General features: G+C 41.1%; 8 protein-coding genes across 9 annotated transcripts; 4 read left to right on the forward strand and 4 right to left on the reverse strand.

Moving 5' to 3' along the window:
• Positions 1–617: 617 nt before the first annotated feature.
• LOC139643852 (uncharacterized) lies at positions 618–1477 on the reverse strand. Its single transcript, XM_071519133.1, has 2 exons — positions 965–1477; positions 618–761 (listed from the first exon to the last, which is right to left on the reverse strand). The coding sequence occupies exons 1-2, from the start codon at positions 1475–1477 to the stop codon at positions 618–620; spliced, it is 657 nt and encodes a 218-aa protein (XP_071375234.1).
• A 356-nt stretch (positions 1478–1833) lies between these two features.
• Positions 1834–2815, reverse strand: LOC139643853 (D(2) dopamine receptor-like). Its single transcript, XM_071519134.1, has 2 exons — positions 2000–2815; positions 1834–1860 (listed from the first exon to the last, which is right to left on the reverse strand). Exons 1-2 carry the CDS (start codon positions 2813–2815, stop codon positions 1834–1836), a joined length of 843 nt encoding a protein of 280 aa, XP_071375235.1.
• A 1500-nt stretch (positions 2816–4315) lies between these two features.
• Positions 4316–6379, reverse strand: parietopsin. The gene is made up of 4 exons (XM_071519128.1): positions 6034–6379; positions 5379–5707; positions 5004–5249; positions 4316–4471 (listed from the first exon to the last, which is right to left on the reverse strand). The coding sequence occupies exons 1-4, from the start codon at positions 6377–6379 to the stop codon at positions 4316–4318; spliced, it is 1077 nt and encodes a 358-aa protein (XP_071375229.1).
• Positions 6380–6912: 533 nt separating this feature from the next.
• nt5dc3 (5'-nucleotidase domain containing 3) lies at positions 6913–17465 on the reverse strand. Its single transcript, XM_071519141.1, has 14 exons — positions 17070–17465; positions 16370–16554; positions 15660–15734; positions 15477–15532; positions 15070–15160; positions 14821–14958; positions 13643–13703; positions 13264–13366; positions 12546–12647; positions 9866–9947; positions 9659–9745; positions 8877–9017; positions 8683–8747; positions 6913–8538 (listed from the first exon to the last, which is right to left on the reverse strand). The coding sequence occupies exons 1-14, from the start codon at positions 17362–17364 to the stop codon at positions 8271–8273; spliced, it is 1749 nt and encodes a 582-aa protein (XP_071375242.1). The 5' UTR covers positions 17365–17465; the 3' UTR covers positions 6913–8270.
• A 1506-nt stretch (positions 17466–18971) lies between these two features.
• Positions 18972–25452, forward strand: LOC139643855 (endoplasmin-like). The gene is made up of 18 exons (XM_071519136.1): positions 18972–19123; positions 19664–19766; positions 20143–20282; positions 20415–20533; positions 20644–20975; positions 21314–21425; positions 21537–21671; positions 21790–21906; positions 22036–22173; positions 22292–22369; positions 22483–22548; positions 22872–23141; positions 23309–23554; positions 23716–23852; positions 24011–24089; positions 24502–24657; positions 24963–25064; positions 25188–25452. The coding sequence occupies exons 1-18, from the start codon at positions 19075–19077 to the stop codon at positions 25212–25214; spliced, it is 2406 nt and encodes an 801-aa protein (XP_071375237.1). The 5' UTR covers positions 18972–19074; the 3' UTR covers positions 25215–25452.
• Positions 25453–26042: 590 nt separating this feature from the next.
• LOC139643854 (cadherin-related family member 3-like) lies at positions 26043–32874 on the forward strand. Its single transcript, XM_071519135.1, has 17 exons — positions 26043–26106; positions 26287–26489; positions 26807–26947; positions 28373–28521; positions 28628–28773; positions 29388–29580; positions 29821–29980; positions 30328–30430; positions 30525–30623; positions 30740–30951; positions 31092–31260; positions 31450–31721; positions 31844–32037; positions 32183–32196; positions 32289–32314; positions 32423–32471; positions 32552–32874. Exons 1-17 carry the CDS (start codon positions 26043–26045, stop codon positions 32872–32874), a joined length of 2517 nt encoding a protein of 838 aa, XP_071375236.1.
• A 7114-nt stretch (positions 32875–39988) lies between these two features.
• LOC139643857 (cAMP-dependent protein kinase type II-beta regulatory subunit) lies at positions 39989–46552 on the forward strand. Its single transcript, XM_071519137.1, has 11 exons — positions 39989–40344; positions 41539–41574; positions 42533–42585; positions 43055–43138; positions 43395–43501; positions 43738–43891; positions 45117–45218; positions 45309–45383; positions 45512–45580; positions 45682–45817; positions 46419–46552. The coding sequence occupies exons 1-11, from the start codon at positions 40080–40082 to the stop codon at positions 46550–46552; spliced, it is 1215 nt and encodes a 404-aa protein (XP_071375238.1). The 5' UTR covers positions 39989–40079.
• A 1882-nt stretch (positions 46553–48434) lies between these two features.
• hbp1 (HMG-box transcription factor 1) lies at positions 48435–56529 on the forward strand. 2 transcript variants are annotated; one of them, XM_071519148.1, is made up of 11 exons: positions 48435–48465; positions 49811–49978; positions 50068–50275; positions 50896–51016; positions 51171–51285; positions 51618–51733; positions 52075–52231; positions 52510–52654; positions 53462–53749; positions 55275–55416; positions 55570–56529. In XM_071519148.1, the coding sequence occupies exons 2-11, from the start codon at positions 49906–49908 to the stop codon at positions 55585–55587; spliced, it is 1383 nt and encodes a 460-aa protein (XP_071375249.1). In that variant the 5' UTR covers positions 48435–48465; positions 49811–49905; the 3' UTR covers positions 55588–56529. The 2 variants fall into 2 exon arrangements, with proteins under 2 accessions (XP_071375249.1, XP_071375250.1); XM_071519149.1 differs by having other exon boundaries at positions 50095–50275.
• The last annotated feature ends 13126 nt before the right edge of the window (positions 56530–69655 follow it).

Consider the following 69655-nt stretch of genomic DNA (forward strand, 5'->3'; position numbering starts at 1 on the left):
ACTGAAACACCCAGTAAATGACCCATGTCTTATTTTTACACTGAAAAGGAAGTGGTAATTAGATGCATTTCGTAATGTTTTGCTTGATTAAGGAAAGAGCCTCTCTGATGATAACAGAGAGGGAAGGTGATTAGATGCTGTGCCTCCCCAGGTGCTGCCGCAGGACGTGTGAAGACCTGGCTGGCCCAGCGGTAGGTCCTGGGTTCAGGCTCTCCGGAGACAGCGGGGCAGGCCTTGTGACTGACTAGGCCTGAGAGCTCAGCGGTGGTCCTCTGCTGAGCTCATTGTTTTGGTCCAGGCTGGGGCTCGCAGCATGCAGCGTCTCTGGAGTGTTTCGTTACTGCTGAGTATGTGTGACAATATGCAACCAGCTTGAGATCTTGGCTAATGCAGAGGCATATTAAATTATTGATTCTCTATATATGAAATTATACGGAAATGAGCATGAAGACATTGAAGACAACCTTTGGACTTTAATTCAGTTGACATTTTGAAACTGAATTAACAATTGGCTATTTTAATAGTCAGTTGAAAATGACATATTGAATATTGTCAGTTGGTCCTAGTTTCCACTGCAACTCGAGGTAGAGAGGAACAGAGTCACAATCACCTCTTTTTCATGAGGATCTAAGCCTATTCTTGAGCCTATAAAACTCTGTCCGAAACTGAGGGTTTACTGCTGCATATATTATTGGGTCACTAAGCGATGTCATGCAGGCGACCGAGACTGACAGGATTTCCACATCCCAAATGGCCCCCATCTGAAAATCAGACAAATAACAGCACATCAAAAAATTTTACAGTACATTAAATAGATCAGCTAATCAGTTTTATGTTGCATTTGTTCATTTAGCATCCTTCTTATATTTAGAGCACAGATATGGGCCTACAAACAAAATAATTAACTATCTTTTACTGTATTATAGAGATAATGACTAGCATCCAACACTCTGAAAACACTTACCCCTGCACTCTTGTTTTTGCGGACCAAGAAATTCACCAGGATAGTTGTAATCAGTGGCAGCCAGAATAAGAGAAAGGTGAGAACTATGTAGCCTGAACGCTTAGCCATTTTACTTTCCTTTTTTTTGCTGGCTCTGTCTTTATTGGCAAGAGATGGCATCATGCACACAGCACCATCCACCTCCTGGTTTTGTTCTGTTTCAGGGGCATGGGGTATGCGACATGCAACCTGAGGTACAGGTAGAGCAGAAACTTGATCTGCTTTAGTAACAGGCAGTGCTTCTCCTCCACTGTTGTTCTTGACTTGTTCCGAGTCAATCAGCAAAGCAGAGCAGGCTTCAGGATTGTCTAACTGTGGAGCAGAAGAAACATGTTGACCGGTTTGTTCCATTTCAGACGGTGCCCCATCAATTTGCAGTTTGGTTTTGGACTGCCTTTTCTTGTCTAAATTGCTTGAGACCCTTTGTGACTCTGTAGTTGAGCTCCTAATACTAGTAATAGCATCTCTATTCATTGACTTTGCTTTAACTTGCGTTGCATGGGGTTTGGGTTGATCTGTTTTAGAGGGTGCCTCATCAGTCTGCACTGTGGCTTTGGACTGGCTTTGATTGTCTAAATTGTTTAAGACCCTTTGTGGCTCTGTTGTTGAGCTCCTAAGACTAGCCATAGTATCTCCCTTGGATGACTTTGGCTTCACTTGCATGACACGGGACCGAGGTTGTTCCATTCCAGACGGTGCATCATCAATCTGCACTTGAGCTTCTGGCTCATTTTTGTTGTCTAAATTCTTTGAGATCCTTTGTTGCTCTGTTAATAAGCTCCTTGAACCAGCCCTAGCATCTTTATCGGAAGGATTTGGTTCAACTTGCATCACAAGAGGATGAGGCTGTTCCATTCCTGATTCAGATATATTGACTAAAGCTTTGAATTGGTTTTTATTCTCTGAGTCACTTAAAACAATCTGGTGCTCTTTTGTGAAATTCAGTAGTCCAGCTGTAGAATCTCTCTTGGATGAATTTGGATCAGCTTCTGTCACCTGTTCAACCGGAGCAACAATTTCCTTCTGGGTTTGGTTTTGGTCTGATTTACTGTTTCCGTTTTCTCCACCTATGCCATCTTCTTTCTTCTCCTCATCTGCATTGTGTGTTTTGTCTTTTTTTGGAAGAGGAAAAGTACCTTTGTCAAATATTTTGCGACTGTGCGCTCTTACTATTGTAAATATGCGGGCATAAAATCCAATAATGACTACAAAGCAGATTGTCCATAGTGGAACCAATATGTAAAGTCCAAAAGTGTCATAGGAGGTTATTGCTTCCCCCTGTGATCCATGGCATTTCACATAGACAGGTGAGTCCTTCACAAATGTCAGACAAAAACCAGCTACTAGAATAGCCAACGTCCATGTGAGAGGAATCAATACTATAATCCGTCTTCGCCGCTGACTAGTTTTGAAGGGTTGTGCAATGGCTTGGTATCTCTCTGCACTTATACATGCCAGCGTTAGCAGCTGGATGCAGCAGCTGAAGGAGAAAGAGGCCACTTGTGCATCACAGATAAATTTATCCACATGTCCTCTTTGATGCACAAGCATAACAATGGTTAAGAGAATGGGGCAGTCAACTGCACATCGAAGAATGTCTATAACTGCAAGATTCACCAGTAGTGCATTATTCCATGTTTGCAGTGATTTTTGGTGGTGCACTGCCCATGTGACAAAAAGATTTGCTGCAATGCCCACAAAAGAAGTGATCAACAGAATAAAACAGTTTGTCACAAGGAATGCGATGTCAATGTATTCCTCCCAAACGGTGTTGTTCCCGGAGCCCCATGCAGGTGCAGGCTCACTGCTCATCTCCAGCTTCAAAGAGTCACCGACAACATTTTGAGCTCCATATCTCCATCCTTTTTAAGTCGAGTGAGTGTGCATTAAGCCTCTTTCTCTTGCAGGCAATATATTCTTGGGTGATCTGATCCCTTAGTTATTGCAGCTTGGACAAGTGACGGCAAAGTATCCGCCCTTTTCATTATCACCCCACATCACCAACAGGTCACCTGGGAGCAGTCACTCTTCATCACATTCATTAGCACTTAGCTGTGCATTCACAGCAGAGACGAGCACAAAAAGGCTGATGGTTAATTGAAAAGATGGTGTTATTGTCAATCCTGATATCCAATTTAAAACTGACCCGTTTGTCTTTTTGTGAGCCAGCTGGGAATGAGGTATTTTATGAACCTGAAAACTTTGCATGAAATTACTAGCACATGATGATATGGCACTGCAATGCATAGGATTTGCATTTGCACGCGTGTGTGATGTGTATCTTGATGCAACAGCTGTCCATTTCATTTGGTACAATTTCTCACAAAGGTTAAAAGCTTTGCATTAGCCATTCCAGATGGATGACTTGGGAGTTCTTGAAACGGCCCAGGAAATGAAAGGAGCCGTGCTGCTGGATTACAGCATGACATTGTATAATCCTATTTGTTGGAGATAAAGTGTGAAATGCTCTTTGCTTCAAAATTGTAAGCTTATGGGCTATGCCAAATCTAGGATTAGATCAACACAGTGAATTATCCTCCTGACCATGCTATATTTTAGATTGATCAAATGTCTCTTGAAATCAGATACTGTAGCTGCATATAGCAGTGCTAGAAAAGGAAGTGTGATGGAACACAAGAAGTGGTCATCAAATTTCCTAGTGCTAACACCTCTTATTGTTTTAGTAAACCATTCTGGTGCATTGAGACACTCACAACAACAAGCTCCAGTCTGTAAGGGGTGTGAACCAAACTTCATGGTGTTTCATTGAAGTTTATGTTTTTTAAAATCACATTTAGTGCATCAGTCAAAGACATCAAAGACAAACTCAGTGATTCATAACTGATCCATTATCTTCATCTTTATTCAATAATTCATATTACTAATGTACAAATGAAAACAACATTTTACACAAAAAATGCATTTCACTCATTCTTTTTCTTTCTTTTCCTCATTCTTTATCTCTTTTTGGTTAGTCTCCCACATGCACACACGCCCGCATGCGTGTACATACCCAGAACCCCCCCACACACACACACACACACTTCAATATGAAAATGATAACAATTATTGATCTCAACATATCACATGAATAAAATTTTGTTTTCAAAGACAAACTGGTATTGAATTCTTTCATTGTTCTAGAAATATGTCAGCTGTTCGTCTTTGAGCCAGGCTCAGTTCTTGCTGGGCTGCTGTGAAGAAGACCTCTCTTCATGACACGGGCCTCTAGTGGAGCAGGTCTGTGTCCCGCTGCTGAGACGTCTCTGTGTTGAGACCACTATGGCAGCTTCTTGCGCATGCTGGAGAAAGTCACAGAGGCAACACCTTGCTGTGCATGTTGACATTCCTGCTTGAGTTAGCCAGTCTGCTCCTCCTGGTTAAGACGTGCATGTTCACGCTGACGCTGACAGCCCCATGGGGAATGTAGCGGCCACACGACAGCACCTCCAGAGTGGCATCACGGAACTGTTGGACATACAAAAATACAAATACGCTGTCAGCAAATACATGAGCATCAACATTCACAAGCCATTCAGGTCTGAGGTCAGTGATTCTCAACCTTTTTTATATCAAGGACCCCTAATTTAGATCACATTAGGGCTACGGACCCCCATTTGATGAGATTTTGTCTCTCTGACCCAAATCTGAGAATATATTTATTGTTAGATATGATTGTGTCCAGAATCCCATGACAATCTGTTTTATAGGTAAATAGATAACAGTGAAACTATGATCAAAGTAATCATTCTTCTACATTATCTGTGTTAACTTATTGTAAATGAAATAACGGTGATGTTTAACAATTCATCAATTTGCTGGGGACCCCCCCCACCCCCCGAACCCCCTCAAGGACCCCTGGTGGTCCCCGGACCCCACATTGGGAACCACTGTCCTAGGTGACCTATGTTTCCTTCTGTTTCCTACCTATGTTCACACCTAAACGATGTATCTCAGTACTAGATCTTTACAGCAGAGATACACTTTAGCACCAGCGTACCTGCTTGTTGGTAAGGAAGTAGATGATGGGGTTATAGACAGGGCTTGTCTTGGCAAAGTACATGGGCATGGTGGCTAGTAGTGGGGGGATGTAGAGTTCTGGATCCACCACCACCACCACAGACAGGACAGTGTAGGGCAGCCAGCAAACGAAAAAAGCTATGATCATGGCCAGCACCATCCTGATGGCATGCTCATTCTCCTGGAGGCTTGGACGCCCGCCCTGCAGCTCCACACTCCTGTTCAGCTGGAATAAGACAGCATTTCATTAAAAATTTGCACATGGCAAAGTGTGGGTAAACAGACTAGGAAGAAGTGGGAATGTTCAAATCCTACCATGCCGTAATGGTGATTGAGGTAGCGGGTGTTAACCTACCTTGTTCATGGAAGTCAGGACCTTAGAGTAGCAGTAGATCATGACTGCAACAGGGATAACGAAGCAGAGGACTGTGTAGCAGATGAGGTAGCTGTAGTTACTCCAGGATCTCTCCTCCCAGCCCAGGGAGCAGGAGGTCTGGACCCCCTCAGGTCCATAGGAACTCCAGCCGAGTAACGGTGCCACCGCCCAGAACAAGCAGAAGACCCAGACAAAGAGTAGCCCAACAATGCTTCTCCACATGCTTAACTTAAAACCAGCTTTGGGCTTGCACACCACATTGTACCGCTCATAGGCAAGCAGAGTCAGGGTGCAGAGAGAGACCAGACCTAGCAAAGAGAAACCAAGTTTCAGGAAAGAAACAAAAGACATTTGCAAAATCTGATCCCAGTAAAAGATTGTTTTTCCCAAAAAACATCTAACAAAGGCCTAGCATATAAACATGTGTATAAAGTTATAATTTAGCCTATACATGAACTGAAAAAAAAAAAAAAAAAAAAACCAATACTGCAAATGGTGGACATTTTACCCTCAATATCTTTTGTTTATTAGAGTTCACAAGTCCAGGCACAGACAAACCAACTTTGGTCACAATAAATTCACCTTATAAAAGAAACTGTCAAAGACAACGAATTGGTAACACACCTCGACTTACCAAAATAATTGACCGCAAATCCTTGAAAAACGCAGAATCCGTTGCCAAGAAAGAAAGAGCCTTGATAGTTGGTGATGGTGACTATTAGAGAGCCGCACAGGGCGATCATGAGGTCGGACACCGCGAGGCTGAAGATGATGGCGTTCATGGGGTGGAGGAGAGACGGATTCTTCAGCAGGACGGTAATCACAAGACTGTTGTTAAAAACTGATAAAAGTGTGTTGAGGAACATGAGGAAAGAAATTATACTGTAGCCCACCCGCGGAAAGATCGTAGGCGCTACAGTAACGGCCTCAGTCAGCAGAGGATGCGAGTCTGCGCTCCAAGGCGTGCTGTTGCTGTCCATGGTGCCTAAATGAACCACACGCGACCCTTGGCGAAACAACTGTGACCCCGCGACTCACCCAGACACCCTGCTCACCCGAGGGCCCCGCGTCATCGATCTTATCATTTCTGATCCTTGTTTAACCACTCGGCTCCTCGGGATTTAATATCTCAAGATCTCACATTGTGCACCTGTCTGTTTGAGAAAGCTGCCCCCAAAAGCAATATGGGAAATTGCTCTGTAACATGATTCGGAGGGATTAATCCCAATAAATCCACTGCTATAATGGCAATTGCAAAGGAGAGGGATGTAAAGAAGTGATTTAGAAAAAAGCTCATCAATTAGTGTCTATCAATTAGTGTTATGAAACATTTTCCTTTGCTATTTACATGACTAAATAGCAAAGGAACTTAAGTACAGTACATACTACATAAGTATAGCCTACATATTTAATTTGAGTACATACATACTCATTAAATTTCAATATCAACTAATCTACAAAAGCAGGAATACCTGCTTTTAATTAATGACACAAGCGATAGGTTATGCTAATTATACCATTTCCATTTTAATAAATAGTGAAATAAAAACACACTTCAACAAAAGTAGTTAAAGTTAACACAAATTGAAAACTCAAAGTAAACACAAGTAAACCATGAGGTTCTGGTAGCGGCCAATGATATTCAACAATTTCCCTTTTTCAAATAATTAAAAACTCTAAAGGTCCAGGCCATATCAAATACATTATTCATAACCACTCATTCCAGTATGTGTGACCACTTTTCACACATTTGGTGCAGAAATATCAAACCCATGAGCACAAATATCATGCTGCCTCTACAGATAAAATAGTAACAGTATTGGTAAATACAGCAATGTCTGTGTAGCTTCTGTATGTATTTTTTTCCTTACAAATATTAACATTTCTCATATGCACAACTGAGACACACGCTGTCTAAAGATAGTTAAAACAATTACTCAAAACAAAAAAGCTGTCAGAACAACAGGTCATGATCATGATGTGCAGTTCATAATGAAATGGACTACAGTGCTATCTTACAAGCATTATGAATAGCTTGGTTACCACAAAGAATATTACTTTCTTACAGCATTACAAAAATATATACATTGCAGTGATGTATTTTGAACATGACCTTAAGGCAGTTGAGTTTGTAGTGGAAATATCTCATTAAACTAAACAGCGCTGAGTGGTAATGAAGGCCTGAGCTGCTTCTTCCCACATTTTAGCAATTTCCATTTCAGCAGCAGTCTCTCAGTTTTACAGATGCAAGAAAAAAAAGGCAAAGACAATGTCAAAATGGTATATCATAAGTAGACATCTGCATAAGAAACTCAAATTCACACTTGATAGTTAAACACTTTAGACGTTAATGTGTGCATACCGCTATTGTTTACAATAATCTTTGTATAAATTTTGTATGAAGTCTTTCGCTCTCTCTCTGTCCCTCACAAACACACACGTACACACACTTAAAACAATCAGTGCCTTCAAAGGTCCTAATTCTATCTGTGTGGATAAAATCCTCAAATACATTTTGTCATTTGGCTTAAGAAGCACTAGTGCCATTGTTCCTCTAACAAACTGAAAACATTCCAGATTTTTTTTGAGAGGATATGCATAATTAACCTATTTAAAGCTCCATAGACAAGGATTAAATATCAACAGCGAGATGCAGCATGGGTGCATTTACATATTCAAGTCTTTACATGAATGTTGCCATTTCTGCATTAGTTAAAATGCAGCACGCATCTTCCGAAAAGTCAGCATTCATGTCTCAAACCTTCTACAGTATGTCAAGTGAAAGTCAGAGATCAAGCTTCTTCAATTCTTCCCTTCATCTTTCTACTTGTCACTCTCCCTCTCCCTCCCTCTCTCTCTCTCTCTCTCTCTCTAATCGGAGTCTGCTTTGGTCCTGTGGGGCTGGGAGGAGACGCTCATGGTGCCAGGAGGACTCTGCTCAGGCCAGAAGGAGGACTCGTGCTGCAGAGGAGTACGGCGGGGGAAGAAGGTGTGCTGGAAGTCATAGTTGAGCAGGCAGCTGATGGAGGCCATGTAGATGTCAGCAAAGCGTGAGAGTCGGCGTGAGAAGTAAGTCGGGTTGTGGTACGTCCGGAAGAGGCTCCCGAACTGAGCGTTGAAGATGTCCTTGGTCTGCGATCTGCCATGACGACACATTCATACCGTTAAGATAAGGCCAGGATCAGCAAATTGAAGCTCAGTAAGGCTATAAGAACTCTGTGAGTAATTAGTATTGCAGTTGATCTAAAATATACTGCCTTGCCAAATTCATGAACTCCTTTACCTCATGGCTTCTCTTTCTTTGATCCACTCCTGGACGACAGCTTGAGATGCTGGATCCCTGTGTACCTGTTTAAAAGCAGCACAGATAAGCAGAACAAAATACTTGAGAGAGAGGCAGAGAGAGAGAAAGAGAAATACTGAGATTTACTAAGATTTTGCATGCAGACTGACACACGTTTGCTGTAGTCTCCTGACCTGCATGTGTTCGATGAGTCCAGTCAGTGCCTGCAGCCAGGTCATCAGGTGGATGTACTGCTCTGTGTTCATGATCTTGATCTCCTTCCTCAGCTCAGGGATGATGGCCCCTGTCCTCCAGCCATGCTTCAGCGTCAGATCCTGCAGGACGAAGCACCAGAAGACACATATTGAATCCCAAATTCAGTACTCATATTGACATACGTTGTCAAGTTTGAGGACTTGAAAAAAGAGTAACTAGGTTAATCATAACTGGGTTATGAGTAACCTGGTTAAGATGTCTGGCTTACTCCAGTATTAAAGGTTATTGCTGCATGTAACATCTTACTCCTTTCACTTACTCATTTTCACAAAAATCAGCGTTATGAGTATATTTTGATGTCAACAGAAAATATGGCAGCAAGCAGTATTTACTATACTATTACTATAGGGATCATCATTTCTTTCCCCTGTATTAGAAATAAACTACTGCTCAGTCGATGAAAAAGCTGGCAGCTGCATTTTTTTATTCATTTTTGCTGGCAGGCCATTTTATCTGTGGGCGGGGACACCACAGTGATGGACAGGAATATTCTGTTAATTTGTTTATTTGTGGCAGAAACAAAAAGACTCAATTGCAGCGTATCAAAGGCTCATATAAACAGCTTAACCCGAATAAGACCTTAAGCGGAGTGCGGCCAATAGCCGGGTTACTCTGTGCATGTCCCTGTCTGTTACAGTACAATGTGTTGTGTATTCTTATAATGAGTCATTTGTTGTGTAGATGCCTGGGAGCTACTTACAGCCAGGTCGCTGTAGATGTGATCTCCAAAGTAGAGCACCTTGGACCCTCTCCACCCGGTGAGTCTCAGGAACTCGTACAGGTTTCCCTGCAGTGACCAAACAGACACACCCAAATTACAAAATGTATGTATTTCTTAAGATGTGAGCAACAGTAATCTGTTTGGAATTTGAAACAGGAATGAGATGGTAAAGCCCTGGCACAACACCTGTTTGTAGATCTGCCCCTTTTCCAACCTGTGAATCCTGTCCCACAGCAGCACTCCTTTATCTGTCACTCGCCTGAAAGGTCTGGGACAAAAAAAAAAATGGAAAAAATGGAAAAAGATATATATAAAATTAAGAATAATAACTATAGAGTTGTTGCCTCATCATCTGCTAATAATAAAGCTAAAGGAGTTATCATACTCATGCACAATAGCTTAAAGTTCCACATTGTTGGGAAGGGAATGACCAAGATGGGAGAATCGCCTATCTGAAAGGAAATTTCGTTGGTGAGAAGTTTGCACTTATTACTTGGTATGCACCTAACTCCTACGAACCTGTTTTTTCTTTTACTTCTTATCAAGAATTATTACCAAAATGACTGGTTATCAAATAATTATGGGGGGCGATATGAATGCTGTACTTGATCCATTGTTAGACAGATGCACATGCACCCAATTTACTTCTTCTACCAATTCCGCTTTAAAGAGACTGATATCTAATTTCTCATTTGTTGACATCTGGAGACTTCAGCACCATGCAAGGAGAGAATATACTTTCTTTTCTGCAAGACACCAAAAATTCTCAAGGATAGATTATATTTTTGTCTCCTCTGGAATGGTTCCTTTTGTACAGAAAGCTGAAATTCAGTATATATCAGACCATCATGCAAATTTGTGCAGGTTTGTCTTTCCCAATGTCCCAACAAGGGCCAGTAGATGGCGATTTAATCTGACATTGCTGCAGAACAAACTAGTATAGTGACCAATTTAAAGCTGGCTTTCACAAATGTATTTTACTTTATAAGAATTCAGTCAAGGACATTCACCTCTTGTGGAGTACAGCTAAGGGATATATTCGTAATAAATCAATAGCATTTTCATCTGGTCTAAATAAGGCACAACTCAAAACTATTTCTGACTTGGAGACCATTCAATCAGCTTTAATTAAGCAACAGCAAAATCAATTTGATTCAGATGGGCAAAACACATTATCTAACAGTGAAACAGAGTTGTTACATCTAAAACGAGGTGAATTTCTAGTGCATAGAGCGAGACAATCCTGTTACTTAGATGGCAGTAGTCAAAGTTTTTTATTAGCAAGTAAAATTCAGATGAACGAACGATTAGCCGATATTCCAATTATTAGAACAATGAGGGAGTCCTACTTAATGATCCACACTTAATTAATCTTAAATTTCAGCACTTTTATATGATCTTGTACACGTCTGAATTAGACACATCAACAAAAGAATTGGAAAGCTTTTTTGTAGGTTTGAAGTTACCTAAACTTACAGCCAATGACATTAACTTTTTGGACTCTCCCATAACATTACAAGAACTATATGACTCTATATGACTTTGAAACTCATGACTCACTCACTCGGTCCAATACTATTAGAAATGATACACACAGCTATTGATCAAGGGGGTTTCCATAGGGACGTAAATACTGCCATTATTTCATTGTTACATAAGAAAGGGAAAGAACCTATTTTATGTTCTAGTCACAGACCCTTATCACTTATAAATACAGATATCAAATTATATGCTACGGTGCTAGCCCGTCGACTTGAGACAGTTCTGCCAATATTAGTACATCCTGACCAAACTGGCTTTGTGAAACATAGGCTATCATCTGACAATATCCGCCGCCTCCTTCATATTATTCATGGAGCATCCAATTTGCAGTCACCATGTGCTGTGATGTCAGTCGATGCTGACAAAGCGTTCGACAGGCTTGAATGGTCTTATCTTTGGTATACAATGCATAATATGGGATTCAGTGATAAATTCATGAATATGTTAAAAATATTATATCACAACCCACCAGCAATGGTTCTAACAGGAAATCAGTGCTCTCCACAGTTTCCTATTGCATGCGGCACAAGGCAGGGTTGTCCATTACTATTTGCGATTTCCCATGAGCCGTTAGCTCAAAAAATTTGTATATCTGAGGTGGCTAAACCAATAACAATTAACAATACACATCACAAAATATCTTTATACACCGATGATTTATTATGTTTTATGGACCAAGTACCTACAACACTCCCAGTCGTTCTTGACACATTTACGAAATTTAGTGCAATATCTGGTTATAAGATCAACTTAACTAAGTCATTATTACTACCTCTGAATGCAGCAATGACAGATCTGGACAGAAACACAGACATTCCTGTTGTACAAAATTTTAAATACCTGGGAATAGATATATATCCATCTCTAGATAGACTTATAATCCAAATTGAATTGTATTATTATGCCTTCATGCTTCGCCCTTTAAAGAATTGGTTTAATGATTGGTTTAATGACTCAAAGGTGCTGTGGGTAGAGGTTGAAAAGCAAATAGTGTCACCCTTTTCACTTAAAGACATATTGTTCTCTGCCTTGTCTGACCATTATTGTTTCGAACATTTTGGCCCGATTGTTGCTCATTCTATCTATATATGGAACTGTGTAGAAAAACTTGGCGCTTGGGGGTTTGAATTGGCACCTTGATACTCCAATATTCAGGAATAACCATTTGAATATTGGGGGGAAACCAATCTACTTCCCACAGTGGCAAAATCAAGGGATTTATACTCTACCAGACATTATGACTGACGAAAGATTATGCTTACCATGGGGCCCCTAGTGGGATAATCCAGGCATGGACATTGTACAAACACACACACACACTTACTTTCTCCTGTCATTGAAGAAACCTGGTTTGTCGGCCTGTACAATAACAACATCAAACAGGTCCCTCCAGTCCTCCCCTACTATGTAGTTCATCCCTCGGTCCCTGAGGAAGACGAAAGATCAGGATATCATCATTATTTGGACACTTCTATCAGCAACATCTTAAAAGTTTATGAGGGTTGCTCCTGAGCTCAGCAGATAGCACATAGTGATTAGTGATGCAAACATCAGCAAACCAGCTTGTACTAACCATGATTCAATGGAGAGGGATGGCCAATTTCCACACACTATCCATATTATAATCACAGTACTGATGTGTGGCTTTGAATAAATGTCATTGACAAAACCGTCGTATTTCTTTTAACATGTTGCCAGTTTGTTGCTGTGAGGACAACATGTAGCCAGCAATGTAACCAAGGACACAAATTGGATGTTTTTGGATTCTGAGAAGTTTTTGGCGAGGGATCCACACAGACGTTTTTGTGTGCTGTCAAGCCTCGCTTCAAAAGAGCCCCACTGTGAATGGTTTACAAATATTTAGAGAACAGCGCCCCCCAAAATGCGTATCTACCTATTCACACCAGTTGGGCCACAACACAGAGGCAGCAATGAAATATTTGTAACCCCATACTTGGCATTTTAAACTGATTGCGTCAACAAACACTTGCCTGGAGCCCAGACACTCAGTTTGCTCTTATGCAGATCTAAGGTAAACTTACACAAAGTCAAATGGGCTATTGGTAATGAGGAACATCTTTTTTCCATGCTCAGACAGCTTCTTCAGCACAGCATGGCTTTGCTCACCATAGCAAATATATTTCTCTGGAGAAACAAAAAAGGAGGGAGGGGGAGAGTGAGAGAGAGGGAGACAGAAAGAGCGAGAGGAAGAGAGAGACAGAGCGAGAGGTGAGGGGGAAGAAACTCATTTGATTTGTGCAAACAGAAATCCATTATCTTCATTCTCAGATAACTGCCTCATTATTCCTGCAGTAATTTCTTAGAAGATAAGAGAATTCTTGGCAATGACACAGACGGCGCCCTCATCATTTTTTTTTTTATATCAGCTCAAACAAAGTAATAGAAATCAAAGAACATTACCGATATCTGCTTCCACAGCTCGGTACATAATGCCCTTGACATGAACATCTCCTATGGCCTCCTGTGAAGAGAGGAGGCAGTACACAAAACTCAGCCAGGGACTCATGAGTTCCCTGATACAAAGTTAGCATTCAGCTCCACTGGCAACACTTTGTTCTGTATAAAAATGGCTGAGTTTGCAAGCACAAAGAAGGCAAATTGTTTGTGTACATCACTGAATACAAATTAAACATGAAGAAAGAAGGCCCTGAGGCTTAGTTGCTTTAGTGAGACAGAGACAAGGTTTCCAACAGATTTTCAGTAGTTTCATATTTGCCTTTGTCTCAGAAGTGAAGCAACGCTCCCTGGCAAAGTTTCACATTTACGGGCAAAGTTAACGGGAAGCTTAAGTTGGGAGATTCTTCTATGTACACAAAAGTCAAAGGAAAGGAAATTGATTAACGACAGGGTTAATAACTCATTAGTAAATCAGGCCTGGCTGGAGGAAAAGAGTGGGGAGGGCGTCCTTGAAAAACTGTCAACTGCAGAAGATATGAGAGTCGCTCATGGAGCAGAGAGTGCGGAGGCTTTTAATGACAGCGATCTGTCAGAAGTGCTACAGTGTCACACCGAGTAGACAGGACCTGCCTGACAGCTGCCCTCGGAGGGAGAATGCAGCACTGATTTCTCTCGCCCCTCTCCCTCTGAAGTAGCAGAGCCACCAGAGAACAGACGCAGATGGTGGGAGGCTGGCTCGCTGGACTAAAATTAGACACCAGTTTTCACAGCTAAAATTAAGACGGCTCGTCTTGTTGACTGCATCGAAATAGGAACGGAGTCACAGCAAACGTAAATACATGAACATTCACGTGCGCACATGCTGACTTTCAACCCGCTCCCACATTCATATAGTTAGAGACATTCACACCTCAGAGCTACAATCACAATTATCTACTGTTGGCCACTGAGAAGCTCGATTGGAGCAGCTGGGAGTTAAGTGCTTTGCTCCAGGCCACTTTGATGTCAGTTGTTGAGGAAAAGGACAGTAGTACTCATTCACTTTCCCTGGCCAGACTACAGCAAACACTGTATGAATATCAAGGCCTGAGACGCCTGCACTACCTTAACCAAACATCAAGCAAACATGATGCTCCCACAACAGTGATCAAACAAAGGAGGATGATATGAGGATAACTCACCTTCACATCTTTGTAGAGATGGACGGGCTCATAGTCAATGTTGTGCCTCATGAAGAAATCATTGACGCAGGAGAGGAGCGTCATCTCAGGCAGGGAGAAGATGTCCATGTACTGTTTCATGGTGTGGCCATGGGAACTCTGCAGGACAAGTAAAGCACTACTATTCAGATGACTGTGTTAGGCCATATTTTATGGTTCTATTTCCACAGTGTCTCTGCTATTATAGAGAGGTGTGGAGACTATCTTCACCTTGCCATAGAAGTCACTCATGATCTCTAGAGGGACGTGGGAACCCTCATACATGGCAATTACTTCCTCGTCAGGAACTGGGTAAAGACCCCTGAAGAGAATAAAAGCACAAAATCCTTAGTCAATGATAATAGAATTCATAGCGCTTCACTAGTAGCATACAGAACCTCCTAAAACGGCTCATAAACAACAAAAAAGCAATAAGGACTGTAGACTGAAATGTTGACTGAAAGATAAAAATCAACAGCATTTCACACACGCTGAGTTTAATTGCCCAAACCTTTCTTCAACCAAGAAAAAGCAAGCTATATTCATATTTATATCATATGAATTTTGTATTACCCACGAGCAAGTATTATTTATTACCCAGGAATAATTCATGGTGCCAGAGGTGTGTGAAGTAATACCTGTAAACCGTTCCCAACTGGATGTAGTGAAAAGCATCTATCTTCATCAGCAGTGCCTATAGCAAATTGTTGAATACATTATTGAAAATGGTCATCCCACAGAGTTAGAATACATGTAAAACACTATCAATCTGTCACTTTTTGAGTCAGATAAAAACAAGAATGATGTAAAGCCCTTCTCACCTTCTGAACATCATAGTGAAGTCCCCTTACAGCAAAATTAGGGATATACTCGTACTCTCGCAGGCCCTCTGGATACTAATCCAAAAGAAAATCAGATGTTAGTATGAGCTTTATGTGGAAGAAGTGCTGTAAGACTCCTTGGCTCAAACGACAACAAAACAGGGGATTAGCTCTACCGAGTCCTAAACAATCAAGCAACATCAAAAGAGTAAACCACAAGCATAATCCATAATCCATCTATGCAAGTAATATAATGCCTGATGGTATAACACAGTTGTACTAAGCCCTTTTTTAACCGTAATTTATCCAGGGAATGTGTGGTGAACAAGCATCCTATTTTGTAGCAAAGCCCCGTGTCACATTCATTCATAAAACCACAATCCTCTACTACTGACCACTGAGCAGCTCTACTGGAGAGGTTGGGGGTTAAATGCTTTGCTCAAGGGCAAACTGACAGTGGTTTTTGAGGGAGGATAGAGCATGGATCTTACACAACATTACACAAAAATGCTAAACAAGGAAGATATGGTTGTTTGTCCCGTTCTGTGCTTTGTGCAATTACACAGCTGACAAAACGTCACACAGCCGTGATTGAAAGGACTGGTTCTGTCTGCATCTGGAGCAGAGGTGCGTTTGATGTGCCAGAGCTGAAAGAGGACAGGGGGATGGACAGACACACACACACACACACACACACACACTATACACACCCTGTGCTCTGTGATGAGGATGTCCCGTGCGATGTTGAAGATTAGGGTGTGCAGGTGGCGGGAGTAGAAAGCCAGGGTGTAGTCATAGTCAAAGCCGTAGATCTCAATGTCCCCGAGGCTCATCTCGTTGTTGGCGAAGATGGTGTCAGGGTTGACAGCGTTCGTGGATATGACTGGGATCAAGTCTGAGAGGGAGGAGAGGGCAACAATACTGTTATTACGGTTATTTTGTTAGTCATTTGGGAATGTTGTCATGATGGGAATTAATATGAAGGAATATGAAGGAATATGGCCTGACAATAGGGTATAACAGAGCTTGTTGAAGATTGTGTTGGTTATTTTTCATGTATAGCAACACTTTGAATAACAATGTTGAATATGAACAGGTAATGATAATCACTGATTCATCACAATTGGTTGATAGTTTCATTAGGCCTATAAATAATCAATTGCATCCTTTGATGTGATATAAATGAACAAGAGTATTATTTCCATCAGGTTTGCTACATGAGTTTGTCTGAAATGCTGCTGTTTTGAAACAGAGGCAACAGGCAACAGGAGCAGCAATGGAAATAATAACAGTGTTAGTGCTATTCCATTTGTCATTATTGGGTTATAAGAAGGCAACAGTGATGTCTGTTTACTGACACGTTGTCCTTGATGAGTGGGATGTCATCAGGTCTAATCTGTGTGTTCATACCTTCAGTCTGCCTTTTGGTCTCATTGTAAACAGACCACAGCCAATTGGTTACATCTTGGCCGCTTGAAGAGCTGGTACACAGCGATGCTGCGTAGTTTTTGGCACTCGGGTGTTGTGCCTGTAGCTGACCGACTCCATGGGACATCGCAGAGAAATTCCGTTTCCATAATAACCGAGCCCCGAACGATCGGTTGCCGAAATCCTGCGTATGTAAGGCATTGCAGAAAACCACCAGCTTCTGCAGACAGTCCTTATGCTTTGAAAGAGTCGAAAAGGACAATGCCAAGGGCGTCATGGCTCTCTTCTTTGGGCTTCAACCCGTGTGTAGGTCGTGGTGGTGGTCTCCTGGACGAATGCATGCGGCTGTCACGCTCTCTGTAAATACCGAAAGTATCTCTGGATGGTCGCTTTGAACGTCACTTCCGCGTTTGGCACCGTCCCTGCCAACCAGCCAATCAGAGACTGATGCGTCTGAGGATACTCGGACGCTGCTGCTGCACTATCCGTCACTAATTTAAATATCATATCTTATAGCTGGCATAAGTCACCAAACACACGCGGCTGCATGAAACATGTTCCAGATAAATTACACACCACTCCATATAAGTGTATTGCGAAATACACAGAAGCAGATTTTTCTCTCTGTTTTCAGGAGAGTTTCCTGAGATGGAGTTTGAGCTTGTCTGTGTTACTTCCTGACATGTTAGGACAGGCATGTTAGGACATCAGGTACTGGAATTATGTACAGCATTTGAGTTTAATCCCTTGCTAAGGAATTACTGCACTTTTAATATACAACACTGTGTTGAAAATCATACAACCATCATAGCTCTAAGCAAAGGGAGATTCAAAAGTCACGTGGATCGATTCGATCTCAGTTGATAGAGGGTGATATATCAATAGTTAGTTTAACAATTGTTTGTGTGTTATAATGGTCCTAATGAAAAAACGAATTCAACCAAGAATACACACTAAGCACAATTAAACAAGTGAAGACACAAAAGCCACACACGCAATTTTTACCCCCACACCTCTCGCGCGCGCGCGCACACACACACATACATACATACATACACACACACACACACACACACACACACACACACACACACACAGACAGACAGACACACAAACAGCCAGAATCTCTTCCAGGTTTCCACCCATTTAGCGCCTATCATCATCAGATAGGTTAGGCAAATGATACGGAAATTTGCTCAGTGTGAACTATCAAGATAAAAAAAAAAAAAAAAAGAACGATATCGAGATAATGTGCACATTTTGCAGCCCCAGTTCGTGTACCCTGTTTGAACTGTTGGTAGCCTAATCCAGATATGACACAATATGAGTCTCCCTGCTTGAACAGTATGTGAGACAATATGTCTGTTTGCCATCTTTTACTCACCTGAACTAGGACTGCTACCACCTTGTGGACAGAGATCAGCCGTGCAGATCTATTCATCATACACACCATGGATATCTGATTAAAATGAATTCAATATAGAATAGATAAATACAACACTATGGACAGACGCAGAAACGAAATTATACTAAAACATGGCAATAGAAACTGTAACCAAAATGCGTGAATCCTTATATCGCCCTAAGGTTGTGTGTGTCATTGTGGCATTACATAAGAAAATCAAAGTGTAAGTATTGACAGTGATTCTGTTTGTTTTTTTGCAGACTGAAAGCTAATTGTGGGGAAGTGATCTGCTGAGTATTCATTCTTAGCCAATGGTATCTAGCCACGATTTTCGGGTATCAACTTATGTTGAAGATTCTGATTGGGCCAAATGTGCCATTGTCTCCGCTGCGATTGGTTGCTGGTTGTGCGTTGGTGCACGGCCATTGGTCGGTTGTCGGAGGTTTAAGAAAGTGGGCTCTTTTGGTGGGAGAGGCAGCCTGTCATTCTTGCTTGTAAAGGCAGTGCTGCATGCACTGATATCCCGGCTTTTGTCTCAAGAGCTGAAGACACACATTACTTTCCTTCAATCAATATCTCAAAATGAAGCGTGTGTGGGCGATAGGTCTTCTTTTCGCACTTTTAGCCTTTGGTGAGTACACGGGAGATTTAATTATCTCGCCTCTCTGTCTTTAGCTAACGTTATAGCTAGCTAGCTAACAGGCTACCGTTAACTTGCCATGGCTTTTTTGCTTCCTCTCTGTTCATTCATGGCCAGAAGGTTGATAGATTTGCAGATTTCTAGCTGTAGGCTATTTGTTCATTTGGTAAGTAGTAATCCTCGTTGACTTTGGTTCAACACGCTTCCAACAGCAACGTCAGACTTCCTTTTATTCCACATTGTCTTTCCAGAAGTTTCTACATGATATACCATGTTAAACCTGACGTTATCTAATTATGTGTTTGGAAGAATATAGCCGTTGTATAGACGCACATCCATGTCTTGGCTAAAAAGCCAAGCCAGCCTATCAACGCCTAACTCATTCCGTGATCCTGATCTCCTCTTTGCTGAACGTATTTCTTCACCAATTCATCTCAAATGCGCCATCTTTCTCCAGATACACGAGCAGCAATTAGTCAGCCGTGAGGATATTTTTAAACTAACAACTCTTTTTTTTTTTTTTTTTTTTAGCTGCTGTTAAGGCAGAGGATGAAGTTGACATCGATGGGACTGTGGAGGAGGATCTTGGTAAAAGCAGGGATGGCTCCAGAACAGATGATGAAGTGGTGCAGAGGTAGGTCTCACTTTGAACACGTTATCAGATTAGGCCTGTTGTGTGCACAGTAGTTTTGCCCATTCAGTAAAAGGGCGGCTGAACCTTTACTTAACATTACAAGGTCAACATGACAAAGCTGGTACACTTGGACAGTCACGAGACAACATGACATAACGGCCCCTTAAACTGCGGTGGTGGCAAAGGTTTATATTACTGCACTTCCCTCATTAAGCCTGAGGAAATTATCTTATATGACAATGTCTTGTATTTTTGGCGTCAACATTGACATTGGTCCCCAGAGAGCAGAGCAGATGAGCATGTTGGCTGTTGACTTGTTGCTTTGCATGTCACTGATTTCCCCTGTGTGTGTGTCTGTGCACGTCTGTCCATCCAGAGAGGAAGAGGCTATCCAGCTGGATGGGTTGAATGCAGCTCAGATCAAGGAAATCCGAGAGAAATCAGAAAAACACGTCTTTCAGGCTGAGGTCAACCGCATGATGAAGCTGATTATCAACTCTCTCTACAAGAACAAGGAGGGTGAGCAGGAATACATAGTGACCTGATGTATACCCAGCAGATTAATTCTATGCATTTGCTAGTGTAGTATGGCTTGCAGAAGTGATCAGGGAAGGATGATGTAATGATCTGTATACATGATGTGTTTTTAGATCTTCCTGAGGGAGCTGATTTCCAACGCCTCAGACGCTCTGGATAAGATCCGCCTGTTGTCTCTGACCAACGACGATGCACTGGCCTCCAACGAAGAGCTGACCGTCAAAATAAAGGTACGCATGAGAGGAGTGGGACTCGGTCTTACATCTGTTTTGCAGTCATTATCCGTTATGTTGATGGTTTTTGGTCTGTTGGTCACTTACTGTATTGTTCCAATCCCCAGTCGGACAAGGAGAAGAACATGCTCCATATCACTGACACTGGCATTGGAATGACCAAAGAGGACCTGGTGAAGAACCTGGGCACCATCGCCAAGTCCGGCACCAGCGAGTTCCTCAACAAGATGACCGAGATGCAGACGGAGGGCCAGTCCACCTCGGAGCTGATCGGTCAGTTTGGTGTCGGTTTCTACTCTGCTTTCCTGGTGGCCGACAAGGTCATTGTGACGTCCAAACACAACAACGGCACCCAGCACATCTGGGAGTCCGACTCCAATGAGTTCTCTGTCATTGAGGACCCCCGCGGGGACACACTGGGCAGAGGAACCACCATCACGTGAGTTTACTACTCTGCTGTTTACATTCAGCTGCTCCAAGATGGAAAATTGTCCACAGTAGTTTTGACTTTGTTTTTAACATTATCAACAACTGCTGCAGGTCTTCATGCCCTCCTCCCACCCCCGAAAAATTAAAAGAATACATTTACATTGCAATTACAGCGCAACTGTCCATATATCATGATGTAAAACCAATTCAGAGATATTCTTAAACTGCAACACCTGCTAGAAAAGATGCAGGAAACGCTGTTTAATATTATTAGACTGAAAGATGGTAGACTGCTGTGGCTTTAGAAGTTTCATGTACAGTGTGGAATGAAAGTTCTTAACCTTTCAGACTGGTGCTGAAGGAGGAGGCTTCAGACTACTTAGAGCTGGAGACAATCAAGAACCTTGTGAGGAAATACTCTCAATTCATCAACTTCCCCATCTACGTTTGGGCCAGCAAGGTGATTATTTCACACACTTCTTGGTTGACTTAATAACAGACAAATGTTTTTAAATTAAATTGACAAATGTTAGAATTAACATGTAAGTAAATCACTTCTTCCCCTTGGCAGACTGAGACAGTTGAGGAGCCCATAGAGGAGGATGCGGAGGCAGAGGAGGAACCAGAGAAAGAAGCCACAGAGGATGAGGCTGAGGTGGAGGAAGAGGAGGAGGACAAAGACAAAGACAAGCCTAAGACTAAGAAGGTAGGCGGTTCATGCTATCTCATTTTGTTATTTTAATACTTGGAATGATTGGGTTGTCTGACTCAAAGGAATATTAGTTTTAGCTATTTTTGAAAATGTCTGATCTTGTTTGTTCCAGGTTGAGAAGACTGTGTGGGACTGGGAGCTGATGAATGACATCAAGCCCATCTGGCAGAGACCAGCCAAGGAGGTTGAGGAGGACGAGTACAGGGCTTTCTACAAGACCTTCTCCAAGGTAGGCACCTGGACAGAAATGCTGTCTCTAACAGTTTCTAAAAATGTTAGTGTGTGCGTTATACATCCTTTGTGGACTCAAGGGATATATTAACTTGATAATATCCAACTGTGTTTATCTCTCCAACAGGACACCGAAGAGCCTCTGTCCCATATCCACTTCACCGCAGAGGGTGAGGTCACCTTTAAGTCCATCCTCTTTGTGCCCGCTGCAGCTCCCCGTGGACTGTTTGACGAGTATGGCTCCAAGAAGAATGACTACATCAAGGTAGTTGCCACATACAGTATTCAGTAGCCATTTTAAGGGATTGTATTTGCTTATGGAGTGGAATTAGGGAGTTGCCTCAGTTTAGTTCCTGTTTTAACAACGTCTCTTCCTGTCACAGCTGTTTGTCAGGAGAGTTTTCATCACGGACGACTTCAACGACATGATGCCCAAATACCTGAACTTTGTCAAGGGAGTGGTGAGTGATTTCTTACTCTAGCTGAGACAATGCCGTATGTTAATATGGACACATAGTTGCTCTTTGTTTTAAATGGTGCCTGCACTGTGATTAATGGAAACTTCTTTTGCTAGGTGGACTCTGATGACCTTCCCCTGAATGTGTCCAGAGAGACCCTGCAGCAGCACAAACTGCTCAAGGTGAGTTTCACATCTAACACAACTGAAACTCCAATTCAAGCCCATGATTTCAATTTTTTTTTATTTAAAGTCTGTTACACATCTTATGTTGTAACTCCTCTCTAGCTTTTTTTTTTTTTTTTTTTTTAAATTCAGGGTTTTAGTCATTGTTTAATATATCTGCTATTCACTTTCTGGACTGTGAAACACTTGGTAACTTTGCTTTTGAAAAGTGATATAAAAATAAAGATTATTGATGAGAATGAATAATTACTATAAAACTTTGTTTTGTGGAAGATGCAAAACGGCAATAGAAAAGTAAAAGTCATCTTGTCCCTGTTCAGGTCATCCGCAAGAAGCTGGTGCGCAAGACCTTGGACATGATCAAGAAGATCGCCGAGGAGCAGTACAACGACAAGTTCTGGAAGGAGTTTGGAACCAACATCAAGCTGGGCGTGATCGAGGATCACTCCAACAGGACTCGTCTGGCCAAGCTGTTGCGCTTCCAGACCTCCAACAGCGACACAGTCCTGGCCAGCCTGGAGCAGTATGTGGAGCGCATGAAGGAGAAGCAGGACAAGATCTACTTTATGGCCGGTACCAGCAGGAAGGAGGTGGGTAGAGTGGGTGGATGTCTACTGCATCAACAAAGTGTGCTTAAATGTTATTTACACTCTTCATAGAAACCAAACTTTTCAATTCAACCCCCTGACCAAACTTTACTGTAAAAAGAAGGGTTAATGACATTGATCATCATCTGCTCGTCTTTTTTCCTGCACAGGCTGAGTCTTCTCCTTTCGTGGAGAAGCTGCTGAAGAAGGGCTACGAGGTGATTTACCTGACGGAGCCTGTGGATGAGTACTGCATCCAGGCGCTGCCCGAGTTCGACGGCAAGCGCTTCCAGAACGTGGCCAAGGAGGGCGTCAAATTTGACGAGAGCGACAAGGCCAAGGAAAAGAGGGAGGCACTGGAGAAGGAGTATGAACCTCTCACCACCTGGCTGAAGGACATTTCCCTGAAAGACAAGGTAGAGAATTCATGTATTAGTGTATTATATGTAATATACACCGCATGGGGAATAAACACCAGCCACCAAGCTGGTAATTTTTAGTTATGGCTGGTAGGTTTAGTCTATTCTCCACTTTTGCCAGTCACTTCATTCCATATATGATTCTCTCTTTCCCGCAGATTGAGAAGGCCATCCTTTCTCAGAGGCTCACCAATTCACCCTGTGCCTTGATTGCCAGCCAGTACGGCTGGTCAGGTAACATGGAGAGGATCATGAAGGCCCAGGCTTACCAGACAGGAAAAGACATTTCCACAAAGTAAGTGTTAATGATCCTGTGCATGTTGGCAGTATATGTGCTTGTTCTCACCGGAAGGGGTCGTGAAATGCAAATGTAGAACTAGTCTCGGCATGCCTGTATTTGACTGTGTGCTCTGAGCTGTGCAATAATACCATGTGACATTTCCTCTCTTTCAGTTATTATGCCAGCCAGAAGAAAACATTAGAAATCAACCCTAAACACCCTCTCATCAAGAAGATGCTGAAACGAGTCAATGTAAGTCTTAATGTATAAACAACCACCATGAAACACTTTCCATTTCAGATCAGTTTAATTTTGACTAATTTGGTCCTACATCTTTGTGCTATGTAAATTATGCGATGTCATTTAAGCAATGACTTATTTCCTTTATAAAACGGTGGTAACACACCATTGTATTTTAAAATAAATATTTTATTTTCTAACTAATAAGTAATAAATAAATGTTACCCTTCCACTAAGCAATGTAGATCTTGAACAGTTGTTAAACAACGCAGTTGCTAAGCAACACACAAGTACCTATATGAGTGGTAATTTTCAGTTGGTGCATTAATGTTAACGGTCACAGGTGTGCATTAATTGGGTGTTGTACAACAGCTTTGAATGTGACTGGGATTGTTCTGACTGGCTGTTTTCTGATGCCCTCCAGGACAACGCTGAAGACCAGACGGCCTCGGACCTGGCTGTGGTGCTGTTTGAGACGGCCACCCTGCGCTCAGGTTACCAGCTGGCTGACACAAAGGCCTATGGAGAGAGGATAGAGCGCATGCTCCGACTCAGCATGAACGTAGACTTGGAAGAACAGGCAAGTCACTGCCCACTGACACAATATCCTTGAAAAAAAGATTTGCATTGCAAATGTTTTCAGTTGGGTCATTTAAGTCTGCGTGTATTATGTCATGTGATGGTCCTCAGCCGATGAATATATTTTCATTCTTGTGACTGTTTGCTTGATTTAAATGGTGTCCTTTTTGCATTGGAAGTGGTTCCATTCTCCTTATTTTTGCAGTATTTTCCCTCATTGGGAAGTTTGTATAGTTGGGTCATTTGTCAGTGCGTGAGCACAGTGAGTGTGGGTGTGTTTTGCTAACAATGTGAATGTTCCTGCAGATTGAAGAAGAGCCAGAGGAAGAGCCAGAGGAGGAGTCTGAAGAGCCAGCAGAGGAAGAGCCTGAAGATGAAGAGGAAATTGTAGATGAGGAAGATGAATCGGTGAGAGAACACTTACCATAACACATCAAGTCACATCTTCAGGATATAGCCATGAGGTGTCAGGTGCTGATGTATTTACTCGTATGGCTGTTTTCAAAGACTACTTATTTTGTTCCCTTACAGATGAAAACAGACAAAGATGAACTGTGAGGCACTGAATGGAAGAGCGCGTAACAATGGACAGAACCTGGAGTTGAGCCTCAGCCAACACCACCGCGGCTGATGTTCTGGGTGGGGTCCCTGGGTTGGGGTTTTATAAGGCGAGCATTGTGTTTGTTTTGTTTTTTTACATTCCTCATGACTGTAAATTTGTTAATATTTAACTGACCTGTTTATGGAAAGATGCGATCCTGTCTCTTGATCGAATAAATGTTTCCTGGAAAAAATGGATTTATAGTGTGTGTGTTTGGTGTTCTTAAACAAATTGGTGTTCAGAAATGGTAAAGGAACATTGCTTTGGCTGTGAAAATAAGGTGTCTCTCTTCTGAAAATATTAAACCCATTATTTGGCTATTGAATCTTGCAAGATTTTAAACATCAGTTGGTTGTCATATTTGAAAGACATTTGAAAAACATTTGAAAATATCTCCATGTTACTCAAGATGTGACCTGCTCTCCTTACATCAAGAGCTTATATCAGGTTACTGTACCTCATTAAAGTCCACTGGCTATGCAATTATTTCCAGTCATTGGGGGTGGTGCAGCATTACACACACACCATCTTTACACATTGATCACGTGATCATTTTACTAAATTCTACTAAACAGCTTATTGAGTTTACAGCCTGATAAACACAGAAAGGAAACGATTTGTCCTTGCAGCTGATATAGCAACTCTGAGGAGGACCTGTGATCATAAATCCTGGTATCTACCAACAGAAGCCTTGGCAACATTGTTCAGTTTTCCCAGTCAATCTCTCAGCGAACACAGCAAGTTCAGACTAATGGGTATCATATGAACATACCTCTAAGAAAAGAATGGAGTTTGAGAAATTCAATTTCCTGCTGAGCCTGGTCATATTGTACACATGGTTGATTCAAGGTGAGACATTCAGAGTTCTTTCTTGCATACAAATTAAGCTTATTCATAAGATTCTGACTTTCCGTGGATGCTTCATGTTCCGCTTTGTCTGTGTGCCTACATATTTTCCATCTCTTAAAGCCAAGCAGTGATTCTGTGTGGCCTTGTATTGATTGAGGCTACTATATTTCTGGGGTCTAGGCTGTGCTGCAGGCGTGTCTATTATAGGTCTACCAGGTACAGCCAGCCTGGCAGAGAACAGCCCTGCTGGTTCTGAAGTCTACTGCTTTCAGCTGGTCCTCTCCCCAGGGGCCAGCTTGGCACCAGGATACCCGACGATCATCAACTCAGACCCACTCACCACTGATTTTATTGTGTCCATGCACAACACTACACAAGCCAAGGTGAAGTTTAAAACATCAAATGGCATTCACATGGTTAAATGAATACTTTCCTCCTTCAAAGAACCATATATCTACCTGATGATTTACAATGGAAGATTTTAATTACAAGGGATATCGATTTTTAGGAAGAATTGTTTTAAAATTGTATTCATCGTTTGATGTTTAGGCTTCCAAAGTTGCTTTAATGTTTTTCTTAATAACAAATGTTTTCCTTGAATGTCAGGAATAATCTTGAAACAGCAGATGTATTTTTTTTTTTAAATGTTGGGTACCATCTCATTTTGGACTGAAACTCTTCAAGTTTAATTTGAACGCAGGTATCTGTAACTGGGAATGCAGAGCTCGACTTTGAAACGGCCCCAAACCGGTTCATCTTTCAAATCCTTGCTGTGGACAGTGAGCAGGACAGCGCCCTTCAGACGCTGACAGTGATCCTCACAGACGTGGATGAGGCTCCCGTATTTCACAATGAAGGTTCTGTTCTACGAGAAGAAGTCTGAGTATATTTGTATTTCATAAAGTTGAGGATGAGCGAGTGATCTGATAAATGTGTTTTCTACCCAGACTCAGCGCTCTACGTTGTGGAGAAATCCCCTCAAGGAGAGATTTATGCCCCAACCGTCACTGATCCAGAGAACAGGCCTTTGTTTGTAGGATATCATTTTCCCACCTGTTACGCTGCTTGTCTGTTGCTTGATATGTGTGTCTTACAAGATGTCTGTTTCCATTCAGTTTGCACTGCTCCCTCCAACCCCTGGATTTGATATTGATACTGCTTCAGGTGTCCTTTCTACAACAAAGCAGTTTAATTACCAGACTGACCCCAGTAGGTAAGCAGTTTGCTTATTATGGATATCCTGTATGTCTATGGGGAGGAGTGCCATTGGTTTTTATTTTATTGTATTTATTATTTTTATTTAACCTTTATTTAACCAGGTAATATCTCACTGAGATTAAAAGGAAATCTCTTTTACAAGAGCGACCTGGCCAGGAGGGCAGCATTGAACACAGTTACTTACAAGGACAACATAAGAGCATAACAGGAATAACAGTTAATACACACACATACATAATCCAATAAAACAGGTCAGAGGTTAATGGCAGAGACATTGACTAATCAAGTTTCGCTTCCAACTCTTTTAAAACTGATTTGAATTCTCCTAAGGAAATCAATTCAGACTGTTTTAAGTCAGTCTGAAGAGCATTCCAAGTAAAGGGTGCAGAATACTTTTTTGCCCAACTCTGTCCGAACTCAGGATATAGACATGTGCAGATAATTCTGTGAGCGTAGGCCTTGAACACATCCTTTTCTAGACAAATATGTACACAAGTGAGTAGGGAGCTTCCCAAGGAGTGACTTAGTGACTTATTAGGTAATAGTCAGCCAGTGGTTTTGCCTATATACATACAAAGAAGGCCATCCGGCTCTGGCATACAAAGTGCAATGATGCGTAAGGAATTTACAGCTGGTAATGAATCTCAAGGCACTATGATAGACAGTATCAAGCATGATACTGTTATGGTGTTGCTGTTAGCTCTGATGTGTACAACATGGTGATCAATAGTCACCCTTCCTTCCAATTTCCCATATGAGCACTGCTGTTGGTACAGGTTGGGGTGGGGTTTGATGAAAATAAAAATGAGCCTTCTACCTCACCTCAAGCCAGTTGGCTGCCAATATTGCCAATGCTTTCGAGCGTCTGAGTCTTCTGATAACAAAGATTAAACCTGTTTGCGTGCACACACACACACACACACACACACACACACACACACACACACACGCACACACATGTTGAAATATCATTTACTGCAGCGCTGAACTCCTTCCCTTGTGGAAAAAATGTTCAGTACCTCACCCTTCAATTTTTTGGGGTGTGAAGAATGAAAATGGCGCTAATGCCACACATTCATCATGTCTGTTCCCCAGCTACAGTCTGAATGTCAGTGTGAGTGATGGAAACAACACAGTATCCAAAACCCTGATTGTCAACATTATGAACATAAATGATGACAAACCTCAGTTCATAAAGTGAGTATTCCTCAGTAGTTATGTTTCAGTTTGGGGATTTTGCAACACAATTTGACATTATTGACTGAGAATAACTGGTTGGTATGTGTTTTTGTGTGGTGTCCAGTAAAATCACCTCTTTCACCATTCCTGAGGAGCTGAGTCCGGGAGTTATCGTCACCAACATCACAGCAGTCGTCCCAAATGCCTCACCATATGATGGCTTCATCTTCTACACCATCAGCACTAACAATTATCTGACTATCCACAGATGTGAGCACATTCAACATGTTGCTAAGCAGTGTGCAATAGATTAGATGGGCATGCTATTAGTATCTATGTGTATCGGAATACATACTGTATACAGCCTGCTGTTTGTGTATTCATGCATTCAATTTGTGGCTCATCTTAATGATGTGTATTAGAAGTGTTAATTTCCAGAATGCCACACACACACGCACGCACACACACACACGCACACGCACACACACACACACACACACACACATATATATATATATATATTTATATATACATATTTATACATATATATATATATCCCTACCTAATATCTAGTGAAACCATAGCCAAGGGAACGGGCTTGGCAGAATCAGCGGGGAAAGAAGACCCTGTTTAGCTTGACTCTATGTATATATATGTAAAATCTAGAGGATCGAGTTTGTTTGTTTGAAAGTGTTATCATGTTTGTGTCATCATGTTTGTGAAAGTGTCATTTTGTCAACCAAGGACTGAACTATTCTTTATGAAGTACCACAATTTATTTTAATTTAGTGCTCAATCATTTTGTGATAGGACATGCCATTTTTTCCAACTGACAGCTATCTCATTTGAGAATGAAACTCTTCATCCGGTATCCTGTGTTTCAGACACAGGCCTGGTGACAGTAGCCAACAGGATGGATCGTGACTCATCTCCGCTGAGACAGAACCCCACTGTAACTGTCACTGTGACAGCCACCTTCAGGCCCTCAGGCCCTCCTCTCGCCAACACCATCATACTGGACATCACTGTCACTGACATCAATGACAACCCCCCCATCTGCCTCCCTGCTGCCCAGAGGTTAGTATCACACAGGCACAGGCCTGTGCCAAGCATCTAAACTAGGGAGCGAACCATGGCCACCTGTTCCCTTGCCACTGCTGAATCTTCAATAAGAGAGAAGCTGCATATTCATGAAATAATGCAGTCTTTACATCCCTGCAAGTGCTTCTGTCTCAGTCTGTAGTTTCTGATTCACAATTTTTATCATAAACAATTCCAAACTAGTAACTATTGTTTGTTTTATTGGGAATCTCTTAGGGTGGCAGTGCTTGAGACAGAGATAGTGGGGTCCCTCATCACTACCGTGACATGTACAGATAATGATGTGGACGACAACTTCCGGCAGTTCCAGTTCGCTGGCCTTTCCTGTCTGGACTGCACCCTGCACTTTGCCCTGGACACCTCCAATCGCATTGTGGTAAAAAAAAAAACAAAAAAAAACAGTGTAACAAGAGCCACTTGAGCTGCATAATGTCCTGCTATAATCACCATGATATTAGACATAACCAGTTACACTAATGAGGCCATTAATTGAGCTAATTAACACATCAATAGGCAAATATTTCTATGCCAACTTGCTTGTCTTCACATAACACATTGGTGGCATTAATATGAACTCCATATCTTAAAGCATTAAGGAGTTAGAATAGTTTCAAGAAAAATCAGTTTTCTGGAACTGGATAAATTATATAGAATATAACTGTCTACTCACATATAGTCAAACCCATCTTAATTTAATACTGTTCCATTTCACCACATCCACAGCTGAAGGGAAACCTAGACTTTGAGGAGCCAAGCAACCTGCTTGTTGGTAATGAGTACAACCTCTTGGCTGTGGCTGAAGATAAGAATGACACCTCACTGAAAGGTATGCTATACAGTGGACACTTTTCTTTACTGCAAGAACACATCAAGGAAGTATGTTGTTATGTTCATATTCATATTCTTATGGGTATTTACAGGCAGTGCTTATATCTATGTGACGGTGACCCCTGTGAATGAGTTCCCTCCTGTCTTTAGCCCTTCATCGTATTTCTACAGTATCTCAGAGCTCCTAGGACGTACGTAAAATCAACAATAAAGACATAATTAATGGTCTTCAGAGCTTCCTATAACCACAATAAACCAATAACCAGTAGTTGCAATAATGATCTAGCCTTTTTGTCTCTACAATTAGGAGGAGCGGTGATAGGAGCAGTCAGTGCTACAGACAGAGACGTCCCTGCCACTCCAGTGCATTACTCCATCATCTCTGGTGGGGGCAGTGGCGGTTTGTCCAACATCTTCTTCCTGGATCCCAGACTGGGGAGTATCGCTCTGCTGACTCGACCAGACTACGAAACCACCCAGTCCTACAGACTGCTCATCAGAGCGGTGGATGGAGATCTAGTCAGACCCCTTTCTGCCACTGCTACAGTATGCTGAATACCTTAACATTTATCATTTACATGCCAAAATAATCAGCATTTCAAACTCAATCTCTTACTCCATAGTGTGTGTGTGTATGTGGGTGTGCATGCTCCATTCAGGTTACAATCAATATCACAGAGGCAAATGATGAGCCACCAGTATGTGGACCCAATCGGACCAACTTGATAGTTCCAGTAGACCAGAGGGGAGGCTCCAATGTCCAGGGCTTCATCCTTTCCTGCACAGACAAGGACTCTCCTCCCACCTCCTTTATTTATTCCATCTCAGGTAATATGTCCTATAGCTATGTCCTTAAAGTGGGTTGCAATCTGAATTCTGGTTTGACTATTTGCTTCAATATAGCATCATATACAGTGGAGTATGGAGTATGATTTAATTGTTATAGGGCTATAGGGTACAGAATGGCAAGCAAAACTGGGAAATCTCAGACTACTTTTGTTGTCTTTTCAACCCCAGGGGCCAGCAACCTGAACAACCACTTTGTGTTCTCGCCATCGTCGGGAACCAATGTGACGAGGCTTCTCTTGAAGGAGCCCTTTGACTTTGAGAGCGGTCTGGACCGGGTGTGGCGCTACAGTCTGACTGTACTGATCTCTGATGGCAACTTGAGGTCAGGAGAGGCCGGGTCCAGAGCTCGAGCTCCCACCCAGACCGGCACGGTCATCATCAACATCCAAGTGTTGGACCCTAGCCTCACCACTGTCATCACCACAACCACTGTGAGTAAGGTGGCTATGGCACAGTACACACCATCACAGTTAACCGTTCCAAACAAAAGTCAATGATGAAGAGAGTTGTGAACTGTCAACAATAAGGCGATGCAACGCACTCAGCCTTTCTTCTTCTGCAGCCCCGAGTGACGTACATCACCCTAACAGAGAACACATTCAGCCTTGATGACTGGTACGTGTGGTTTGTTATCGCCCTGGGTGCCATGCTGCTGCTGGCGGTCCTGGCCTACCTGCTCTACCACTGCTGCAGGTGGCTCTCCACAGCAGACTGCAGCTGCTGCCAGCCCAGGCCAGTGGAAGAAAAGGAAGATCTGTAAGTGTGCAAACTATATTATTTATTTTTATCTGACAGGAAGGTTTAGTGGTCCACAGTCGCTGGATCATGTTAGGTGATCTTATTATTCATTTCATTCTGGGTAGCTGTTGACTGTTTTCTTTCTCCCTTTTCTGTTTAACAGCATTCCAGAGCCAGGTAAATATCCACAACATGTTCAATAAAGACCTTGAAATCTCTTACACCAGTAATCAATAGTACAAGGTTGAGTGTCTATGGTTTCTTTACAGAGACTCCAAAGAAAGAGATTGTACTGGTAAGGCTTTATTTAAGCTACAGGATACATATATATGCTTGGTGTCTGTGTCTTGATCAACTTACTCTGCTTGTTACAGTTCACTGATACACTTTCTTTCCTTTACAGGAGGTGACTAAAATCAATACTGTGTTCAATGGAGAGGCGGTTGATCCAGGTAATAGTCGACTCAACTATACAGAGAATTTTCTGAATGCTGAACACTATACTTTAACTGTTATTACTGTTGTTTTTCAGTCACAAACAGGGTGTATGAATACAACAGTAAGTCGGGAGCCAGGCGTTGGAAGGACACCAGCACTGTGTCTGAATATCTTGCCACACAGCGTCGGAGCAGCACGCTGATCGTTCCAGAGAACACTGATACCTCCCAGCAAAACTCCAGCTCCATGCAATCCCTTACTGGGAGAGTAAGGGCAGGCACTGGCCTATCACAGACCAGGAGTGAGGGAGAGGGCAGGGCCTCAGGACGGTCCTCGCAATCACCTGCAGTCTCAGTTAGAGGAAGGAAGCCAGAGACTGTCCCCATGACAACAATAGGAACAACCTCAGAGGTGTGAGACAGATAACTCATGCATTGATAGTATTTGTGCTACTTTGTCTGACAGTGATTATGTTTAATTAACAGTGACTTTTCAATCAATGCAGTATCAAAATAAGGCAAAAAAAGCATAAATGAGTGTCAGTGAATTAATTAACTACTAAATGTCCAAATGTCATCAAGTGATTATAATGACTTTATGGAAACTCCATGGTTGATTTTTCTTATCAGCTACGTCTATGTGTGTCTTGGTAACAGCTCTGAACTCTAAAATTCGATAAGAGGGAAACTGTATGGGCTTATCAAGATGCTTAGGAGTTGCTGTTGTGGTAACTCAAAAACCCTGTCGCCGATAATGAGTCTCAGCACAGCACAAAAGGTTACAAATCATCTTAGTTGGCAGCTGAGCACAATAAGAATCACAGAGATGATAAACGATATATGTGTAAATATTATTTTACACATTTAGGAGAATGTGTGACAAACAACCTGCAGCCATCCTATATCATATCTTTCAGTACATGTTAAGAACTATAAAATCAGTTGTAGCTGCTTTAAATTATTATGCTTCTAATTCCACTAACTCATTTTTACTACCCACTACAGAAGTATAAACCAAAAAATATAATCATTACCCTGTGTCTCATATCAGTTAGGCACAACAGAAAATGAGCTTGGGCCTCTTCAGTGAAGTAATAAACTAATGGAACTGTATTGAAAGTATTCATAATACAGCATACTTGACTCTCTTTTAGCAGCAAATGTAATAGTCGTAAACAGCATGTATGTTTACACTCTAATGTAATTTTTGGATTGCATTTCAGTATCTTGTAATGTTTTATAGAATAACATAGAAATCTTAATAAAAGTGCCATCTGCATTCTTTGAAAGTGCTTAGAAGGGAAACAGGAGGATGGTGAAAACCGCTCTTTGGGGCAGAGAGGTTGGATGTTCCTACAGACTGCAGCTCATTGTCCCTCAGTTCTGCGTTTTGTGTCTCAAATCTCATAAAATGTACTGTATGTCTTTAATATCAAGCCATTATGAATAATTGTCTGAAGCCGGTTCTATTTTTAAAATATGTGAACATTTTAGAGTATTAAGCGAAAATATGTGTTGCATAATTTGTGCCATTTTACAATTTCAGGGCCGGGCCATGCGTAGGCAAAGAATCGGCTATTAATTTTGTGAATATGTGACTTTTTATACTCAAATGATTTATGGTCTATAATAGTGTTCATGGTTCTGAACCAGAAACTGTATCTTTAACTCCAGCTGATCCCACTGGGTGCTTTTACAGTCACCTTTGCCAGAGAACTAATACTTTGACTTTATTAAGATGTGAAATCTGAAGCTGCTCCTTTTCAAAGTTCCTGCATATCGCATATCATTCGCCACAAAAACTTCAAAACCTGGCTATATAGACTAAATCTCTGGGGACAAAGTGGAGCAATGACTGATGAAAATATTACTGTTTAGTCAGTGTGATAATTATTAGTCATAAGTCACCAAGCTATGTTGCACAGATGCATACAGCTTAGAGGGAACGCTGGCTCTGATGTGATTGCCAGAACCAAGACAGTACATTTTATGAGATTTGAGACACAAAATGCAGAACTGAGGAACATCCAACCTCTCTGCCCCAAAGGAGTGGTTTTCACCTTTCTCTTATTTTTCTTCAAAGCACTTTCAAAGAATGCAGCTGACACTTTTATTAAAATGTGTATATATTGTTCAATAAAACATTACAAGATACTGAAATGAAATCCAAAAGTGAAATGAGAGTGTAGGCTAAACCATTTCACAAGCCAGAACCCAGGTGTTAAAGCTGCTGCCAGCACAATTTGAAATTTGATGACTTTGGCGACCTCCAGTGTTTTACATCACTGTCACAAAGACACTGCCTGCTTGACATAAAATGATGCAATTTAACAATGTGTTACAATGTAATATAAGGCCAAGCCCAGTAGATGGCACAGTAATCCACATCTTGAAAATATGAATGAAGCTACAGGACATGGTCAACAGAAAGGAAACACCAGCGTGAAGTCTTCCCATGGTCTGGTTCCTCCCTAATGGAGTGAGGTGAATTTTTGGGCTGTTTTATGGTCCAAACCTGCATGCACAATGCAATGTTGCCCATGAAAGCCTGTGCAAATCTCATTGTACATATTGTACCCCCAATTCTGGTTGATGTGACAATATTATGTCTTTCTGAAACTTTGTTTAAGCAGTGGGTAGACACTGTTTGTCTTTCCTTTTTTGATCATAACCTGTATGTTTGCAGATGGCTGCTGCAGTGCTTTTTGCAACATAGTCTAGACTCTAAAGTAATTAAAATGAGTCTAAGTTGGAATTGAGATACAGTAATACACTAATCTGGTGAGGTAATTGAATGATGAGTGTAGCCTGGCACAAGAATCTTAGTGCCATAGTTTTTCTTAAACCACTCATACTTGATACTATCACTCCATAGCTGTGGTGTGTGGTGAAACCTGAGGACAAGAAAGTGTACTGCAAACTGGTTCTTATGACTCTCCTAGCAGTCTAATGCCCTCAGTCCTGCTACAAGACGAGGACTTACACCACATTCTTGCCCTACAGCCTGGACTCTACTATTTGACTCTCGACCCTTCTCCTCACTCCTCCTTACCCTGAAGGGAATTCATAGACCAAATTTCAGCCTGTCAGCATCATGTCATTTTACCAACCAAGCCCTCTCAATGTCTTACACCACTACTGCTCATAACTAATACTGTAGATAGGCAACGATGGACAAAACTAAAATAGGAGGACTGGAAAGTGGTAGACCCACAGCCATTGTTTCTGGTTAGGACAAGAGGCCAGTAAATTACACATTACTACTCATTACTATTCATTAACTAGAAGTCTCTTTTCTTTTTTTCATGTGTTTAAGGGGAACTTGTTTTGTGACAATGTGAAAAACTACTATAACTGTTGCTATTGTTACATTACTCTGAAACACACACCATTGTGTCAGCCTTAAAGGAATTGTAAAGGAAGATAGTTTTTGGGAGATGAGTGATGAGAACATAGACACCAAAATCATCCCTATGTCCCCAGTAGATCATTCTGTCTTTTGCTCCATGCTAAACCCTTAGCATACACAATGTTGAGTGATAGCTGTGACTAGCATTATCCAGTCATTTTTAGCTGTACAGTCTCCCATTGCGCACCACTTCCTATAGAAACAGGGAAAGTGGTCCCTGGTAGTGCAAAACATTATGTTATTTTTATAGCATATTTTGTGTACATTTTCCAATCACAAACACACAAACACAAAACTGCCAGACTTCGCCATGTCATGTCATTTAAGATTACTTATCATTTACATTAGAGCTGCTGCTGCAAGTTCTCATTTTCTGGAACCCACCCTGAGTGGGACATCTCACCTGGATTGGTGAGGCATCCTCCTCTTTGTCTTCGGTATTGTTGGCTAGGAGCTCTGAAGCTGCATCACCCTTGTCCTATTCCTGACTCGAGGGCACTTGAGGACACTCAAGGGCGTGGAGGTAGAGGCCATGCGGTGAAGAAAAAAAGGAAAAAACTGAGTTAATCCCTGCCTTGACTGTATTTAAATGGCTGGTATAATTAACTGCTGAGATAGCAAGGACAGGTTTGCCTTGAAGCGTTAACTGTGTGGGGAAGCTAGCAAGGTTATGCTAGCAGATATAAGCCACTTGCACTGCTAACTAAAGTCCGCCTTATCATGGCAGCTTGGCTAACAGAATAAAGATTCTTCTTACAAAAAATGAGTTACTCATTTCTGAATTCAATTCGATACCATAGTCCTACACTCGGTAACGGTCCTTGGCGGCATATAACAATGGGTGGAATATGAGAATAAAATAAGGGAGGTGGGTTCACTGGTCACACACATGACTAGTGACTGACTGAGCTTCTGTGGTTCACTAGAGGCTGCTGTCCTATAGGCTGAAATACCAAACAAAGGAGAACTGCTGATTAAGCCGGGCACCACTAACACCACACCTCACCTTGTATGAATCCAAATCCAGATCTCAGCTATGCCATGAGTTGGGCATCTGTATGAGCACACTGTGGGTCAAAATGGATGGCCCCCACCACAGTCAAGTGCCAACTTCTGAACCAGAGGTGGTGGGACATGTCCTGTCTGGACCCTCAATACTCTTGGGCCAGTGGGAAGTCTGTTTTACTCCTTTTCATTAGTGGCACCACACATCTTATCTTTAAGCAAACACATAAAAAAATCCCATACTTCTGAAATGATGGTGGCAATAGGAAGTGCCAGTGACAGATACGATATACATATTCAAAAGTCACTGTTGTACTCAGTGTAGTATAGTTAGCATAGTAACATAGCCCCACAGCAGATGGCACTGTGTACATTCTTTTGTCTGAAATCAACATGTCTCTCAACTAATCTTCAAGTGCGGTGGATTGTCTCCAGCCTGTTGTGGCAAAATTAGGAGTCTTTTCAAATGTCAGTAGAGGCTAATTCCTGTTTGCATAAAAACCACATAAGTCCTTCTCTCTTTCCTGCCTTATATAGTTTGCATCTCACCATGACAATTCAAGGCCTTCACATATAGGCACTGAGGGATATTTCAGAAATGTGTGGTAATTTGAAGCGTAATAATCCTACAGCTGCAAGCTCCATTAGTCTGTTGTAAAGCATTAAGCAGAAGGAATCTTCAGGAACTATGGTCCAGAGAGCAGGGCTGATTTGCAATGCTTGTACCCTACCAACTGTCTCTGCTGCCTTCTTATGCCAGGGTGGGGCGATGCACATCAAAGTACAACCGTAAGACTGTACAGAGCACAGTGTAAGCCTGTAGTCTCGAAAGGCACTGCCATTTTAAGTGTAACAGAGTCGGAAAGCTAGCAGCTGAGCAGCAGCAGTGTTGCATTAGAGGTCACTCCATGAGCTAGTTCCCTCTCCTCTTCGCCTGAGCGAGAGCATGCGTCTGCACGATAGGCGGTGACAGATATGGGCCACAGCAGGGGGAGGGGTCTCACAGCAGAGCCACACAGGCACAGAGCATACTAGAAATTTGTTGGTATACTAGAATGTTATTCTTTCTCAAATAACTCCCTGCTGCTGACCTGTAGAAGTGTCCCTCTCTCCATGCCCAATCAGCAGTCTGCTCAATCCTGTCAAATTCCAATGCAACATGCTACTGTTATTCCTACAATATGTTTGTTGTGTCATCATTACACAAAAAGTTATGCGAAAAACCACATGTGAATTCACAGCACGTGTTTTTTGGACAGATGTTGTTGTCTTCATATGTGAGCATAATGTGAACAACACCTGTGAATTCAGTTTTCACATGTGAAACAAATATTGTCATAATAGCAGGTGAAAATGTGAACATTTTTTGACTTTTCACCTATGAATTTAAATTTTCACATATGAAGTAAAAAAAAAAAAAAAAACTGTCACATGTGATGCCAGAATACAATGTGAAAAAAATTATTCACATATGAAAACCAACGTGTGTCCAATTCACGTGTGGGTTTTCACATGTGACTTTTTTTGTAAGGGACAAAGGAGCTTGTTGCATACTCTGCAGTCACATCTTTTCTCATAGCAATTACACTACCAGGCTACATGTTGCAACAAAAACACTAATCTGAGAACTACAAAGTTAAGGCTGACAGCACAGACCATGAGACTAACTGGTCACTGGAGGTTTACTGGCACATGTAACAGATTGGATTTTAGAAGTCAGGTTTGGGTTTCCTCAATGCATGTGAAAGTGCAAATGAAGGGTTACTTTCCAAAATGTTATCTATTCATTCTGAAAACAAATGTTAGCCAATGTTCACTGGTCAATATTTGTAAAAACCCAGTAATCAGATGATTACATCACCTATCAGTATTTTTCATGTAAAGGGCTCAAAATAGATGATTACATACTGAAGAGCAAATTTTACTTTCACGCAGGAATCAGTTTGTCAGAGTAAGTTTAATGATGGATATCTCATTTTGGAATGAAACTTTTTAAAATGCATATCTGAATGAAAGTCACGCTGAAAGGGGAACTCCCTAGCAGTTGTGAAAGGTCCCTTGGCAAGTTTCTCCCTGAAGGACAGGAAATGGGTCAGAGCAGTAAAGTGCCTATCTAATTTTACCAAGTAACTTTAGACTGAATCCATAGTAGCATTAAAGGCGCAGTTCCTAACTGACATTTTCTATACTGAGCTTTTGAATGTCTCAAGGCTTAGCTGATTATTTTGGAGATTGGTGTGCAATTGATAATAGAATGTCCCTGTATTCATCCATTACAACTGTATTAATGTTTAACTGTCTGTTGTAACTGTAATTTTAAATAACTGGTTGATAGCATGATTATCGGTGATCTATGTGATCTCTAGATTATCTATAATCTGGATGTAGATCATAGGTAATCTATGTATATATAACATTATCTATGATCTATCCAAGACTATCTGTTATTAATCTATGATGATTATCATAAGATTGTAATGGTAGCTCAACGCTTGCTACTTTCCTTAACAACAATATAGCTTTGTTATCCTATAGCCTAATAATAACAATAATAATATATAATATATATTTTAGAAGGAAAGGATATTAGTCAATTAAGTCCTTATAATTTCCCTATAGGAATAATAATAATACATTTTAGGAGATAAAAAAATAAATAAAGTAAGATCATAAAGTACAAAAAGGAACTATAAACTCACTACACAACAGAAGGATTTATATATATAGTATCGGCAACTGATACAATAGGAATATTATATTTGCGTTAGGGTTAATCATTTTAATTTACACCATTTGTTATTTGTTTTTATTATTTTGCACCTTATTTTATTAACACGATCGGTCTCTCACCTACACTTGAAGGTTTCTCTTTACCACAATTTAGATTTTGCCACTGACTGCAGTTTCTGCCGTAGCTGCCGCTCATACGCAATCCCTGGTAGGTGGTTGCCATGGATTCTTGGGTCACATGCGTGGGTTTCCTGTAGCCAGAAGCAGCAGAAGATGCTTGGACCAAAAATCCAGAGCCATTTTCATTCAAGAAATAGAAAGGCTTCGCTGTGGATGGCTTGCTAAATTGGTGGACCACATAGACCTGTCTGCTCATTTTTTTTTTTTTTTTTGCTCCGTGCTTTTGATTCCAGCTGAAGACTTGTTTTAAATTCGCAGCAAACCGGCATTTTGTCCACATCCATAGACTGATAACAGGAATGAGTATAGAAATTCCTGAAGGACTGACGGAGCTGTTACAGAGCTTTACCGTGGAAGTGTTGAGGAATCAGCCCAGGGATTTACTCGAGTTTGCATTACAGTACTTCACCCAGCTGAAGGACAGCGAGACCAAAGAGGCCTCATTTGGCAATGACCAAAATTCGGCCCCAAGACCTGGTAAAGCGGTCAATTTCATTGACGAAGCCATGCAGATCGATTCGGAAAACGGAGAGGAGGAGGAGGAGGATGACGAGGAATTCATAGGTAGGCCAACGGATTAACTGGTCTGCATTATGTTAATTTGAATGCTTATTGACCTTAATTTATTTTGAATCATCAGCATGTAGCCCAGTGTACCGGGCTTCTGTTCTGCTGAAGGGAATAAAAACCATTCAGCGCAGTGATGCTCCAGCGCTTGCCACCTTGCATCCACCATGGCTCTGTCATTTGCCATATATGGTCATGGAGGCTGAATGATGGTTAATGAACGTGTGCTGCTCTTCATTAATGCAGACACATTATTATGAGAATGACAGTGGTAAAGCATAGCTGCTGCAGATTAAGGGACGGTGCGTTTTAGAAACACACACCCCGCACCTATAGGTCATTTGAATATTTCCGAGTTTCAGGTGGCAGGCCTAGGATGGGCCTATAGCCTGGATTTGATTGTGTATCAGAAATATAACACAACAGGTCATGGTGCAAAACTAGAGCTTTACTAAATGATACTTGGGGAAAAATGACTTTGGCTGCCCTATCTTAATTTATTCCTCCCAAACTGGGGGCAAATCTAACACAATGGCTGGTGCAAAATTGCCATATAAGGTGCAGCAAGTAGCATAGCAACCCAGAGCCTGACACAGCATCCCAATGAGCGATGGGGTCTGCTGGGCTGGAATGGTTATTTGAGAACAGGTACAAATTTCCTTGGCAGAACTGAAGTAAACTTTTTGTGGGTCATGATGACTGGAGCCCATCACACCACCAGCACCATGTCTTAATGATATTCAAATCTCTAGTGAGCTTCCTGGGGTAATGTTGTGCCTGGCTAGCGAGGTTTTTCATGCATGAGACCTGGATCATGGATCTAATGTATATTTCATACCAAGCTATTGTTTCAGAGCTTGGTGCTTATTGTTGTGTTTGTCATTTAAATGTTTTCTCATTTAAATTGGATTCAAAGAGGTAAACGCATTTCAAAGGACCTCTTATTATTGTGGTTTTACACAAGTGAGCATGTCTCCATAATGGTGTGTAAAAGGTTTGGCATATTCTACTACACCTGTGGTAAGCATTGATGTGAAACACATTATGCTGGCTGGTCTATGACCCTTCCCAGTGATCATCCAGTTACTGTAAGATAAATGTACTCAGATTCTTTATCAGTGTCAATAATGATGATTATCAAAACATTATGATGAAATTTAACATGAATATATATTTTTTATGTTTTTGCAGCCCCCGTTATTAACCGATTCATCAGAAGAGCATCAGGTGAGTTCTCATTTGCTGCCTGTTTAGACTGCCTGTTGAAGGCCTGTCCTGTCAAGTTGAACACTCTGGACAGCATCAGTGATGGAAATATATAAAACCTCCTTGACACATGAACACTCACCAAGGCTGTGTCAGATTTGTTCCAGTATATTCAATATTGAAGAATTTTTCCGTCTGTTTCTTCTCAGTGCGTCTGTGCTTATTGTAATAACGTTGATTTATCTTCTGCTACAATAGTGGTTGTGAAAGCACTTTGTCTCCTGGAGCCTGGGGCATATGTCAGTGGGATGAGATCAGGCCACGTTCAGTGCACTGTTGATAAGAATCTTAATCTCTTGTTTATGTGAGATTGGATATATTGATCCTGACTATAGCTGTATAAAAGAAACTGTACTACCTGGACTGATATCTGAATGCTTGGCTTTGGGATGGATGACTTGAAATGATTTGGAGCTCGGGTCTGGTGAGAAAGTACAGCACACTCCTCTCCCTTAAAACTTCTTTAAGCGCAAACTCCTATTTTTAATTGGGGAATGGGGAATGAGCATGTAGACAAAGGCAGACAAAACATGATGCTTTGCTATGACTACTTCATGTCTTATCTTGGCATAAAATACAAAGGAACGCAATGTGAAATGTAGTAAGAGTGCCACCACCGTCACTGCATCCCCCTCAAATCCTGCACTTAAGGAGAGAAAGGTTATGTTCAGTGAAAGATTCATTGCATACAATGGCTCTGAATCTTGCCTGGGATTTGGCTTTTACTGTATGACTGGGATGAATGGTGTGTTGGCCATACTGAACATGAACCCTTGTTCCTCAGATCATGTGGTGGATGTCTTTGTTTCCAAAAGCTCTGTCTTTTACATTCGGCTGAACATAGATTAAAATTTCTGGTTGAATTTACCGTCTGGAAGTGAATGTGTAATTTGTTCATTTCTTTATCTCTGTCATGCAGTCTGTGCTGAAGCGTTCAACCCCGATGAAGATGAGGAGGATAAAGAGCCATGGGTAAACTGTGTTTCGTGCCATACTGATTTGATTTTCATGTTGGGGTTGATATCGCCAAGCAATATGAATTGTAGGTGTGAATCTGAATAAAAAAAGCGTTAAAAGCAGTGTTGTATGAGAGGCTGTGTGGGGCTTATTTCAATGAATACTCACACATACACATATGAAACGCTTGCACATACAGTACACATGAAATGCTCACACTTACGCATGAAAAAGTCACACATACATATGAAACACTCACACATACACATATTTATGTGTGACTTTCATACGTGTTTGTGTGAGTATTCAATAATATGAATGCGTGTGTGAGTGTTTCACATGTGCATGTACAAGCAAAGTGTGAAGTAAGCCCTACTTCTCATAGTGTTCAATGGCAATGGTCAACATCATGAAGTCTTCTGTATGTAGCTCCATGTGTAGGACGCTGCAGGGCCATATCACAGGAGTGTGCTTTAATCTGCAGGTCACACACCCTAAAACAGACGAGCAGAGACAGAGACTACAGGAGGCATGTAGGGACATTCTTCTGTTCAAAAATCTGGAACCGGTAAGTGAAATATTCCACAATAACACTCGCTACTCCTCTGGTTTGTTCTCTGCCATCTCTTAAATTACGCAAAGGAGAATATAGCCTGGGGCCAGCATGTTTTTGCCACGGCTCAGTGCACTATGCATGATTTTTACAGATGGTTATTTTTCAGTAGCTGAAACGGCATGTTGAAAGGGATTCTACGTGAGTGTTTCAGCGTTTGAAATTCAAATGTTTGACAAGTTGTTTTTGTTTTGATTACACACCATCGCAGGAAGAGATGTCTCAGGTACTGGATGCCATATTTGAGAAGTTCTGTACAGATGGAGAGCACATCATTGATCAAGATGATGATGGGGACAACTTCTATGTTATTGAAAGGTGCTCTTTCATATCAGTTCTCACTCAAATGTTATTTGCCAATCACATTATTGATTGTTAAATTTGTAAATCTGATAAATATTATTGGATTCTTGCATCAGTAGGCACAATACCTTCTGCTGACACTGTAAATACAAGAATATGTTGAAGGCTGAAAGAACTCAGCAGTATCTGATAACCCACCATATGTTAATATTTCCTCTGCTTGTCTTTCTTTCCATTGTGTTTTCATTCAGTGGAACATTTAACATTTTCATGAGGGTTGAGGGCACAGAGAAGATGGTAGGCTGCTATGACAACCGAGGGAGCTTTGGGGAGTTGGCGTTGATGTACAACACCCCCAGGGCAGCTACAATAATCGCCACTTCACCTGGAGCCCTTTGGTGCCTAGTGAGTAAACCATTAAACCTGCATGCAGGTGCACAGCTGGCTCTGTCCTGAATTTATTATAATCTGTGTTGGCAGTTCTCTCAAGATTTAGAGTCAGTGGTATCCTTGGCATTGTTTGTTCCCTAGGTGAGATCATACTGATATAACATACAAATAAAACCCATTGAATGTAACTAAGGAGGAGACTTTTTTTTTTGTTAAACTGAGCATCTGATGACTTTGACCTCTTCACAATGCTGTGGAGGTCCAATTACCACTTAATCTGGCTTTCTATGATGCAGTTTGTTTATGAATGACCAGCAATCTCCACCTACGTGTCCCGCAACAAGGGGGTCATGTCCCAAAACTAATTTTGAAATAATTAGTCGTGGGGAACAACATTGTTATGTCATGCTCTCTTTATGCAAATCAAGTTTTAGCTGTATCACCTATTAACCTTGGCACCAGTGTGTGTGTGTCTGTGTGGCTGATAGAAAACCAGCAGTACACAGGGGGACTTGAGGACCAGGATTGAGAACCACTGCACTATTATGGTTGGGGGTGCCTGAGTGCAGGCCATGGAAGCTTATTTGGGTGAAAAAACAAAATCCCATGCCACCCCTAGCTAGAGGGCGCCCTAGGCGGCCGCCTACATCGCCTGTGCCACCAACCACCTTTGTTATCTGACACGTTGCTGGCTTTGGCTGCAAACCCTCCCATTGTGTTAGACTGATAGCCTGCCTGAACTTTATATCTTCCTGAAATGTCAGAGAACTGCCAGTAGAGATGTTTTTAAAGCTGTATCATTAAAAACAGCAGCATGACATCAGCACCTGGGTGCTGTTGCTGCTGAAATATTCTGGGTGATGTTATGGTTGAGGAGAGACGCTCCACTTGGTAAATCCTGACTCACAGTGCCCCCTGGTGGATAATGTTTCATACTTGTTATTCTTTTGTACAGGATGTCTGAAAAGTCTGGCATCATAGGGGAAAAGTAAATGAGTATCAAAACTGCTGGTCAGTATTAGGGTGCAAAGCTACATCTCCTTTTTGGAGACCAGAAACCTGGGTGCCTTACACTACTCAGCCATCCTGACTTTTAATATGTGCAGGGAAAGCAAGTGCAGCAAGAAAAAGTATATGGCGTCACTCATCCCTATGAATCCAGACTTTTCGTACATCCTGTATTATTTCTTAATTAGTATGAAGAATGAATATGAATGCTTTCTTTTAATCTCTGTTTCAGGATCGTCTGACATTCAGGAGGATCATAGTTAAAAACAATGCCAAGAAGAGGAAGTTGTATGAGGCGTTCATTGAAACAATACCACTGCTTACATCATTAGAGGTTAAGATCCACCTTTTCCCCCAGCATAAAGAAACTGCAGTATGCATTTTCAACAAAGACAGTGTCAAACAATTTTCTTCTCATCCACAGCTCTCGGAGAGAATGAAGGTAGCTGATGTGATATCCTCTAAAGTGTTCAGTGATGCACAGCAGATTATTGCTCAGGTGATTATTCTCTTTGCACTATCTGTACTTGGATTTGTATTTTCTGTCTTCTGCCACTATATCACATTTATAAGCAATCAGTCACATTCATTTTATGTGCTCATTTACATTAATCTCTTGTGTTGCAGGGCGATCTAGCAGATTGCTTCTATATTGTTGAGTCTGGCCAAGTTAGAATCACCATTAAGAGAAGCAGGGTATGTTTGCACAGTAGTCTACTTTGTCTTATTCCTCAAAAGATGGAGATCACTGGTATTTCCTGTTCGGTATGTTATGGTTTGCATTTCTCTCTTGCCAGACGAAAAAAGACCAAGAGGAAGAGGAGGTAGATATAGCCACGTGCTCCAGAGGCCAGTATTTTGGGGAATTGGCACTTGTCACAAACAAGCCCAGAGCTGCATCAGCCTATGCTGTGGGAAGCGTCAAATGCTTGGGTATGTTCTGTGCAATCTTATGATCATGCATACATTTTGTCGGGCAGGTACATTTTCCAATAGATCACCTATAACTCTGCATTAGTTTACAGTTATCTTTGTATGGGAGGTAGGGCTGGGCGATATATCAATATTATATCGATATCGTAATATGAGACTAGATATCGTCTTAGATTTTGGATATCGTAATATCGTGATATGGCATAAGTGTTGTCTTTTCCTGGTTTTAAAGGCTGCATTACAATAAAGTGATGTCATTTTCTGAACTTACCAGACTGTTCTAAAACAGGGAAGGAAACCCTGTCTTTGCATTTTATTTTGATCACAGTCTTGTTTTAATAAAAGTGCTTGTGACATCTCACATGTGGCTTTGACTTACAGCTGAACATTTAGCCTACTTCGTAGAAAATACCGAGATATATATCGTGTATCGCCATTCAGCCTAAAAATACCGAGATATGATTTTTGGTCCATATCGCCCAGCCCTAATGGGAGGACACAAATATGAGTAAAGACAGGTCTTCTGGCTGTTGTTTTGTACATCCTTCAGTGGCAGAACTGTCCTAAAACTGTCTGACTCTTGCTTTGTTTTGTTTTCCAGTCATGGACGTTCAGGCCTTTGAGAGATTGTTGGGCCCATGCATGGACATCATGAAGAGAAACATTGCTAATTATGAGGAGCAGTTGGTGACCCTGTTTGGTAGTAGCACTGACATTGAGGAACAAAATGCATGAAATTTAGCATGGAGATAGCTCCAATGGACCATGAATTGGTGGATGGAAAAAAAGTCTTATATGGATGTTTTTTTTTCCCCATAACGACCTAAATATACCAATTTTCCTACAAGAAATGTGAAAACCTACTACACTGACATTTGTGTTTTAGATATTTAAAACAAATTTTAACAGATTACTTCAGTGTCCCAGATAAGACAACCTCAATTTTAAAGGGGTTTGTCATGGAGTATTATGACTAAAGTAAAGTAAGCCAAAGCAGAGTTGCTTAAAGCTTGTCAAATTAGATTTCACACAATTCTCACCGTAAAATTTTAAGTGTGCATTTACTTTGTCAGTGTCAGATGAGTTACTTGTTTGTATATTGAACACTTTTGTTAACTCTCACCTCCTCTCTCACAGTGTTATGTTTAGGCCTACAGCATAATCTCCTTTGTAAATTTCAAAATGTTATTTGTTAGAATCACATGCCAAAGGTAATTTCTTGCTGGATCAATTGTGAGCGATTATGCCATGTTCTCTCGTCATTTTTGGCAAGGGCACTACTGCAGTGTAGGGAACACTTGCACCATGAGGTGCATTGGTATAAAAGTGCCACAACATGAGAAAGAATTAACAATGTTTGTTAATAAAGTTGAGAGTATTCATAAGGATCATTTTACGTCGAAATTGCATCCTGTTTTTGGATAACAGCTTTCACATTCACTTTTGACCACCAGAGAATGTAGACTTCCCTGTGGTGGCAGTGGTCCAACTTTTTAAGAAATACATTTCCATTGTCATGAGATTTAATCCCTTGAATACCTTTTCATAAACTGTATATCATTGTTGGTAAGTGTTTAGTGGCTGTTAGCCTAATACTATGCTTTTGCACAAAACAAACTTCAGAGATAGCTGATAGTTTTGTAAGAACATTGCTGTACAATTTGAATTTGAGTATTTACTGTTACACCTTTAATTTGATAAATTGCCCTACTAGACTGTAGTCATTATAAGCAATGTCTTGGAGCAGTTCATTCCCCTGTGTTTTAATGTAAAATTTAAGTCATGCTGTTCTTGTGTCGGTGAAACATACGTTATGATTATTTCATCCATTATTGCTGTCTACCTCTGCCAACAACTAATACTGTTTGGAAATGCATATTCTAATGTTCCCTCTCAACAGGAACCTCTAGTGGCTCCTGTTTGTTTTGTTTTTCCTTTTTTTTTTTATACAGTAATTACAGTCCTCTGTATATTTGTCTGTGGTTTACTGTAGCTTAAATGGTTTAGAGATGATTTTAACACTAATTTTCTGTATAAAATGAATCTTATTCCCCCTCTGTGCAGGTAGTCATGGTAATTTGAAGTACCATACAAGGCAAAACCATAATATTGGCCGAAAGTATGTTTCACTTTTCATGTCAATAAAGAGCGTTTTATATTCACGTGTAACATTATTTATCAGAATGAAGACATAATCAGCACTATTCATCCATCCATTCATTCATTCGTTCGTTCGTTCATTCATTCATTCATTCATTCATTCTTTCATTCATTCATTCAGTAGTAGCCTAATATCAACAAAAAGTAAATACAATGTTCGCACGAGGCAGCGGATATCGTTTGGAAACTTGAACAAAAGTGTTTCTTGCGATGGTTGATTCATTGTAAATAAAAAAATAACAGTGTATTGTTCCTGTTATTGCCAATCAGCTGTTACTGGGTAGTAACAGACATGTACTTTCAGCCAATGATAATTTGATCAACAAACTAGGCCCTGCCCCCTACGATTTTATCAACAGCATCGACCAATAGCAAGCGCAGAATGTCGCTACTGACGTTTCTATCCACCAATAGATGGCCTTATTTGGAGGCATTCATTCCCACCCCTCGAGCGAATGCCAGAGAGTTACTTGATGGCGACAGGTTTGGTAAGTGGGAAGTTGTCTACTTGATTTCGAAGAAACAAAGGGTTGAAACTTGTTTTGAAGATACGCAGTGTACGTTGCGTTACTTTGCAATTATAAAATCGTGTTATGTTGAGGTTGTCATGCGCTTATTTGATGTCGAATGACAGGTCGTGCTTGACAAATTTTTTCGCTGTGACGCTTGTTGTTTTGCTGCTAACAAACCAGTCCAACGGCAGCTCGTGTATCAAAACAAGATTTTCAAACGTTAAAAATAATTGTGATTAAAGTGAAAGTTTTGGAAAAGTACTTTTACACGGTTTCGTCTCATTCATTTGAACGGGGCAGATAGGTTGCGTCATGCCTCAACTTGTTGACATTCTTTTGTTTACAATGTAGACCCGACAGCCTCTCCGTTTCTGCTGAAGACACCGTTCCTATTGGGGAGTGGGGAAACAGTTAGGCCTAGCCCCCATTAAGTCTTTTTAGAGGTGATAATATTTCAACTACAGTTTATGAATTAACAGATTAATCATAACAATAGGTTATTAACGTAATTAAGTCGAAGCTACGCCACTGCCGTGTTTGTCAAAACGTAATGCTACAGCGCCTATTAATCGATCGGTTGTCAGAACATAACTAACGTTAACGTTAGCTCTTCTTTGTGAATTGATGCATTTGATCGTTTCCTGTACAGCCTGATGTTTTTCAGTCACATTTTATTCTTTACTTTATATGCCATCAACGACCAGATGCTGTTTAAACCAATCATATAATATGCTAGTGTGATAGGCTGTTCATTTTCATACCCATATTATGTAATTTCAAACCTCCGATATGCCACTTTTAAATTACATCAATCTATTGATCCTTTTTGCTACGCAGTTATGAATGAATGAGCTCTGATACGCATGCGCTAAGTCCTTAAGTTTATAAACAAGGCCTGCACGCAATGGGTCACATGACTAGCCTGTCACAGAGGTTTGCTGTTTCGATCCACAGACAAAGGATTCCCTCAAGCAAGGCCCCCCCATACTACACTGATAACGTATAATACACGTATTGCAATGTATATTGTCAGTTGTAATTTTGCATTTATTTATGGTCAAATATCTTTGATATCTTGTGTTTTTTAATCTTAATGTTTTAGAATTCCAGGGTTTTTGTTTTCATCATGCTTTCATAAAACCATTATATAACTATCAAACATCCAAATAACTTACTTTCAAACTTACTGTTAAAGTCACAGAGCTAGTCCCTTTTCTGTAATTTTGAGTTGGCCCAGACTGCTAAATCAGTGGAAATAGCTCTGTGCAGCAGTTTCACTTTCGCTGTGAAATCTGTAATTTTGTCCTCATTGCCTCAACAGTCAGGCCAGCTGGCATCGCATAATATGATGCAGGAAGCCAAATAAAATCTGACCTGGAGCCTGTGAATAAAGAGGAAACACAGCAGAACGCAAGAATGGACGACTCCTTTGATCCACTGAAGTGTAACGAGGACCTGCCCTCCTCACCTGGGTGCAACATGGATTTTGGTAACTGTTTGCCTCAAAACGCCAACAACATGGCACATTCCGCATTCAAGCTGCTGAGGTTTTCCACACTTTTTTAATGTTTTTTACAGTTGACCTCTCCCGCTCCCCCTCTCCAGATGACATGCCAGAGCTGCAGGAGGTGGAGGAGGACCAGAGGTCTCCGGGGCTGTTTCAGGTGGGAGTGGGAGTGTCGCACCAGGAGCTCAGCAGCTCGCCCAGCACCAACTGGCTCACCGAGCTGGCCAACATCGCCACCAGTCCTCAGAGCCCCCTGCTGAAGGACGCTCCTCATAAGAGGTTTGCATCAGAATCACTTCATTCACTAAGTCCAGTGAATGTATAAATGTACAGTAATTTATCTTGGTGACATCGATGCAGGGGTAATGACAACTCACACAGTAACATAAGTACACACTAGCACACCTGATGCAGGGACAACAGGACTTCACAGTTAGTGCAAGTGGACACTGCAACGACATACAATTTACAGTAGATTATATTGCTCTACATATAAACATGTATTACCCATGTATACACACTGGGGCTGCAACAATTATTATCTAACGATCATTTTTTCAATTAATTGATTCATTATTTAGTCTATAAATGCCCATCATAAGTTACCAGAGCCCCAAGCGATGTCTTAAAAAACACCAAAGTATTCATTTTATAATAATATGAAACCTAGAAAAGCAAGCAAATCTTAACATTTGTGAAGCTGTAACCAGCAAATGTTTGGTGTTTTTGCTTGATAAATGACTAAAACAATTAATCAATTATCAAAATTCTAATCAATTAATTTTCTGTCGATCGACTAATCAATTCATCGACTAATCGTTTCAGCACTAATACACGCACACATGCATTTAATGCCTCATGGTCATAGTCTCTTAACTTTCTCTTGTCTTTCTTTTCAGGTCATCTCCTGTCCACATCTTTGGCAACAGTAATAGTTTACATTCCTATGCCCGGCCACCGTTAGCCAGCAGCGCACCCAACCCCTCTAGAGGCCACCTCAGGGAGCGCAGGCGTGTCAGGGTAACTTTTAACCTCAAACCTCAAATGATTGCTGATGAAGGATTATTCTCTTGCAGGTGGCAGTCTTGTCTTCATGTACATTAAACATGTTACTTATATTGATGTCATCCTAAGCTGTGTTTTGTTTTGTGTTTTTTTTTTTAATCTCTAACAGGCCAGCAGTGAATCAGAGTCTGGAGTTTTCTCTATGTCTTCATCATTTTCCGATGATGAAGACATGGCCTGGTCTCATTCCTGGCCCTCTACAGCCTGGCATTGCTTCCTGAAAGGTGCATACATACGCACTCATGTACATATGCATGCGCCAGTGTGTATGCACACTCACAAATGCAACATGAAGTTTTCTTAGAAGCTCTGCCCTGAAAGCATGCTGATAACAAGCGGACATGTAATCAAGATTGTATTGGGTCAGAAGCTGTGGAGGTGCTGCTATCAATCTTTCATTTACACTTCCCCGACCCTGATTTTCTTAGAAAATCTGTAGAGAAATACTGACCTCTGGTGTCCAAATAGCAGTACGGCAGCCGTTTACCTACATTTTCCTGTCAGTTAGTCCCTCCACACATTATTTTTCAGTTTACATTGTTGTCTCGGTGTTCAGGAACTCGCCTGCGCTTCCATCGAGGCCCTAATGTGGAGTGGCAGGACGCTGATGACCTCAGAGATTCTGATGATGACTCAGATGATGAAACCATGATGCCATCCTCCTCTCACAAGGTACACACCAAAAAGGGACCTTTGTATCTCTTAAAATAATTTGTAATCATCTGCAATTCTCTGTAATACTTTTCACTAGTGTTCACCTCACCTCTTCTACTGGTTTAATCACTGACTCTCATCTTATCTTTAAGCTTAAAATTTACAGTTGTGGTCTCAATTAGCATAATATAAACAATCCAACTATCAGACCAATCAGGCACACTGCTATTCTTACACTACATCTGAAAGCAACTAGGTACCAATTCTTCTTTGGTGGTGTGTTCCACTTGCTTATCTCTGTGGTGAGTTAGGTCTAATCTGATTGGCTGATGCCTTTTGCTTTTGGTCTTAATTTACAGAGCTACGGTTCAGAGGGGCTTCAGTTGGTGAGCCATGAAGAGACGGTATCTTTTAGCCAGGTAGTTCTCAAACTGACCTTTGACCCTGGCTCACCCGATGACGGCCTTTTAACAGCTGAATGCCGTCTGGATCACCCCTTTTTTGTCAAAAATAAAGGTAAAATGTTTTTTAATCACAAATGTTTTTTAATTTCCAACAAAAATAATACAAATATGGACTGCAGTTAATGCATGCATGTTTTTTGGAGAGAGACAGTCCAACGTAATGCCAGCTTTGTTGGCAAGAGATAACTCCTAAATGTGCATAATGACAACAGTTTTCACAGCAATATCTGAAACAACAGTCTTTGTTTTTGATGCCAAAATGATATTGAATGAATAGTCTTAGAATAAAAGTGTGTTGTTACCATATTTTTTCATCTCTTTGTTTTTCAGGGTGGTCTTCCTTTTATCCGAGCCTTACCGTGGTGCACCATGGGATCCCTTGCTATGAGATGCAGCTGGGCGACCTGTGTCTGCCACCAAACCACCCAGATGCCATTAACTGTGATGACTCTGTTGTCTTTGACACTTTCAGGAGGTATGCCCTTGTAACCAATGTGATCTTGCATTGTGTGATAAAAGACTGAAGTTAACAGGTATCTATAATTATTCTGAGCACTATTATTATATGTGGCTAATAGCACTTAAACCTTATGAAACGTAGGGGAAAACATGTCATCCATCAGAGGAGTAGAGACAGTATTTGGATTTATTTCTGTTTGCTGAAGATGCATACATACACATTATGCAGAAAAACACAGTACTGCTCTAAATGCTCTAAAGTTGTGGACACGCACACACACACACACTCACAGACACACTAACGACACAGCCCTGCTCCCTCCACTCTTACCATGATGTTACATTCCTGTTTCTTTCCAGGATAGAAACAACTCAAAATGTTAGCGTTTGACTATTTCCACAACAGTTTCATCAAAATCTAACAATTCTGTGATATTCACACTTATGCCCAACATTAGCTACTGTAGCAGTCTTCTTGTACACTCTCAATAAAGGCATGCCTACAGTGTGTACTGTGTACACAGTGACCTATTTTCACATTGATACTGTACACATCTTCACCTAACACATTTGCATAAGGATTTTGCAGAACAGTACTTCATGCTTTCAGAACAAAAGTAGACCGCAAAGAAGTAAAAGGTGTGACTTCCATCTGTTTTCAAGCAGACAAACTTCTGTGCTATAAAGTGACAAGTGGATACAAAACTAATGCTGTTACACTATGAATGCTATGCTGACAGAGGCTTATAGATAAAAAGTGAACAAATGAAAGACAAATAATTATTCTTTCTTTCTTTCTTTTCTTTCCTTCTACCTCTTACAGTTATGACTTCACCCCGCTGGATTCTTCAGCAGTGTATGTTCTCAGCAGCATGGCTCGTCAGCGCAGGACCTCCCAGTCCAGCGGTGGCGCCGTTAGCCCAGACTGTGATAAACTTGAGCGCTCCAGCTCCCCCCAATCCTCTAGTAGCAAATCAAACAGGAGCCACACCTCAGGGACAGCCAGTGGTGCCACACCCACAAAATGCAAGCGGCCAATGAATGCCTTCATGCTCTTCGCTAAGAAGTACCGGGTGGAGTACACCCAGATGTATCCTGGGAAGGATAACAGGTGTGCAGTATTCATTTGCTGTAGTCAAAGTGTAGATGTCTATGAGGTCCATTGCAATCATTCGTACCACCATGAATGACGTAGCTTTAGCTTCTGTAGAGCAGAATTCTCTAATTTAGGTTAAAGAGTACCTCTAAAATACTTTTTTTGAGCTGTAAACAGGTATTTAGTAATATGTAGTTATAAAATACAACAACGCCAGTCATATTGTCAACATTTCAGCACTAATGTGCCGGTGCTGTATTTATTTCACTAAACCTGGCTGAAATCGCCCTCAGTGGTTAAAATGAGCAGCCGGTGTTCAGTTGGAGATGCAGCCGTGTTCAAGGACAATTGTCCTAAGATGCATCATTTGGATAAAACCCCCAGTATGCAAGTATACTTGAGACAATTCACCCCATTCCTCTTCTCACCAACCTGGACCAACCCCAAACCCCCCTTCTGTCCCGTGCTCTTCACGCCCGCTGTCTGCGCAGCAGGCGGAGAGAAGCTCAAACTGGGTGCAGAATTACTCTTTAATGAATGGCCCTATCATTGTGTCCCAGCATGCAGTGCAGTGACATTCTCCTCATTGTCTGATGTCATGCTCTGCTATGAACCAGCTTAGATCAGGGATATTGTTAGGGGATGAGGGTGTGGGGTGGCGGTGGTACAGGGTGCACTGACTCACTGTTTACAAAATGAAGGATTCTCTTTGTGTGGAATGATACTGAACGGACTGGACTATAGTGTTAGAGCCCAGAGCAACAGACTGGACTAAAAAGTCAGTGAAATTATAAGTGAAGGCTGGTGGAATTGAACACAGAGAGCATTGCTCATGAAGGCTCTTAGGCCCAAAGGCTGAGGATAAAAGTAACACAGTCACTCTCTTGGAATAAAACATGAAGGAAAATGATTGTACTATGCGCAGAGGGAATCTATGGGTTATTCTTTCAGTTCTATGATTATATATGGGGTATTCTTTAAATTCTATGATTATAAATGGGTTATTCTTTCAGTTCTATGATTTCATGTGATTTATGGCAGTAGCCCTCAACCCTCAACCACTGTCAGAAAGCTCTTGACCAAAGCATTTATCCCCCAACTAGGGGAAGACTGATAAATCATTTGGCTGACATTGTTCTCTTTATTAAAAATTGGATATCGTCCAGGTAGTGTTGTCCACTGACGATATGATAGAGGATCCTCCCGCACCACAGCGCATTTTATTTATTCATTTAGTTGTCCAATAATATTTTTTGTAAATTCATTCACAGTCATTTAAAGGCCTAATGTATCGCAGAGTTTGAGTCTGTGGGGTCGGTCACCCTGCCTTAAGGAGCAGGTGACCCCACTAATATGATTTAATTTTTAGTAGTTTCAACAAGGAGTTTTAGAGTCACATGATGTATATGTAAAAGCTGGAAAAGTGAATACGGCCTCAGTTGACTTCCCTGGATAAAAAGAAAAACAAACAAACACGTTCACAGACAATAACCCAAAAGAAGTGAGTTCTTGATCTTCTGACTCTGACCTTTCACCCCAGAGCCATTAGTGTGATCCTGGGTGACAAGTGGAAGAAGATGAAGAGCGAGGAGAGGAGGATGTATACCATGGAGGCCAAGGCTCTGGCTGAGGAGCAGAAAAGACTGAATCCAGACTGCTGGAAACGCAAAAGAACCAACTCAGTAAGGAGCAAAAGCACTGACCTGTATCATTGAATGCCTTTTCTTCCTACTTTCAATCAGATTGCCAAATGCATTAGTTGTACGGCACACTGCCATTTTCTGAAAGTAAGTTTGAAAATAATCACTCAGTCACGTGTCTACCTCTTCCCACAGGGTTCCCAGCAGACCTAGATAATCCCCCAGAATCCCCAGATGCTGGTGGTTGGCGTGGAGAGGTGCTGGACAGAGTCTGACAGAGTCTGACTGACCGCTTGATGCCTCTTTGCTCTCCTGTATTCTTGAGACTCAACTGTGATGCTGAATTCACTTGCTTTCTATAACCTTGAAATATACAAAACCATTAAGAGAAACAGCAATTATGAACTATAAACAAAACATGTAATCTAGTAACTAACAGTGCTTATATTTTCTTATATCTTTTATGTCAGAGATGTCTTATTCCTCTGAAATAAGAATGAATCTTCTCTTATATTTCAGGTTATTTCATATTTCTAGGTTTGAAAAATGAGACCCTGGTGCTATGCTCAGTGTAGAAGGAGCAGTAAACAACAAGTGTCTATTTATAATTGTAAAAAGGGGAATTTTAGATAACTTTTTTCGCAACTGTTCATATTGATTATATTTGTACAATTCAATATATTGCACCGATTGGTAACCCTTTCATACATTTTGTAATACAGTATATATTCAGCAGCTGAACTTTGGCCAATAGTTTGTGATACTGCCCTGCCAAGGCCATAGACTGTGTCGGCCCAACCACCTGGCCATATGATGAGGAGGCTTTTAACGTGTGGTGGTGGGTTTACACTCAGTCACAAAGCACTTCAGGGCCAGGCCTTCACTGTAAGTGTTTCATTTCTTTTGCACTTTATATAAATATGTAATCTAATCTTATACAGCCATTGTATACTAGTGAAACCCATTTGTATAATACATGTATCTTGATACAGTATGTTAGCTGTTTGACACGATCGTGGCCCAGTAGCCATGTCCCGCTTGCAGGTTGCTATTGAATTTATAGTACTTTGTTGATAATGTACAGGTTCACACCCCCCACCAACCTCTTGCACAAAATATCCTTGTATTGTATTATAAATCCATTTTTAAACATGCATCTTGCATCATATCCGAGTGTTTGGTTCATTTTTGTATACTGCAGTTTATCACATGACATGCTTGGCTTTGTGTTTGAATCCACTTTTAGCCAGTTGTGCCGCCGTCTTTTGTCTAAAAGAAACAGCCTCCTCCCATGAAGAACTGCTTGACATACTAAACCAGACGAATATCCTTTAGATCTATCAAGCTTTTATAGACTTCAATAGCCACTGATCTAAACATCCAACAACCAACAAAACCATAGCACATGTACTCTAATGTTACCCAGGTAACAACACATTTAAAGTGTGCTTCATTCTTCTCCTCTGCTGGTCTAGCACATCAAAACAGTCTTGCACAGATGCTAACAAAGTAGCATTTGTGTCACAATTATTCACTCCTTGGTTGAATGAGGACGACCTTAAAGGTTTTAATTGAATCTTGTAATGATTGGCACCCTGGCCTCTCCCCCGGGATGAAAAAGGATCTGAAAGAAGATGAAAATGAAAGAACACATTATCATAAGCTTTTAACTAGAGACAATATTTTCTGGAGAGAATTGCTTCCTCACAGGACTTAGGAATAAAAACTCCCACTAATCAGATGTACTAGATATGTTTGCTTCAGTAACCTTGCTGTCTGGTGCTTGCATCAGACAGCGAGTATATAGAGTATTAAGGTATATAGACACATTATTAAAAATGTTATCCGGGAATTGGTACTAATATAAATGAATACTCCATTTTAAGACAGATTTTACACTGTTAGAGCCAGAGGGCGCCCACACACCATTTTTCTTCAGTGTATGACATGCCGTTTTTTTTCATCATGATACTATAAGCATCCCCACTCTCAGTCCTCTTTTTGTGTAAGATAACATGACTATATAAGGTCAACAAAGAGACAACAATGATAATATATTTGAGGTTTAGGAAACTATAGTACAATACTGTTACATTAAATGACTTGATGATAGTATAGTACTGTAAGGTATGAACCAGAAAGTCCCTCAAAGGAATGCTGATTTTATGATTTATGGACATTGGGAAGTCATTGTTTTCATGTTTATAAATATCTCGAGGGCCCTGTTTGTCTGCAAGGCGAAAACGACGAGTCTGGATGGAGGGGATTCAAAGCACTGCATGCCTCATGAAATAACAATGATCAACACCCTCCAAGCCTTTCAAGCATAGGAATCTAATTATAGCATATCCCCAACAGGGCACTCCAAAATGATCTGCAGAGTTGAATACTTTGTAGAGTACAGATTTGAAGAGTTGCAAGTTGTGTCTGATTCTGCCTCTGGCTATCAATACCATCATATTTTCTATGAATGAACTTGAAAATACAGTTGTGATTGCAATCAGAAATGAGCTGAGCATTTTGTATCTTTTTTTCCACACTTAAAATATTACAGCAATGTATCATGTCATAGGAGGCAGATTGCCCAACATGCAAGCAAAGCTATCCTCCGTTTATGAATCTTACTGCATAGATATGATACAGTGAAGCAGACATAAAGTCTGCTGAATTATAGATTAAGTCACACATATCAATTGTTCCTCCTCACATTTGACTTTTAACGGATACTCTACAGACAAGGAGAGGTTCAGTGGAGGATGAAAGACTTGCTTGTTGCTCAAGATGGCGGCACAGCCAACATCAGTAGTGAATGTCAGATGGATTCCAGATGTAAAAACGAATGAAAAAACAACCTATGATTCATCTAAGTTGGAAAAATGGCTTGCATTATGCATAAGGTCCTTTGACAGGAACAATTAAAGAACAAATGAATAATAAAATGAACAATTAGGATAGGGAGAAATTGAGACAGTGATCATCACTGCTGGCTTCCTTTTAAATCAGAAGCTGCACCTTAATCAAGGCTTACTAATTAGGGGCAATTAGCTTTAGTAATTCACTGAGAGATAGCAGACTCTTGGTGTCCTTGTTAGAGCGGAGTGAACGTGTGTGTGTGTGTGTGTGTGTGTGTGTATGGGGGCAAAAGTGAAGGCTTTCCAACTACAGATTGTAAGTGCCTGCCTTAATTTTTACTTTAGCAGAATCTCTATCACTTGAACACATTCTCTTTGCGTGTTCATGCTCATTTCTCACACAGAAAGAGAAGACCCTAGTCTCAAATCACTATGCAAGTTACTGTGTGACTTTAACGCACATGAAGCTGACATTCATAAAAACACTGCAGGTAGAAAGATGAGCGGATCTTCTTTTCTTTCCTTGGAAACTCAACCATCACTGGCACCTCACCGCCAGCCTGACATTTGAACGGTGCTGCAAATTGCTTTAGGTTCAGTGGTTTGCCAATAGTGACAGTACAGAGGGGAAGTATATGGCAAGGGAGTGAGCAACAAAGCTAAAGGGTTCCAGATCATCAAGAGTAATGAGGTGGGGAAATAAAGAGTGAAAGGGAGTGACAGGAGAGCATTGGTGTTAAGGGCAATGCTACTGTTTTGGTCCTATTCCATTTTTGCCCACATAGCCAGTAACACGTCACATACTGTAGGTGTTCATATTTGTTTTTCCCTAGAATGTCAGTGTACTGGAAATTATAGTACCTTCAACATTTAAATCATCCACAGAACTGTCCACATGTGATGGAAAATGCATTACTAAAGTCTAAGGTTTTCACTCCATTTTCTCCAAATTGCTTTTTTTCAGTATAAACTACCCTTGGCTAGGAATTTGTGCTCAAAACAAATTAGTTTTTCATTGTTCCTGTTATTTATACCTCACCTGGCACTATGAGACATTACATTCTTATCTGACATCTTAGCAAGCCTGAGGCACTGAGTAGGAGGGGTTGTTTCCATTATTATCTCTATGCAAAAGTTCTGTTAGTTGCTTTTAACCGCAGATTGATTGGTACAGAAATGTATGGGTTATGATGAGTCAGTGTTGCCATGGCCATATTTCTTTAGTGCCTTGTGTTTTTTTTATTGCCACCTCCTAAAATATAACCTTATCCTGCTTTGGAGCACTGGGATTGCGGCTGGCGCTGTGACCAGTTTGACGGACACCTCAACACTTGAAGTCAAACACCTTCTGTCAATACGTCATTTTTTGCTGGACCTGTTGAAAGGTCCAGCCAGAATATTGAATGTCATCTTGTCACTTTCTATCACTCAAGTTAAAGCTCAGTCATCCAGTGAGCTGAAATTCATCACCCATCCCCTTCTATTCTATTCTATTCTATTCTATTCTATTCTATTCTATTCTATTCTATTCTATGTCTCTTCTGGACAACTATTTTAATATTCAGGATGTTTCAATCAAAACGAATGAATGAATCATCAGTAAATGGCTCATTAGTAAAAGACAACAGTCTGAGTCTGGTATTAACCAATATCAAGGCAAGAATGGTGGTACAGTATGATAACACCCTTTCAAAGGACGTAAACATGGGCACTATATTTCCCCTCCTCGTCTTTCTCCCTCCTTCTCCAGCTATATTCTATAACCTGTCACACTATACCGTTCTTCTTCTGTCCTTTTATATTGCCCACATCTCCGCCTGCCTATCGCTCTCTCCCTTGTGTTTCGGAGCCCTAATTGGATGGTGTGTGAACACTGTGAAAGGGAGAAAATCTTTCCATTTTCTTGGTCCACAGGTTTCAGGCAACAGAGAGCTGAATTGAATAAACCCCTGCTGATAGAATTTGCACTTTGTGGTCTGACAGCTGAACAACATAACAGCCAAGAGGACAGAAATCACATAAGAGTTAAACAAAGCTCTAGAGGAGCCGGGGACACAACCGCTGCATGGCATACTAATCTGCACTAATGCTCAGAGCGGCTGCACCGGCTTACAAACACGCTCGTCCATGTAGACCTACACAAGCCCAGCTAACTGAGAGTCACTTTACAGGTGACTGATTTTATAATCCAACAGATGGGTTTGTTCCTCAACAAGGTGACTTGATTTTTTAAACCATGTAAAGGAAGTCAAAGAGAGGTAGTTAGAAACGAAGGCTATCCCCCTATGAAAATGGTCAGAAAATGAGATGCAATGGGCTTTTATTATGGTCTGTACATTAATCAATTAATGTTTTCCTAGCAATTATAGCCAGGGCTCCGATAGGGGCTTGAGTCAGTGCATGACTGAAATCAGTCAACATAATCAGCCTCAGATCCTCATTTCCTGTGTTTACTATAGCGAAAGATACAACTCAAGCTTCTATAATGTGATTAACGTCTCCTAGAGATCAATAACCCTAGAGCACACTGCTAATGACACATCAAGACATAACAGAGAGAGAGAGAGAGAGAGAGAGAGAGAGAGAGAGAGAGAGAGAGAGAGAGAGAGAGAGAGAGGCCAGACAGACAGACAGAAAGAGACAGAGACAGAGACAGAGACAGAGCACAAACACGCAAAGACATACACCTGGACTCCACTCACATTATGTCCCAGCTATCTATCGATAGTGAGAGAGAACTGGAGTTTACTCCAATTAATTTCCACTCACGGTTGAATGCATTGCCCATACCAGAGGGAATGGAAGCATAATAAAAAAACATTTTGTATAAAGGGCCTCATAAAATACTGCTCAGTGAGATCTTGACAGGAAATTATCCATCGATAGTTGACATGTTTTAGGGTGAATTAAGAGGTAATTGGATTGTTGTCATTAACTCAATATTGCACACACATCTAATGTTATTGCCTCATTATTTGCTCAAGAGCCTTTGTGAGTAGTCAGATAGAGTTGTTTAGTTTGCCTACAGTGAACTGCAGTGGTATCAGGAGACCAATAAAAACATCCGAAATTATACATTATACATTATACAGTATTTCGTCAAAACAGTGAAGCCACTGGTTCTAACATGCCATCCACAGCAGCAAAGAGCTGCTGGGAGTATTACATTATGTTAGAATCATTACATGATGTAGGTGTACTTGTATTTGAGAGTTATACACAACCACAGAGATGATAATAGGTCATGGACTAGTTACCAAGTAATCAACTGTCACAGTTTCTCTATGGGGACCTGCAGCCCCAAAGATGAGGCAGTACAGCGCTGGTAGTTTAACTACGACTGTACAATGGGAGGTACTTTTAGTCTCAAAACAAGGGCATACACAACAGATTGTTAAATGACTAAAACAGTCAAAAGACTGAGAAGACTCAAAGGTTAACACTCTATTTGTCACATTCACACCCCAAGTTGCTCCCAGGCTGAAACCGTAACAAACTCCCTGAGGTTCCTTACACCCTCCCCCAAAACCTATTACCATTTCTGAAATAAAACATTCACTGTTTAATTCCCTTATCTAAATCCCGACTTAATCAGGCTTGAGCAATTTACCCACACATGGATTGAAGAGAAAACCAGTGGTTATAACAGAATGTAGTGGTTGCTGGTACATGTACGAATGTGTGCATTTGTAATACAAAATGCTGTGTGAAGTTCCTTTTCCTTTGTGTCCACCCCACACAAACTCCCCAAAGTCACAGGTGAATACCATAGCCGGGCGGTCGACTTGTGCTAAACACAGTGAATGTGTCAGAGTGGAAACTGTAGCCTGTGCAAGGACATGGTAGAAGGGAAGCAAGCACTGCTTTGGATCTGGGCGCCTTATCCTTTATTGAATCTTTAGAGACATCAATGTAAACCTAATAGCCTGCTGCCTCCAAGCCTGTGTGTGCATATGGGTAAATCTCTCTATCTGGTCTGCCAATCGCTTGTGTAGATTACATCCAACTGTGCTCCTTGAAAACTGTGGTTACATTGTGTCCTCAATTAACATCTGTGTCAAGATTGAATTTACTAGCGGAGGAGATATAATCTACTGGAAAAAATGGCTACAAAAACATGAGGAATGTCATTTAAATTGTTGAAATTGTTTTCTTCCATTTGTAATATCTGTCAAAGAGGTTGTGGTCTTGTAGGAGACTAACTGTTCTTTGGGAGCCTACTTTGAGTAGTACATGAAGGAGCGTGCACTCTGTATAGCCTTTAAGGCTTAGAGTTTATATGATAATATAGATATTGTAGCCTGATGCATTGCTCTCTCTTGGTATAATTGTTTGCTGATACAATTCAGTTTCTGAACTGCCGAGTGGGCTGTTTCGAGTCAAAAGAATCAGCAAACTCATTAGCTTATTGTTGTTGAGATCAATAGCGAGTTTAGAAATTATTGAGTAATGTTGGGAGCTAGGGATGAGCCTAAGCACAGGTACAGGGAAGTGGAGATGTGGTGTTGGCATGCCTAATTCAAAGAAACATCTGTGAAGGGAGGTGCCAAGTTGATAACCCCAGTGACATACCTGCACTCACACACTCAACCCTGTAACATTTAGATTAGGTGGCTGGTGAATGGTGCTGCCTGCCTGATGGTCCTGTAGATATATGATGGCTTAGCCTGATGTCCTCTGTTGCCACAATTTCTGCCTTAGTACATCATTCTTTTGACATCTGAATTGGGCTTCTGTATGAATGCTGACCCTGGATTATGGCACAAAGGATTGCAACATCAAATCCCGTGCATTAGTAAATGCTTAAGCAACTACTTGAACATGGAACATGTCGGAAGTTATAAGACTTCGATATTGCTGGAGATCTTCATTAAGCAGCAAGTGAACTGGCCTTGTAAGCAATCATTAAAATTGGCCCCAAAAGAGGCAGAAGCATGAGTGATTTTTACCAGTGTGTCAGTGTTGGTCTGTCTGGTCTAGGTCCCCTCTGCTCTCCATCTTCACTACAATTACAGACACAGCAGAGAGCTTTCCCCGGTCCTCAGATATCATCACTCACACGTCACCTCCCCCTTAAAGTAATGCTCACCTTTTGATCATATCGCACTTCTACTTTCAAACTTTAATATTTTGATATCCTGGTTATTAAATATTTCACAACGACAGTCATTTAATTTTATTATGCCATTTATCAATGAATGGCGGGAGATGACCGGAGAGGGGAATCATATAATTTTAATGCAACAAAATTGTACTTGCTATATAGACAAAAAAAAATTAAGTGTTTCACATGTCAAGGTTTTGTCAGTAGGCTGTTATTAGCTTGGTGGGTTTATAGTCAAGAAAAAGTGCTGAATGACAAGGCTGTAAATCATCAGCCATGGACCTGGATATCAGAGTCAATCAAGCAACAAATTTGCTTTTATTTGCAGGCGTGGAGCAGAAAAGACCAGTCATTGTATATATAGCAGTGTGCCGTGAAATGCTGCAAAGTAAAGTGGACAGGACCTGTCACACTGGCATTCTGTAGATAGATGACAGTTGGGACAGCGTCTACTTGCTGCTGCTGCAGCTGCCGTTACCTGCAGGCCACGGCCCACTGGGCAGAGTCTGTGGCCTGATCTGCTCATGATGGATGGCACCATCAGCCTGTCAGGACCACCCAAACATACACACACACACACACACATGCACCAGCCATATGCATATTCTCACACCCGCGTGCGCACACCCAAGCATACACATCCGTCAACTCACACACATGCATGTAGAGTGGTATTCTGTGTCAACTGCATTCCTATTATGTGTTTGTGCAGAAAGATGAGCATATATACTAAATCTATAAAATGAAAGATGATAGAATCAGAGACAGAGGGGAATAGATGAGAAAGAGTGAGAAGGAAAGAGGGATAAAGGACCAGAAAGACAGTGTCAAAGAGTTAATGAGAGAACGAGAGAGAGAGAGGTAGGTAAGAGTTAATGAGAGAAATAAGGGTTGGAAGAAAGAGAGAGAGAGCTGTCATGGCAACGATCTAAAAACAGCAAAGCAACAGTTAATTACCACCTCCACCCACAGGTATGATGCATACATAATGGTGAAGGTGACAGGACACCTGCTACACAAGCTCAGCTAGTTCTCACCTGCAGGTATTTCTGGAGCACGGTCTGCAGGGAGGCAATGCCTGGGAAAACTAGCCCAGTTTCTTACTGATATAGTGCATAGGAGATGTGTGAAAGTGTGAGGGAAATACCTAGAGATCTGCAGCAGTAACTGTCAAACGCAGAGCTTGACATGTGGTCTCTGCAGGATATACCAGAGACCATTTAAGAGGTTGTTTGTTATACTACCACCACTTTTTGGGTCATTACTTTCTATATGTGTTTCAGTATTCCCCTGAAGACCTTTACATTCTGATGCTAAATATGACATCCCAGTTCATTTAATAATCTCAGCATTTTCCAGAATAAGACGCTATTAGCTATTTTATCCTCACGCTGCGGCTGTGTTTTTACTAGGTTGTTTTAAACCAGGTGTGCTTTGATCTACTTGCTGAAGCACTTGGCTATTTACAGTAGCCCATTTACCCATTTATCATTTGTCAGTACCTTCAGACTCAAATCAATCAGCATCCAGACATAACTACAAGTACATCAAAGAGGGTTAAGAGCAACAGAACCATTACAACTGCCAGGGTAAAAGGGGAATTGATCTGACTACTTGAATTGACCTTAAGCTAGCATAATGCAGACAAAGCAAGTGCCAACAGCACTGAGAGAAAAGTAGGATCAGTCAATGGGCTATTGCTCCAAAGACAATTGGATTTTCTTCCACATCACTGACAAAATCACTACCAGATACTGGACAAAGCAATCACTAAGGGGGAAGTTAAAGCTGCAATGTGCAACTTGACTGCTTGGCAAGTGTAACACTAGTTCTGCCACCCCTCCTCCTCAGTTGGGCAAGTTTACACCCCAACACTTGTCAATCATTTTGATGAGTTGTCTACCATGGAACGGCATCTAGCCTGAGGCTGAGGTAACCGACATCCTTCAGCCACCACAGGTGTTTAAGAAGCAGAAAGCAAACGCAGGCAATATGCAATAAAAAAAAGCATCCCAATGTTCACCTGTGTTTTTGACCCGAGTCTTTCCTTGTCTGTCACACGTTTCACTACACTTTTTTTTCACGTACTGCTTTTCACATCAGTTGTTGCTATGACTTCCCTGTGTTGTCACCGCTAGCCTCACCTTGATAGCTACAATCCAGCTGGCTGTGCTCATACATCACACGGCCACAGCATATGGTATGCCCCACAAAATACATTTCAGACAAAGGGAGATTTAGGTATTATTATGGGCTTATTATGTTAAGGTGAAAAAGTTGCATTTTGCAGCTTTACGAAGAGATGTAAACAAGAGAACTTCTAACAGGGGTGGTCTCTCACACACATTCATAGTAGTGGGCTCACTGTGTCAAGGTCTGAAGTCGGAGATGGAGTGGGATGAACTCTGTGACATTCACTTGTGGGGAAAATCGATTGTGGGATTTATATATTTATTTCACTCTGGGGCCTGATCCAAATAAAACTATAGAACTACACAGCGTTGGCCTCACTGGGCCACGTGGCTGGTCAGTGTAAGAGAATTGTTAAAGCTCCATTATGGATCTTTTTCATGATAAACTGTTGCCTTATTTTCAATGTAAGTAATATGTCGGTGCTCAAAAGAGAAAATTCACCCATTCATCAGCGCTGCACGAGAAGAGCACTTAGTTTGACTCACTCCAGGCCCTGTGGTCGGGCACAACCAGAGGCGGGAAATCTTTTTAGGGGAACGAGGAAGAGACGCTGCAATCTGTGCACTGTTTTGGATTGTACTAGGTGCAGTGTAGCATGCAGAAGCAGCTCCACGGGACTGGCTTCACCGCCTCCATCCAGAAAAAAGAAGGAGCTCTTTGGAAAGTCTCCAAGCAAATAAGGAGCTTGATAAATAAAACAAAAATAAATACTGCCATTGCCTTTAGTCAATGAAAAAAACTCAAGGAGTGGCTAGGAAACAGAACTGATGAGCACCAGAGATGGCTTCTTGTTTAAAGGACAGGTAAAAAAAAAAAATCTTATTTGTAGTTATTTATTTTGATTTTTTTTTATAGTCATTATTTATAGTGTGAATATTGGCTGTAGCCTTGTTAGTGGAGTTACAATGTGGATAAGCCTGCCCTTGATGCTAGCGTCTGGATGCTATGTGGTGCTAACTATCTGTACAATATGTTTGTGTAGTAACATATGATTTGATCTTTTATCTAAAAAGAAATGGTGCACAGTCTAATGGTTTTTGTTTTCTCATCTTTGTCTAAGGATATGTCCTGATTACAGTGAGATGAAGTACAATTTGGAGTGGGACCCTGTCAGCTGCACCAGCATGTGCAAACCCAAACCAGAAGGGTGGACACATTTTTCGAACACTGATTGTTTTGCAAATAGTAATATGCTATTGTTTGGAGTGTCTGCCTTTATCATTGTTGAAGTGTCTCTCTAATCAAAGCAATAGAACTATTTCACTATTCTAACTCATGTTCAAATGAGATCCTGAGAATTATTGTGAGTAGTCTTCTCTCTCAACAGGTATCAGACTTGAGGTATTGAGGTGCAGTATAAAGTCCACAGCCTCTACATCTCCAGACAGCTGTGGACGTGCAGCTAGGGCCTCAATACTGGAGTCCTATACAATTAGAGACACACAGCAAAGTGACATGAAATAGTATGCTGGTTGTCAGTTTCAAATATTGTGTTTTGCATCAGATCGCTGCCACTGTCCCCAAAATAAATAAATGTAGCCTATATCCTTAGCAAACAGGCAATACATGTCATACTGTAGCCTGTCGTTTTGCTCCAATCTAATTTGCTGCACGGTTATCTTTCACACATGGATCATTACCAGTGGAGGTACAAAAACCGTTCTAATAGCAACGTGAACACTGAAATACTATGGTGCCCATAGAGAAAACTGCATAAAAGCATAAAATTGTTCCTAGATTGCATAAAGAAATAGAAAGTCATATAAAAATCTGATAACCCCACCCCACCACACCAACACTGTTAAAGAGTGTCCAGTTCAGAGCTGCGTAGAAGGAGGCAGGAAGATGAAACGACAGTCAAAGGCAGAACACTGCAGGGAAGCGGAGCCTGCAGCTGAGGAAAGAAGATCTTCTAAGCTTGGAAACTGAGCTTGGGCCATTGGACGACAGTTACACTCTGGGGATGAGAAAGATGGGAAAAGTTAGAGGGATCAGAGACAGACAAGGAGACTGTACTGGCGCCCTTGCTTGTTATCTGATTCTTACCACCGCTATTATCACCATCAAACAAACAGGGTCGCTGTTATTTCTGGAGCAATTGGGGTTGGTCTGGAGAAAATGGATTTGAAGTGGTCAGTGATTGCTTTTTTGGGGCGATGTTATTACTGCTGTTTTTGAAAGGCAAGTAGTGTGGCCTATTCTCACCTTATGCAGACACATAAAGCCTTTCAGCTTGGGGGCACAGCTCGGTCCACACATGCCTTTTTGTGCAGGTTAAAGAGGGATTTTATAGATATTATGATAGTGATGAATACAGACAACCACTCTTTTCCATGCCTGAATTCCCAACTGAGTCCAACGGTAAAATATATAGTAGTACACAACTAATAGTAAGGGGTGGTGAGGATCAACTCCAAACTGTCCTGACAATAGATGTAACAAATACTCCTGTATCCCTAGAGTGGCAGAAAAGACAAAAGCAGAAAATATTTTTTTCTCCTTAAAAAAAGAAAAAAAAAAACAGAAAGGAGCAAAATTTTCAGTAGAGGAGGATATGAAATATAACATGAAACTAGGATGAATATTGCACATTCAAAATGCCACACAAATGTGATACTGCTTTGTCAAATTCAACACTTACTAACTATATAGAGACTGTATTGAGATATTTTGCTCATCTCTCTTGAAAAGAAATAAGAAATGCATACATCTCCATAAAATGTGTTAAATTACTTGCAACTGAATTGAAAAATGATTAAGATGTTTCATCATATTCCAATTGTTTTGGACAGTAATCTCTCTACCATATTCTGTTCCATTATCTATTGTCATTATCCGTCTCTCTCCCCTGCTCACTTGGGCAGACTAACCTATTTCAGCTCATTCTGTATTCATTCAACTACAGCCTTGTCAGTTATTCTAAATGAAGCTGAGAGTTTTCTTTTTGCTAATCAAGAGGATGTGTCACTTGCCACAAGGGCAACAGGGAACCTCCATAGAAAGGCAATTCGGCACACCACAGCTCCCGTAATTACCAGTATAATGAGTAGCAGTGCCAGGGTCCTTGGTGGCACCATCTCACCACCACTCGATGGGACACACAGAGGCTGCCTCATTAGGTCAAGTCACTATGGCAAGGCCAGCTGCTTAATCAGTGCCTGTGCAGCCCCTCTGAACTGCAGCCCAAACGCCCTTCAGAGACCCAACCAACACTGGACCCACCACAGCACAACACCATGGTCCAAGGCTGAGAAGAAAACCGACATATTGTCAATGGATACGTTAATGAAGAGAGAACTCAGAAGACAGGAATGTCATTCTTTTCTGGGGTCTTTAGTGGAGTCTTTGATGAGGAACCTGCCCAGACTTTAAAGCTCCTGAAGAGAGGAAGTGTGGAATTTCTAAGAGGCCAGTCATCTGCTTGGAGGATTTTAACACCGTGTGGATTTAAACTCAAGACTTCTGCAGGTATGAGATGTAATTATATTTTTTGCTCGCTTTTGTCCTCTAGCTTTCTAGTAGTATCTCAGAGTTACAGTTGTCCTTAAAGATAACTCCCCCAGTGCAGTGATCCGGGGAGCCTTCAGCATCACTTCTGAGACCTGCTTGCTTTTAACAACACCGCTGCACAGCAAACACTTGCCACACACTGGAGAGGTTTTGAAGTGCCACTAATGTGCTGGTACTTAGATGATCAGCTCTCATCAATGTGTAAGTCCAGACAAGTCCTACATACTCCATCTGTTGCATAAGAACTGGAACAGGGGAAGTATCAGCTTGTGTTAGTGTCCTCATCGCTGCTTAACCTGACTTGCGGGATGGTTAAAGTACAGAGTGAAAGTATAGATTGCATGTGTGTAATTGTTGTATGTGTTAACGTGAATTCAAAACTCACTTAATTTTTTTTTTAAACATTATGAATAAGAATGCTGACAAAGGTTTAGACATAATACTTGTAAGATACAGTACTGTTTTCATCAAAGATTCACAATTGGTGGCACTTTTCTGTACAACATTTTCTGTACAAACATTTATAGCCTGGGAGAGCAATATGTGGGACACTGTTCTTGTTACTGTGGTGCACATAAGTAAGATCAGTCATTTGGCTAGAGTAGTACTAGAGGTCAAAGTG

The sequence above is a fragment of the Centroberyx affinis genome, unplaced genomic scaffold (genome assembly GCF_046629955.1).
Source record: "Centroberyx affinis isolate AG114_WGS23_722 - 3 ecotype Tasmania unplaced genomic scaffold, CSIRO-AGI_Caff_v1 ptg000664l_1, whole genome shotgun sequence".
Classification (NCBI taxonomy): domain Eukaryota; kingdom Metazoa; phylum Chordata; class Actinopteri; order Beryciformes; family Berycidae; genus Centroberyx; species Centroberyx affinis.

Excerpts from the sequence above, each read along its gene's own strand:
- LOC139643852 (XM_071519133.1), bottom strand. The coding sequence starts at position 1,477 with ATGAATAGAGATGCTATTACTAGTATTAGGAGCTCAACTACAGAGTCA. Across the intron at positions 762-964 it reads GCAAAAACAAGAGTGCAGGG|ATGGGGGCCATTTGGGATGT; the intron begins GTAAGTGTTTTC and ends TCTGATTTTCAG.
- LOC139643853 (XM_071519134.1), bottom strand. The coding sequence starts at position 2,815 with ATGAGCAGTGAGCCTGCACCTGCATGGGGCTCCGGGAACAACACCGTT. Across the intron at positions 1,861-1,999 it reads TTGTTGCTCCGGTTGAACAG|GAATGGAACAGCCTCATCCT; the intron begins GTGACAGAAGCT and ends TATCTGAATCAG.
- parietopsin (XM_071519128.1), bottom strand. The coding sequence starts at position 6,379 with ATGGACAGCAACAGCACGCCTTGGAGCGCAGACTCGCATCCTCTGCTG. Across the intron at positions 5,708-6,033 it reads ATTTGCGGTCAATTATTTTG|GTCTGGTCTCTCTCTGCACC; the intron begins GTAAGTCGAGGT and ends TCTCTTTGCTAG. Across the intron at positions 4,472-5,003 it reads ACTTCCTTACCAACAAGCAG|TTCCGTGATGCCACTCTGGA; the intron begins GTACGCTGGTGC and ends TATGTCCAACAG.
- nt5dc3 (XM_071519141.1), bottom strand. The coding sequence starts at position 17,364 with ATGACGCCCTTGGCATTGTCCTTTTCGACTCTTTCAAAGCATAAGGAC. Across the intron at positions 16,555-17,069 it reads GACCAAAAGGCAGACTGAAG|ACTTGATCCCAGTCATATCC; the intron begins GTATGAACACAC and ends CCTCCCTCTCAG. Across the intron at positions 8,539-8,682 it reads AAAGAAAGAGAAGCCATGAG|ATCGCAGACCAAGGACATCT; the intron begins GTAAAGGAGTTC and ends TCGTCATGGCAG.
- LOC139643855 (XM_071519136.1), top strand. The coding sequence starts at position 19,075 with ATGAAGCGTGTGTGGGCGATAGGTCTTCTTTTCGCACTTTTAGCCTTT. Across the intron at positions 20,976-21,313 it reads GGCAGAGGAACCACCATCAC|ACTGGTGCTGAAGGAGGAGG; the intron begins GTGAGTTTACTA and ends TTAACCTTTCAG. Across the intron at positions 25,065-25,187 it reads TAGATGAGGAAGATGAATCG|ATGAAAACAGACAAAGATGA; the intron begins GTGAGAGAACAC and ends GTTCCCTTACAG.
- LOC139643854 (XM_071519135.1), top strand. The coding sequence starts at position 26,043 with ATGGAGTTTGAGAAATTCAATTTCCTGCTGAGCCTGGTCATATTGTAC. Across the intron at positions 26,490-26,806 it reads ACAACACTACACAAGCCAAG|GTATCTGTAACTGGGAATGC; the intron begins GTGAAGTTTAAA and ends ATTTGAACGCAG. Across the intron at positions 26,948-28,372 it reads CAGACGTGGATGAGGCTCCC|AATGAAAATGGCGCTAATGC; the intron begins GTATTTCACAAT and ends TGGGGTGTGAAG.
- LOC139643857 (XM_071519137.1), top strand. The coding sequence starts at position 40,080 with ATGAGTATAGAAATTCCTGAAGGACTGACGGAGCTGTTACAGAGCTTT. Across the intron at positions 41,575-42,532 it reads ATTCATCAGAAGAGCATCAG|TCTGTGCTGAAGCGTTCAAC; the intron begins GTGAGTTCTCAT and ends TCTGTCATGCAG. Across the intron at positions 43,892-45,116 it reads CTGGAGCCCTTTGGTGCCTA|GATCGTCTGACATTCAGGAG; the intron begins GTGAGTAAACCA and ends TCTCTGTTTCAG.
- hbp1 (XM_071519148.1), top strand. The coding sequence starts at position 49,906 with ATGGACGACTCCTTTGATCCACTGAAGTGTAACGAGGACCTGCCCTCC. Across the intron at positions 51,734-52,074 it reads TGCCATCCTCCTCTCACAAG|AGCTACGGTTCAGAGGGGCT; the intron begins GTACACACCAAA and ends CTTAATTTACAG. Across the intron at positions 53,750-55,274 it reads TATCCTGGGAAGGATAACAG|AGCCATTAGTGTGATCCTGG; the intron begins GTGTGCAGTATT and ends CTTTCACCCCAG.